The sequence below is a fragment of the Pagrus major genome, chromosome 4, assembly GCF_040436345.1.
Source record: "Pagrus major chromosome 4, Pma_NU_1.0".
Lineage (NCBI taxonomy): Eukaryota > Metazoa > Chordata > Actinopteri > Spariformes > Sparidae > Pagrus > Pagrus major.
The window spans coordinates 21,389,783-21,458,867 of NC_133218.1; the positions used below are offsets into that span (position 1 = coordinate 21,389,783).

Below are 69,085 nucleotides of genomic sequence, written 5' to 3' on the forward strand. Positions count from 1 at the left end.
ATACTGCTGTTTACTGTAGTCTGCCCTGTCAACTTTGTGCAAGCTAGACTAACGTCACAGTCTTTTCCTTGGACGCATTCATTGTGCTATTATACATTTTTTTTTTGCTGACATTTAGAGTTTTTCAAAGTCTCCGTGTATTCAGTCTCAGAAGATTCACAGCCCAGGGTCACAAGATCATACCCACACAGCCTCGCAGAGGGGGAATGACACGCATGACCACTGACTGTGGAAAACAGGATACAGAGTGCGTCGCAACAGGAAGTGTTGCACTCCTCCTCTGCAGAACATCAGTTTGACCAGAATGACTGCAGGTTGATGTCCACACTCTGTAACTCCTGCGGCAGTATTCAAATTTCGTAATCGTCTTCGCTCACCATTTCTTCTTAGCTGGTTGAGTAATTCAGTTGAAATAAAAAAAAGTCTTTGTCTTAAAAAAGAAAGAAAGACAGAAAAATCCCCCAGGCAGGCTGTGCCTTTCTTTAAATTTCGATGCTGGCAAAGAAAAACTTACTTTAATTAATTGTGAATAAAAACGGAATCATCCAAGACATTGTAAAGTTTATAAATAGAAGGGTTTAAAAAGATTAATACATTAAATTACAACTCCTAAATAACAGAAACAAACTCACATACATCTCTTGTTGATTTGTACATTTTGGCTGATTATATGTTGCAGATAAAAGATGTTTAAAAAACATTAAAGATAATGTAGAGTAAAATGTAATGTGCATGTAAAGCATGCTATTAGTAATAAACTGTAAAAAATGATATGTAAACGTAGGCAAACAGACAAAAAAACACTTCTGAAATAATAAAAGTAAATACTGCAGATTTACCAGCTCATAAACTCAACATTGTACACCTACAACACACAAAGTAATACTAATCTAATCAGCGTGCTCGTAAAAGGAAAGTCAGGATACGCCCACAGTCTCAGACAGTCTTACCGTTGCACTCTGTGCTGTAACATCCATCGACAGGCTGTAAAGGTGTCCACTGGGGAGTTGTTGAAGTACTGGAAGCAAATTGCCAAAGGTGGTTGAAAAATGCAGGCTTTCTATATATCTCTGAATTAGCAGGGGAACTAAAAACTTCCTTAATTCTACCAATTTAGGTTGGTAACATAAGGCTTCTTCTTCTTCTTCTTCTTCTTCTTCTTCTTCTTCCTTTAAAAACAAGAAGGTGACAAACTCTTCCTACTAAACAAGTGTTTAAGGGTGAGTGAATCCACTCCTGATGCTGATGAGCTCAGTTAATTCGAGCTCACATCTTGATATCTTGAGTTTAAAACCTGTGGCCTCCATTAAACTCATTGAACCTCTTTAGTTTCTAATTGACTGTAATTACCACCACACAATGACACAATGGGTGACCAATTTGTGTTGACACTGCATGTCCACTAAGAATCTATATTTATTGGCTTCTTTTTCTTTTGTTTTCAGGTTTTTGGTAAAGCGCAAATGCTGTTGCATGTTTTCGACAATATTTTTACAGTTTTAAGTGATGCAGGTTATGTGTAAACATATAAGATATTTTAGAGAAGTTTGGTCACGGTTTGAATTTAACAATGTGCTTCTTTATCTCTTGTTCATCAGCTTAAATGCCTCCACTTTATCTCACTAATTTCAATAAAAGGCAGAGAGAGCTCACATATTTTAGCAACTCTATTTCAAAAAGGAGAGTGGTAGAATATAAAACAATACCTCAGCATGAATAAAAGGACTATTTTTGCAAAACGAGGAATGCATTTGTGTGACTAACAGATATTTTTGTGATAATTTTGTGTGCAGAAGCGTCAGCACAGCAGCAGTGGCACCCCCTGAGACATCAAAAGCTAGAATAAATAACAAGTATTCAAATCAGCTCATTCATTTTCATTTGTTCTCACTGAATGAATGAGAGGGGCTCATTTGAAAAACAGAGCAGCTGCACCCATGGTGAGGAGTATCCACACTAGCGTATATTAAACGAAAGCCGCCTCGCAGCTGCAGAAGGTACAGAGTTAGAGTCAGAGTTACAGAGAACAAATGTAGTTTTTAAAGGACATATATTATGCACATTTTCAGGTTCATAATGTTATTTTTGGTTTCTTCTAGAGCAGGTTTACATGCTTTCGTGCTCAGAAAACACATCAGTTGTGTTATACTGTCTGTTCTAGCTCCAGTCTCTTTAAGCCCCCCCCCCCTACCGATTACCCAGTTTCCTCTGATTGGTCAGCTCACTCATGCCTGAGCCAGCATTGCAAAAAACAACAGAGCAGCTGTGTTACATTAATTCTTATGTGCCAAACTCAATGCTAGGCATTAATTATGCAAATGTGTGACATAGTGACATAGTTTGATGGCATGAGGCCACAGAATTAAAGGCAGGACGACTGATGAGGCGCTTCAGGAGCAGTGTTTTCTGTGGGAAAGAGGAGCATTTTTAACTTACAAGATCTTTTACACAAGAAACCTGTAAAAAACACTGAAGGAAAGGAATGAAATGAAAAAGCATAATAGGTCCCCCTTTAGTTACATTTCTGTTTCTAGTTATACTGAAATGTTTGCTTGCACATAATATGTGTTTTAAGGTGCATAAAGCCTGATATGCATATGAACCTCGACCTGCTAACAATAAAAACTGCATAATTAAAGCACAGAAATGATTGCAAATTTAATTCAATTTAATTTCGAAAGAAGAAAACATAAGAACATGTGTAGGATGATTTATCATACTGACACCTTTTCATTTCTCATGACATGAGTGTAAGCCACAAATTAACACGTGTCTGACAACGTGGTCACTTGGACATGCAATGCAATTTTGCACTACCCAATTCTGAGCTTTCAGCAGGCAGTCAGTGAGCCTGACAGGCAATCCAGCAGGCACCTACAGGGTCGATATAGCCTCCAGACGGCGGGGCCTGTTTACGAGGGAGATCTACAAGTGGGTTTTATAATAAAATGGATTCTGTTTCTCATGTGATACTTCTGAAATCTGCTAAAACATGAGAATATAACACTGAAAATTTCAGTTCTGTGGGTGGACAGTCCACAGAGCAGGCGTTTGTTTCCTGGCTGATAGTCAACAGAGGTTTCAGTGGCCGTCATGTGTTTCACAATGACATGGAACAGTCGCTTGACATGCATGCGAGGGGACATCCAGCCCTCTCACTTCTTATTCCTGATTCCTCATTTTCTCTGGACTCCACAAGACTCAACTATCAGACTACTGGGCTGTGGGTATTATTAGACAAGGGTGAATCACAAGGCGCATGGACACACACACACACACACAAACACACACACAGACACACACACACACACAAAGCCTCACACATTCACATCGGAAAACGTGCTTTTTTTCTTTTGCATGACACACTAGAATACTACTGGGCAGTTCTAGACCTAATCTGCTGTCTCTTTTATACCATTTCAATTGAACTTTTTTGCACATCTTCATAAACAAACTACCCACAAACACGTACATTCACCCATATACACCCATATAAGGCCTTGGGCCCCTATCCCACCAAACAACTAAGTTCCTCTTTCTTTATGTATTGCTCAAGTCAGACAAAGATGAGTCAGTGCGGATATTAATCATGTTTTTTTTGTTATCTTCACATCTCACACTGCTAAGTCCGCCTAGCAGAGCCACAGTTGGCCAGTCTATTTTTGAAAGTCCGAGAACTTAAACATTGGTTTGACTTCTTAAATGTTAAAAACAACATCCCCAAAGATTATACCGTCAGTTTGTCTCCTATAATATGTTGTTGATAAAATGTTGCTTAGACTGTTCATCATTGCACGTTCGTACATTTAAGGCAATTTATGTAATTTATCATTATGGTGACAAGTAAACCTAAAAATGTAGACCATTATTATTCATTCTGCAACTCCTTCAAATTCCCTTTAAACATCTCAGACTATGAGAAATGAAAAGGTAAGTTAAGAGGCTTCACAGCTGATCCAAATTAAAGAAAAGGAAGAAACATACAGATGGACACAATGTTCTCCTTCAACCTATGTGATTTGAGCTAAAATTGCAAAAGGTTTTAAAAAATACAGATAATTATCAGGCAGAAGAAAAAAATCTAATTGCTATGATAATATAATGAGAGATCTTGGCTGTTACAAACTCCTGTCAGATGCACCCCCTGGTGGTCGGGCAATTCACTGAGAGAATGTATTGTACAGTTGACCTTGGGTGCTCTAGAGGTGAGGTGGGCATAGGGGTATTGCTAGGGGCCCCCTAGGGACCCAACCCTGGGAGTAACCTACAAAAAGTCAAAGTCAACAGAATGAATATTAAAAATACACCAAATACTTTTTCTGAATTGACTTTGTTAACTGCTTTTGTTTGAGAGGAAGCAGACAACAGACAACTTTATCCTCCTAGCATATCCAAGTGGTATTGTTGTTGCCGTCGCTATAACAGAGGACAGAACATTCCTTAGCCTTCCTTTTCCTGGGTGACCTTGTGACGGGTGGCAGGCAAAATGTTATAGTGATTGCAAGGTTTAAAGGGAACATTTACTTCATGATAAACTGAAAACCTGTCTACTGCCATTTTAAAGGGGCACTATGTAGTTTTGGAGAAGAAATTCACACATAAAAATGTAATATTTACAATATTAATGAGGTAATAATACAAACTCAGAAATATTTATTGTTTCCATCACTGAATAAACAAGCTGTTCTCAGAGGAAAATAAGGTCCCCAGAACACTGTTTGAAGCTAGAAAGGTGGCAGGGTCTGCTACATATAAACAAAGTAAAACAGTATGAAATTGTGTTGTCCTTTAAGGTCAGTTTCTTTAGTCAGTTTATTCAGTCATGTAAACGAAGTGAGTTTGTTTAGGCAGAAAAAAACAGTCAATGAAGATCTTTCTCTTCCTAATACCTTAAAGGTAAATTACCATTTTTTTTTAAATATTATAAAAAATAGTCCGATGTAGAAGTCTTCAAAAGCCAACTTAAGCATAAATTAATCGGATAAATGAACTTATACTGCAGAACAATGGTGTATTGGTAATGGTATATTATAATTAGACTGTTAAAACTGATGCATTTAACTGTAGGCAGCATAGGCAGCGATTGTTGTAGCCCTTCGAGATGAAGTTTAAACTGTGTACAGTTTGAAATATCAGCTCAGTGACTCCCTACCTCAGGCTTTAAAGGTAAATGTGAAAGGTTCTGAGATGATTAATGGGGTAGGGTACTTGCCAACCCTCCTGATTTTCCCGGCAGACTCCTGTTTTTCATTGCCCTCTCCCAGTTTCCTCCCGGGGTCACAATTCTACTGTACTTCTCTTGATGTTTAACTGCTGCTGTACAGTCTGTTGTACTGTTGCGCCTCGTCCACCTCATTGAGTGAGAGACAGACAGAGAAAACAAGAGGAGAGAGAGTTAATATTTAAACAAATTTCAAATGCCCTGGAGAGAAGAATTCCTGTTTCTAAAGTCTTAAAGAAACGGGGATGTAAAATCTGCCATGTCGGTGTTTCTGTCAATCACGGAGGTCGGACCACATCAGTCCCCATCGAGAGGCTGACAAACAGAGGGCAGTGGCACGTACAGAATCTCTAAAAAGGCAGGGGCAAAAAAGGGATGGATGAAAAATGATAAGTATAACTTAGTGCCACAGATTTAAGCAAGTTTACACTTTAACTTTTCACTTGACACAAAAAAGATGTTGCATTTTGCTTATCACTTTGTTATTTTCATTCTTTAAATGTCACCAGAATGTAGAAAACACAGCCTCAAATTTTTTTGGGGGGGTAGGACCCCCAGAAGCCCACTTTGGTTTCGAAGTCCTCCATATTTATGAGGTCACAAGGTTGGCATGGGTAGGGGGGAACAAAAAACAAGTTCTGCTATCCATACACAATCCATACTCGTTCAGTTAAAGAAGCCACGTGTTAAAGTAGAAATGTTGCTTTGGTGGAACTGCATATAACTAAACATCTTTTCCTGTGCAGGCTACAACAAAACAATCCTCCCTTGACAGAGACTGTGGATGCTATAACAGTACTTTCAGTGTTGTATCAGTAGCCAGTGCTTTAAACCACATGCATGTATGATAATTGATTGCTATATTACTTATATTAGTGTGCGGAGATGTCATTGAGTTATGGATGTCTGGAGATATGGGAAGCACAGGGGGTCCACATATATCAGTTTATTAATACGCCCCATTTTCTCCATCTTGACTGATGTAGGGTGTATATAGGGGAGATGTTTTATCTGGTGCCTAATTGTTTGTGTATTTTAAAACTATCTGGCTTTCTGGTACCAAGCAAAGCAGTAATACAGTTCATCACTGCAACAAATACTGTACCGAAACCTGCACGGAGGAGCTTTTGAGTTCATTCCAGGTTAATATAGTTTTTTGAGCTGAGGTTCTGGAGCAAACAAAGCAAAAATCCTTCTCTCTTTGCTTCCTCCCACCATTTCCACATAATCCAGTCAAAACCTGCCAGCTTAGCTCTGCATACTTGTGCTGATTCACTCTCTCCTAACCAGCAGGCCGGGTTTACCAGCAGTTATTTCCTGTAAGATGCTACGGTGACAGTATGCTAAATAAATAATTTGCTTGTATGTTTCACTCTCCAACATCTAACACAGCCTACAATTATGCAGCTGTCAGAAGTCAAACATGCAGTGTAATGGGGCCCTTGAGGACAACACTACTGCAGCAGCAGTAGTCAAACAAGCTATAAAGTGAATGAAGGGAGAGAGCAGCGTCAGCAAAAACAAAACAAACCACCAAACCTTTTCACTTTGAGGGCCAAAACTGAAACTTAACACCTATTGAATTGTGTTGTTACAACGCAAAATGGTACAAAGATCCTTGGGCAGCCCTGCTCTAGATTTTTTGTGAATACAGCTAAAGTGCACGCTTCATCCTGTGCACTGTTTACCTCTCTGTTCTGCTCTGCCTGCCTGTGTGTGTGTGTGTGTGTGTGTGTGTATGAGTAGCCCCGCCCTCGGTCAAACAGGCACACAGACCTGCAGCTTTTTGTGATGGATAGAGCAGAAAAGAGAGAAAAGACAGTAATTTTAGCTCCTCGCTCCCTTTTAGTCCCAACCTCACACTGTTATTGCCTGGGGATTACACACCACTGCCCAAAGGTTGACTCCAGAAGTGAACCAAACATAACAAAATACACTTATGCCGCTCTAACATCGAAATGTCCCCACTGGAGGATCAATAAAGGATTATCTCATCTAAAATATCTTAAATCTTTGGTCATTAGTGTAAAAAGCTAGATTTGGTACTGACTGCACCCACTTTGGCTGTGTATTGATTGTTGTTTAAGTGCTACTGCAAGGTGGCAGTAAGGCAGTTAAACTGCTCACATGGGGAACCCTTTGCTTCGATGTGTACGAGACCTTGAGGAAAAATAATAAACCCAACTAGATAACTTTCACAGCATAAATCAACTTAGTTAAGACTGTGAATTTAAGAAAGATGCACTGTGATGACAATACCAATCCTGGAGCAACTCCAAATATGAAATAGGATTTATTTTTTATAGACAAAGACATTCTTGTTTGTCATAGTGGGAAAAAATGTGTTACTAGGAACATTAATAATTGCCGACAGTGTGGTAATGATCCAGCATGCACAGTTCCAGGACACTGAAACTGAAGAAGCTAAATGAAATTTAGCCATCACAAGCTTTAACATTTACATTTGTGCTTTTCCTACATTAGGGTTCAGTATCTTGGGCAAGGATGCTTCAGTGTGCAGCCAGGGGAGTTGGGATTGAACCAGCGACCTTCCAATTACTGGACGACCTGCTCAACCTCCTGAGCCACAGCCGCCCCAGCTAATCTACTAGGATGTTTGGTAACTGTATTGATCTGAAAAGACATTTGTGTGCCCATGATGCTGAGTCTGCATTTTAACTATTCTGTATACATATACATGTGAAGTGAAACAATATAAAAAATGGAGAAGTATTTACCATCAAGGGCCTCATATGAGTACACTGCTGTAGTCCATTATGCAGTCTGCTGGAAATCATGAGACAAAAAGTGAGAGATGAGTCAGTTGTACTATGTTTCACACCACAAGCACAGAAAATCAAATGTGAATGGAAAAGGAGACGTATGAACTGTATTAAAGGGGTGTACTACACACACATTTGGAACAGCTAGGAAATATTTTTGGTTTCCATCTGCCACTCGTTTCTGCTGGACCACGGCCCCCTTGGGAACCTCTCTCTCCTGGCTCCCGCTGCCTCACATATTGACAGATCTGGATCGTCATACCCTGGGCTCCGATTTCTCTCTTCCGTTTTACTATCTCCTTATATCTGTACTTCTGTAAAATGTGATGTCTCTTCATGCTGATGCTTTCTTTTTTTATTGCTAATTATCTTGTGTGACCTGTCCTCTTCCAGGTCACCCCGGTGGAGTGGAAGTCATGTGACTCCGGCACCACTTGGCGATGCCTCGGCTTGCTCAGTCGTCCTCCTGGATCCACACTCTTCACATATGTTTTATGTAATTTACTTGTATCAGATAGTCTGTCAGTGAAATTTATAACTGTGATTTTGTTGTTCTGTTCTGTACATGCGACATCTACTGCATATCTGTCCGTGCTGGGAGGGGTCCCAAACTGTGGCTCTTCCTGAGGTTTCTTCCATCTCTTTTCCATTGTTAAAAGTTGTTTTTTTCTCAATATGTCAAGTTTTTCCTCACTCGAATCTAGACTCGAAGGACAGAGGATGTTGCTCGCTGTACAGACTGTAAAGCCCACTGAGGGAATGTGATTGTGGTTTTGGGCTATATAAATATAATTTGATTTGAAATAAAACTATTTGATTTCCCTGAAACTTCCCTCTAAATTCCCATGTTCCTGCTGACATCTATTTAAGCCTTGATACTGTGATTTCCAGTTCAGCTAAATATTGGATCCTTTTATGTGTCAAATGTGGAAATCAACCACTTTATTGTCAGCTGTTTCAACGAAAGAGGCCTACATCAAAACATCTCCTCATTCTCCTGAAAGCTTCTCCTTTAAGTGGAAAAAACTTTCAGTCCTTGGGGCACAAACTAAAGTTACTTCCTGATATTTTTGGTGGGGCGGGATCCATGTGTCGGGCTCTCCTCTCCTGTTTATTTTCCTCCCTCCAGGATCCTGATACGTGGCTGTTTGGGGGAAGCCATGGTGACCGACAGCCACTTCTGCGCTGCAGCCTGCAGCTAGCTGGTCTCTTCCCTCGGCAGCTGGGAGACTGATCCCACTTAGCGGCGCAAGCCTGCCTCCATCAAGTCGGCCTGGATGGCAGGGACACACTGGTGCAAAGACTGCCGAAACCACAAGGTATTTTGAACACACAATGTCACTTTAAAATGCTGTGATTTGATGTTAGCATTTTGCGGATGTTTCCAGGCAGACCGTAATGTTAGCGCTAACTTGGTCAAACTGACGCTAGTTTTAGCAGGACAGCGTTGGTGTGCAGTGATTGCGTGTGTCGGGGCTAATCACTTTAGCTGCTGCTGCGTCTGGCGGCTAACGCTAGCTTGCTAACTTTTCTTCACAGACAGCAGAGTTAGCTTGTCAGTAACTTATGACGCTGTCGAAAATACGGTATTTTCCGCATTGTTTCCCGTTTATCACCGTATTTTCTCGGTACTTTTCTGTCGCGTTGTTAAGTATTGCGAGTTAATGGTACTTCATCTGATGTGTCCCGCTAACTCCCACACAGGAAAATGATGAGCAGCGTGTTAAGATGCTTTTCAAGCACTAACTAAATGGTCTGTTGTGACCTCTCTGCTGAAGAGGCAGTAAAGTTATAACGCTACTTTAACTTTAAACTGCAACTCTTCCAGAGGAGAGGCCAGATATTCAAAGGCAGCTGCCAAATGGAGGTCTGGTATTTTGTTTTTTTTTCCTGCCACGACCTAACTTTTAGCTTAAAGGGCCACTGTGTAGTTTTTGGAGGAGAAATTGAAACTTACATTTTAATATTTACAATATTAATGAGGCAGTAATACAAACTGAGAAATATTTATTTTTTCCATAACTGGGTAAACAAGCTGTTCTCAGAGGAAATTGTTTGAAGCTAGAAAGGTGGCAGGGTCCGCCAAATATAAACAAAGTAAAACAGTATGAAATTGTTTTGTCCTATAAAGTCGGCCTCAAAAATCCACGGCTGGACTAAACTGTCTATTGTAGTCTGTCATTTTATTATATAATGTAATGCTGAGATATTAATCAGTTAAACTGATTAGTTGTTTGTTTTACAGTACTTTTATTGTTTTTTTTTAAAGCAAAAATGCGGTTGTGAGGATTTGCTGCTTTGTTTTGTTTTATATGATAAAAAACAGAATATATTTTGGTTTAGTGTCAGACAAAACAAGGAATTTGAAGACGCAACAGTCACCAGAACAAGGCTAAGGACATCGTGACAGAATTAAAAAAAAAAATACACATGACATATAACATACCAGGTAACAGACCTAATAATGAAAATACCTGTTAGTTTCAGCCTAATTTAGTGCTTATTTCAAACATGAAATGTTTAAAATGTGCAGGAGGGGCCTGTTTGCCTCAAAGTGTGCTCCTCTGTTGCAGCATTACTGGTTGCAAGTGCTTTTTGGACCGTGGGACGGATGAAAGGTGGAAGCTGTTGGAAGCCCAGCTGGGCTCTCACTGCTCTGTTTATCCCAGTTACCCTGCTGATGCTGACCCTCAGGGGGGCATCAAGCAGCCAGAAGATGGCACAAACATCGATGGCTCATGCAACAGCTAGGGCTGCAGGACCAGGCCCCAGCCTGACAGATGACCTCCCAGGCCTCCAGACAGTAGCAGCCTTCTTAGCCAGCGAACATGCTCATGTTTGGCTCCTGTCCCTGGTGGGCTCTGTCGCTGTAGGTCTCAGTGGGGTTTTCCCCCTGCTTGTCATTCCCATCGAAGCCGGAGCAGCCCTCAAAACTGAAGGTAAGAGATGGCAATATATACGCTAACATGCCCGTGACAATTCTGTTATAGGTTAATACTGCAAGACAATACAGCCTCAACAATGATTCTTCTTAACACTGACTTTGTTTTTTACGCTACACAAAACGATAGTTGTGTAATGCCGCCTGACCGTGTGAGTTTTAGATAGCATGATGGCGTTCTGCAAGCATAAGAGGCATGACGTGTAATACAACAACGTCACATTTTCCATACGCGTTCGGCAGCGCTTTCAGAAGAGTGCCATAACATGGCAATGAAAATCATTTACCGTCTCTGTTATATAGCAGTTAATTTCATCCTCTGCTTGGCGGATAAGCAGCTTCCAGACCTCGTTGTCTCTTCAGTGTCCCAACATTTTTGGTTGTTTTTTCTTCTTTGAGCTAGCTGCTAACTGCTGCTAGCTGCTTTTTAAATCTCCCGCTTTTGGGACAAATACATAACCCATAGTCGTAACATCACACCCTTGTGCTGTCCTGCCGCCTCGTTGGCGAACTCTCTTTTACACCAACATCTACTGTCTGCTACCAACTCGGCTGGCTCAGAGGCAGAACAACATTTCCAAAATTCCACATTCTTTTGTATCTTTTTATATACAGAGCGTCAAAAAAGACACAAGAGTCCTCCCTTGAACAGACTGTGAAAAAGGGGCTTTTGTAACTGAAGAGAAAGGATGCATTTGAAATGGCATCATAATATTTTGAAAAGCAGGAATTAATCATATACTGTGTTGATGCATTGCATTTTGAAGAGCTAGTCATTCTAATAAGACTATTTTAATTTCTGCATTAAAAATTCAGCATTTACTATCTCTAACACATACACAATAACAATAAATCTGCCTCATTGACTGATCAGAACTGATCATGTTCTTGGTTCATACTGTAAACATTAAACACAGACTGCCCTGGCATCCATCATATCTCACACTCACAAAACATGCCCAGTGGGATCAGCAGTCTTTCTTGGTCCGAGATCCAGATGCACCTTCTTAATGGTTTAAAATCGTCAATTATGCTAAAACTTTAAAAATCCCTGAAATGGAAACTTGGATTTCCTGGAAAACAGCTGCAAGCTGGAAGGCAGAACATCTCCAGTGGTGACCTCATGAACTCAAGTGGTTTGTTTTTCTGCATCAAGCACAGACATGTCTCAAAGTATAAATGAGAAGCAGGCTGCTCAGTAAGTGATGTACATTAAAAGATGCTTAAAATGTTCTTTTAAATGTGTTGTAGCAATAGGAAGACTGTCAGCATCAGTTCCACACCAAATAACACTGGATGGAAAAATATACAGTGGTACAGAAGCCCTAAAGGGCCATGCATTCATACATTTTATTTCCTCCGTTTTCCCGTGATAACGAGTTAATTTCATTTGCTTTCTCGAGATCTCGAGTTATTATCTTGAAATAAAAACTGCCGTTTTCCCGAGATAACGGAATAATTTTCTCTAGATCTTGAGATAACGAAACTTTGTTTTCCCGAGATAACGATATAATTAATTCGAGATCTCGAGATAATGACTGTGATATGATAGGCCTGAGATTATCGAGACGCCCGGGACCTCGTAGCTGGTCAGCTATGTAGTTAACGATGACATCAGGCTCACTTAGATTGCGCCGCCGATATAGCTGAAGCCTAGCCAACCGTCTTTTTAGATTACGCACACTAATGTGTATATTATCTGTAATAGCAAGGCATAATGCTATTTCAGCCTGTGTCAGGCCTTGATTGAAAAGATATGTGACACGGTGATCGATATGCTCCTGCTCCTCTGACATTGCTACACTGAATGATGTTTCCTGCAATGATTTAATATACTACACTATCCTTTTGTTTTCTCAAGATCTCGAATTAATTATGTCGTTATCTCGGGAAAACAAAGTTTCATTATCTCGAGATCTCGAGAAAATTATCCCATTATCTCAGGACAATGGCAGTTGTTATTTCGAGATAATAACTCGAGATCTCGAGAAAACAAATTAAATTAACTCGCTATCACGGGAAAACGGAGGAAATAAAATGTATGAATGCATGGCCCTTTAGGGCTTCCGTACAGTGGGAACAAAAGAAAACCTATTAAAGAAAGTGACTGTGTCATTCAAACAATTTAATATTCTTGTCTTCCACCTCCTGAGGTATCTTTAAACAAAAATAAGAGTCAACAGCCATGCTAGCAGCTCAGTGAGGCATTACTGAAGGACAGAGGTGAATGCTAACTCTCAGTACTAACATGCTGATGCTTAGTTTATTGTGTTAGCGTGCTAACATTTGGTAATTCGAGCTAAGCACAAAATACTTGTTTTAAAGTTTTGCAGGTATTAAGTAGAATTGGACGTGAATGTGTGAATCGAGGTCATGCTAATCTATGTCACTGCATAATGATGCTAGAGAAGGAGTCAAGGCTTCACATTAAGATGAGTTGACTGTCAGGGATCCATGAAGGACTGTACAAATGTTTGTGCCAATTCATGTGGTGGATGATGAAATACTAGATCAGAAGTCATACGACCACCAGAGTTTATAGGATTCTTTCTTTGGAGACCACGAATGACTGTTCAAAGTTTTATGGCAGTCCATCCAATAGTTGATGTTATTTTAGTCTGGACCACATCAGCAGTCAGACTGATCATCCATAGGGCCGAGCTGCTAGTGTGGTTACAAGAGACACTGAGCAGAAACGCTTCAATAACCAGGCCTAAGTTACTCTGGGTCAGCCTGAGGCCTGTTGAGAGGCCCCACCCACAGGAACGTGGCATTCCAGATGTATTTTAGGCCGTGATTTTTCAAGTGCAGTCCTGACTGAAAGGTTAGTCATCATTGAGGGAACTCCTAAAACAAGACATTTCTGTGGAATACATGAGTAATCTGTGTATATTAGTGGCCTGAGCCTGAGATACATTTCTGGATCTGTGTGTGTGTGTGTGTGTGTCTCTGTGTGTGTCATGTTTCACTTGTTAAAACATTATGAATTAATCACTGAAACAGAAAAGGAAAGAGGAGGGGGTGTGATCTCGAGACAAAATGACAAAGAAGATCACATGAAATTAATGAATGGTTTCATCAAACACACTATACAATAATTGCTACTTGTTGTCTTGTGTCTTTCTCTGTCTTTCCTCAGCTGGGAGCCAGAAGCTGAAGCAGCTCTTGAGCTTTGCTATTGGTGGTCTCCTTGGCGATGTATTCCTTCACCTCCTTCCAGAGGCGTGGGCAGTGTCTGGCTCTTCAGGTGGGTCACATCACCATCTTTGTATAACGATTTATTGTGTAAACATACATGAAAATAAGGTGGTTCTAGTAGAAATTGTATCCTTGTTTCCTAGTATACTTAGGGCTGTAACCAAACATTATTTTCATTATTGATTAATCTGCCAATTATTGTCTAGATTAAACGTGTGGATTTAAAATTGTGAGAAAGTAGTGAAAATTGTCCATCCAAGTCCAAGGTGATGCTTTTAAATATCTTGTTTTGTCAGTCCAAAACCCAAAGATAGTCAATTTAATGTTATAAAACACTGAAAAGCAGGAAATCTTCATATTTAAGACACTGAAAACCACTTCTTATAAAAAAATTTGCATGAAAAATAACTCAACATTTAATCAATTATTGAAATAGTTGCCAATTATTTTTCTGAACATCTTTGCAGCTGCCATTACTTCTATGATATAAAACTATAATTTCTCCTACATTGTCCACATGTTGCTTAAAAGGTTCTCATACACAACAAAGACCAGTAAACCTAATTTGGGAACAGTCATTTTTCATAAATGATGTAATGCAATGCATTAATTATACATTAAATTTCTTTCAAAATGTAAATATTTATTTTTAATTAATTTATGTTGATTTTATGCAACAATGTTTGTTGAACTACCACTCACCCATGTTGTAGCTCGGTTTTCTCTTACTGTATTTGCTCACTGAATCTCGTCTTCCATCCTAGCTAGTAAACACAGCCACTACATGACCCAGGGCCTGTGGGTAATTGTTGGCCTTTTGGCCTTCCTTCTCCTGGAGAAGATGTTCCCTGACCAATGCAGCCAGGAGGATCCCACCCCAGAAGCAGACCTGAATTGTAATTCTGCTGTGAGTAATTCAGCCGAAATGCGTTCTGAATAGCATACTTGTTCTTTTTAGTACGTACTGCAGCTTCCCTTCCTAAGTACACACTGTTGCATGCAGTATGCATACAGTTGGGACATACTACTTCGTCATGACAGTGCGCATTGCAGTTGGACCCTTGAACTTGGACCAGATGTAATAGAACATCCTGGTATTTTCTTTTGCATGCTACCTTTCACAAACTTCATATTGGGACATACTAAATCTTTTTCTGGCATACTAAATAGTATGGTAGTAAAGGTATTGGAACACAGGAGTATGTTTCAGAAGAATTTGCTCATTTCTGTCCACAGGAGTCTCACTGCACTCAGACATGTCAATACTAGCCTTCAAATATTCCTGTTTTTATAGGAGTGCTTAGTGCAGACCCCTGTTAGTGCTTGGTCTGCATATTTCTGTCAGTGTTCTGGTGACTGTCAGATGACCTACTGTACCACTGGCCAATCGGTGATCTCTAACAGGAAAGGGTTTAAAGGAATAGTTTGACATACAACCCATATTAGCTGTCATGTCATTCATAAATTCATAGTTCCAGTTTTTAGAGTGTATATGTATATTAACAGTATGTATAGATATGTGTCCAAAATAACATCAGGGCAATGAAACGGTAAACTTTGCTGGGAATTTACTACTCATAAATTACCCCAAGAGTCCTTTTCTGCATTATGTTCTGTAAAAAAACCCTGGTCACCATTTCCTACCATCTGCCCATTTAATACCGGGTTACAGGACCCATCCCTATTCATCACATCGCTTTAATATGTAATATTTGTTAATTTTATATATTTTGCATTTCAGTATTAGTCTCCAATAATGATTTGTACTGTACATTTGAGAAATAAATGGTTCTGTTTCTCAAATTGTTTCTGTCTCTTAAAAAGTAATAAAAAGAAGTGATTAAACAGAGTATCTTATAGATATCCATTGTTAAAGCCACAACAAAACACATAGTTGGCTATATCTTGTGACCAGCACCGTATTAAGACAGACACCATACCCAAGAACAAGTTTGCAAAAAGAAATGATTTTTACTTACAAATAATACCAAAATTACCCAAAACTATGGGAGTCTGGAGGCCTGGCCAAAATGAACTAAAAGATGGAGGAAGTCTGGGCCAGCCACGCAGTGGGCTGTAGGACCCAGAACTTCCCTCCCTTAACTAAGAAAAGACTAGTAAACTAAACTAACAAACACAGCCAACACCAACTGAAGACAAAGACAGAAGGTGCATCTCAGTTCTCTTATTTGTCGTTTCGCCGCTCCTTGCTTGAACTGGAATACATTCCTGTCCGCCATCTTGCAGGCCGTCCCAATTCTTTTATCTGTGCTCTGAGTATCGAGGAGCAATCTCTGAGGACCGTTGAGCGAGGACAAACGAGGCCTTCACAGAAGTCTTTTTACCGGCCAACACATCCTGACATGTCCAATGAGTGATAAAACTGCAAGAATGAAATGGGAACTGAACTCGCACAAACCACAAAACCAGACAGCAAAGCCGATGCAGATCCAGCTGTTAGAGTTTCTCAAAGATCAGCGTTTTAAAAGAATAAAGCGATCATCCAGCAAAACTGTTTGCCGTCCACTTCAAAGATATTTTAACTTTTTAAAAGGACAGGATTGGTTCTAATGTAGGACACAGACAGCAGGTGAAATAATGCAGTGTACTAACTGCAAAATCCAGTTATCTAACTGTGATCAGCAGTAGCCGTCATCAGGAACGGACGTTGCTTCACGTGACGCTGCGGAGGAAAGGATGTCTCATTTGCCTTAAAACATATTTCCTCTCTCCTCTCATGGTTTCCGCACATCTCCCCACATATCCTCGGTGGGTGGGACAAAGATGCAAAGAAAGGACATGAGTGAGGAAAACGTGGATGGAATTTAAGTGAAATGGGATGCACCTAGAGACATTCAAACGGTAGGACTGCTTGGTCAGTAGAAGAGACAGCTTCTTCTCCTCCAGCCTCCCTTAAATATGGGGCAGGGCTAATTGCCTGATGAGGAGCACCTGAGAGAAGGGAAGGAGAACAGAGGAGGAGAAAACACAGAAGCGTGTAACACCCATCCCTACATCTCATCCTCCCTCCTGTCTTTGTTTTGCCAGAGAGGGAGAAGATTGGGATCCACGGCTCAGCTCCTCCACTCGTGTCTATTTATAGTGACGAGGTGAAGCAGCTGCTTTAGCCATTTCATCGTCCACAGGAGAGCACTCAGCTTTTAGGCGGAGGCAACAATAGACAGGGACAGAGTGTGACAGTGTGTGAGGGACAGGGAGTCAGCTTATGACGTACATTCTTTAAAATGCTGTGTTTAGACTAATCTTACCTATGAGAAGCTTCTTTTTACTTGAGATTGGTCAGTGTTTTTGATGGATGCATAATATGTGTGGAGAGATTTTTATATTTCCTTCTCACTTAATTTGAGTATCAGTCTAAATGGCAATGTACTGGAAGTGGCTTCTGAATAAGGGAACAAGGAAGTTGGCTATTCTCGGAAAACAGGGGGCTTTAGCCTGAGATGAATCGGTCTCTTCTTCTATTTAAAACAATAAAACATTTATTGGAACAGTGGTGGAATTTGCAGGTCATCTGTTATATCTGGAAATAAAGCAGAAGTACAATTTTTTTCTTATTGCTGCGTACGTATGCAGGAAGTTAGAAAAATAATCAAGGCTTTTTTAACAGCTGTTCTGCTGGCAGTGGGTGAACCCTTTGACGCACAGAGGGAGCAACAATAAAAAAACTGTTTATTGTACTGTGGTGGTTTCCTCAGGGGAGACAAGTTAATGGCATATTACTGATGGTTAAGGTTATGTATAAAGATAGAAATCATTGTAAAAATGAGGATGGAGTTATGATACACGTGTTGTTTTTCTTCCTTTTTGCTCCACAGACGCAGTCTAATTCAGTTTTCAGTGCAAAGGCAGTGGCATCACTCACAAATGGGCACCATGCTGAGTCATGGAAATCCTCCAAGCAACAGACTCTGCCGGGGAGATCAGAGAAAATCAAGGTAATACTGACAACCAAAACATTTTCCAGTTAACAAAAAGACTGGAAAACACTTTTTTTTTTTTTTTTTTAAAGACGGGGTTGAGCTCTTGATATAGGCTGTTGAAGTAATAGCTGCATTTCTTCTCCAACGCTCCAAACTGATTCATGTAGTTTTAAAAAATATAAGGGTAGGAGCACTTCCTGAAATCAAATTGAGAATGTTATAGGTGATTTTTGATAAGGGTGCATGTAGACATAAAAAGATGAAAAAGTTTTTTTTTTTAGTCTAACATGACTATGCCATCACAAGTCTTGGAGTTACCTTGTGATTTTTATGATTCATGTAGTTTGTAATAACTAGCAACTTGGTTAGCTCACTGAAACAAAAAAGTACAGAAGGCAAAAAAATGTAGTACATCCTGCTCTGAACAAATTTTTAATACAATGCTTTAATTACTGAAGGTTTTTACCTTAAAACTGTGACTCCTGTATACCCTCAGCCTTGCCAACCAGTAAAGTCTTCAGTAAATCCTTTGCAGTTCCTTCCACAGTACATATTTAAACTGTGGCCTATCTACATGTTTACTTACATACAGTATATTTATATCCTTTTATCTTTTTGGCTGATTGTTATTTTTAACACTATTTCTGTAGCACAACCCTAGGAGCATGCCTAATTGCATTTCACTACACATATTGTTATCATGAGAAATGAGGTCAGACTGCAAAACTTGCATAACTGTCATCTCAGGACTTATTCAGGAGTTAAAATCACAACCTATAACTAACCAAATTCAAACAAAATTTAGCTTTAAAGAAATAGATGTGACTGATGCACAAGTACGTTCCTGTTGACCATATTTCTTGTAGTTTTGACTAATTAGATGTGAGCAACACTGTCACCATGTTTCATTTATCACAGACTAGTGGATACTTAAACCTACTGGCCAACTGCATCGACAACTTCACCCATGGACTGGCAGTAGCCGGCAGTTTCCTGGTTAGCAAAAAGGTAAGAAGCTGTAATAACCTCAACACGGAGATTTCTTGTCACCAATTAATCGAGAGCACTCTCATTTCTTAACCCTGTGCTACATTCAGAGTCATACGCATGTAGAATGTGAATAATGAAATTGCTTATCTTTTTTTTTCTGTTGGAGTTTAAGTTCAAAAATGTGTTTTACACCATTCAGTGAATATTAAAATAAGGTTTTGACAACCTCAGAACGCTGCATATCTCATCCATGTTTAAAACCAAGAAAGTGAAGCGATACTACTGCCGTCACAGATGTTGGGCTTCAGTTTCTACCGTGTGCATGCAGAGTGTTGTGCTGAAGTGTTCATCTCTGACCTCACTGGTTTAGCACATTATTTATGTGAGGATGTGTTTACATTCTTCACTCTGCGTATTTATTCACAAACTCCTTTTTTCATAAAGTATAATTATAAGTGAAATAGCTGAAGACCGTCAGTGCTAATAAATATAATGGATAACATGTAGTACATTTAAGATACCTGAGATATAAAACTTGTAGTAGGAGTTATTGTCAGCATTGACTGACCCATAATTGTTACTTCCTTGGCCAAGAAAACACAGAATTCACTGTTTATCTAATGATGGAAAACTCTGATTATATTGTAACACTCAAATCCAGCCCCGGGAGAGACTGGCCAACAAGAAGGCAACGTCAGGTTGAAGGAGAGATTGTTAACAGTCCATTCAGTGTGAATTTAAGGTTTCATTTGCTTTATAACTGGTGCAGGTTGGTTGTTTTCACTTAACAGACGGAGCAGGAGAGCTTCAAAACAGACCAAAGAGGAGCATTATAAGGACAAAAACGTATCTGGGATTTAGAGGTGTGAGCGCAGTGTTTGGCAGCGTATACAGGGTCGCTCTCAGAGCAGTTGACCCACAGTCTTGAAGTGGACCACTCAGTGGACATTCAATACGGGATACAAGAACCTTTTTCGGGTCTGAAAACTTGTTCTTGTCGTATCATCTTTTCAGAAGGGTGCACTTCAAACTGCAGTAACATGTATTTGTGTCGCTTCAGTAAGTTAGTGTATATTTGTGGCTGTGGGAAGGAGAGAGTCCAGCTGGAGAGACATAAGGCTAGCAGCATGAACTATGGCTCAGTGTGCCAGAGAGGAAGTTCACTAGATGTCTCAAACATACACATACAAGATATCTCACCAGTGTTTTCTGTTTGCTCTCATGCGCATTTATCACAATGTGATTTTGCCACAACACAGTCAACACAGTGGTTATTTAACACAGTTTTTAATTCTGAATGGCTGATGAACATACTTTAAACTTCAGTGTTTTAATAATAAACAGCATTTAAATTTGTGAATTTAGTTCTTTAGTAGTTTAGTAGTTGGCCATTGCTGGGGCAAAAAAAATAGGAATATTTGTTAATTGTTAATACAAACGTCCAACTGTAACCAGTTTGAGCTTTGAGTTGGCTGATGTGCAAAGATGACCTCATCCTTATAATTCTGTTTATTCTGAAAAAAACATGCTGATATTCAGTCGCCTTGCACCTCCATGTCTCATCAGGCTTTTCATGTAAACTGTAGAAGACTTTAAGTTTTATAGCTCTTTTAAAGTGGCTCTATGTAACAATTTGTAGCAACTTACCTGCATTAATCACCCTTTATTGACCATATGTGAGCGGATTGTGACGTGATGTGAAAAAGGAGACCTTCCCCGTCTCTCTCTCTTGTACAAGCCTGTTGACCATTTGGTTTAATTTGTTTAATGCTGCTGGACTGTGGATTTATTTGAAGGTCTCAAGTCAGTTTTTCCACGATGGTGCAAAGGATGTTTCTTTATGCACATTCTCGAGTGCCTGGTGTCAGTGCCTCTGTCCACGCTAACAGAGAGCAACAGTAGCTAACATTAGTTTAGAAATGAGTCAGCTAATATAAACTAACGACTGACTTCCAGCACAACACAGAAGTTCCTCAGAGCTCCTTCACAGCTCTCAAAGATTTAATGTTTCTTTTGCGTTTTTCTGTCCACTGCAGACTGAAGACATAGAGCTTAGCACTCAATTTAGGTGCTCCTTAACTCCTAATTAGGATTAATTTGTCATACGTTTTCCCTTTGATACTACAGAACACTTTTCTTTTAATAAGTTAGACAAAGCAACGTTAATGAGACTTTTCTTGCAGGTTGGATTCCTCACCACCTTTGCCATCCTGCTCCATGAAATCCCCCACGAGGTGAGATTACAGAATTATTGGTTAAATTCATTCCTAAATTTGGACGGTTTACTTGACAGTTGCATGTTTACAAAGCTGACAGCTGATAGGAGACGCATACTGCTACAGTGCTTGTAAACAGGCTGAGTGTTTAGCCATTCCTCTGCTGTGTCATCGTCTGCAGGTGGGAGACTTTGCCATTCTGCTGAGAGCAGGGTTTGACCGGTGGAGTGCTGCTCGCATGCAGCTGTCCACAGCGCTGGTCGGGATCTTGGGAGCTTCCTTTGCTATGTGTGCTCAGTCACCACAAGGCACAGGTAAGATGGGACTAGTTCTTTGTAAGCATACAATCAAACACATTATTTTTAACTGGTGATCATTTTTACAGTTCCCAGAATCAGTATGTTGTTATTTTCTAGAAAACGCCACTGCCTGGATACTGCCCTTCACCTCTGGAGGCTTCCTCTACATAGCCTTGGTGAATGTGGTGCCTGACCTGCTGGAGGAGTCCAGTTTAAGGTATGTTGGGTATCATGAACACTCATACTCTTAGTGGTACCATAGACTGTATCAATTGTGAATTTGCATTTAAGCTTATGAGAAAATGACTCTACTTCTCACTTAGTCTTATTCATTAAAATGTATCATGTGTGTCTTTGAGATATAACTGTAGCGTTGAATGCATTTTCTTAAAAAAACAAACAACTAAAACCTGCATTGTTGACCTCCATGTTGTAGCCAAGGAACCTAAAAATGAAGAAAGGGTCATTACATCACTGGTTCTTGCTTTGGTGACAGCTGTATTGAAGTCTATGAGAAATGTGTAAGAAACACACTAAAACTCAACATATCTGTTCCTACAACTTTGATGAAGAACTCCAGAAAATGAAAGAACACACTTCGGAGAGTAGATTAACAACTGATTTTTTTCCTAAATGATTGGCAGGGCTGATAATATTATGACCATATGGTGCAGGTTCGACAAAATATCACTGATGAGACTGTAGATATGTTGGGTTTTATTGTGTTTCTCAATGCATCTCCCAAAGTCTTGTCACCACAGTCTGGCACCTAAGTACGATTCTGTGACGTAATGACCCTTCCTTCTTTTTTAGGTTCCTTGGATGTAGCTTTGTTTTCTTCTTCACTGCCTTTGCTGGTGTATTATTACATAAGCGTGAATCGCACTGCCTGCTTCATGGCACTTGCGTATCTTTGTGCGTGTTCACATTACAAACAAAAGGGGGACTCGCTTCTAAAAACATGGCTTCGTAGTGCTACTAATGACCAGGATGACAGCAAAGAAGAGGAGTGTTTGAGTGTCGGCGAGATGTTGTGAGCTCTTGGAACGCGTCTTCTGGGGCTGTTTGTCTGCGATCTCCAAAAACCATCAGCCACTGAAAGATCAGGGTTAGAATCCTGTAGTGTGAACTACTTTTTCTTGTTGGTGTTGAACCGCGGTGGCAGTAAGAATGCAGTTTACTGTAGAACAATACTTAAATCTTGTGTGGAATTTCTGTGGCGTGTAATGTCCTTGAAACCTGTCAGAATCTCTAACCTTTGATGTTGTTTTCTTTTCCCAGGCAGTCCCTCTTGCAGATCCTTCTCATTTTCTCTGGCGTGGCTGTCATGGCTCTGCTCTCTGCCATCATTGGCTGAAGATGGAGGAATCTTTCTCCTTCTCGCTTTACCAAACACTAAAACTCGTCAGTGAAGGGAAATCCTGTTCTCCACCAAACCCCTCATATCTGGACTCTCTTATACACGAAAAAATTGATCTTGATGAAGAGATCACATCTCTTCAATTCATCATCATGTCACACTAAAACAAATATCTGACAGAAGAACGGCACTTTATGGATGGATGACTGAAAGGAAGATCTGCTGACAGGACATTTCTGTGGACACTAAGATGTGCCAGACTTAATAGACAGAAATATTGAGGGAACTCAGAGGGTTGGTTTTGATTCTGTTACCAAAATGTCTTAAATTGTTGATCGAACAATCATGTTGTTTTGCACATACACTTACACAGATACACCTGATGTACCTGCCAAACACAACTGGTATTATTGGACCTCTTCAAGGACCTACTTCTTTAAAATGTATTCAACCTTAAATAGTTTGGACATTGTATGTTTTATTTTTGGATCTTCTGTTTCTGATGTAGCTGTTGCGTATTTATTGAAAATGAGATGAGCAACAAACAGCTTTATCAGACATTCATTACCACGCCATCATTTTGTCTAGTTAAGAAATAAGTGCCAAGAAATCAGGATGGTCTGTTACACAAGTGTAACCAAAGTACACCAAAGTATAATTTGTTTTTTTCCTTCTGTCTTTCTCACACAGTACAAGTTGGTGCTCACACAAAACCCTGCTTAACTCAATGATTTGAAAGAAAAAGATTGGTACTGTTTGTTAATAATTTGTTTTAGACTTATACTTGTTGCCAATAATTTTGTGAGACTATAGGGGCGGATAACAAAGAAGAAAGTTTATTGTGCAGGATTCTTTATATCAGTGTTGATACACCTCTTGGTGACGGTTTCCACCCCTAAAGAAATAAAAAGTATCTATATTTAAAAAAAGAAAACCTCATGTTTATTAATTTCATGTTTTTCCATGATTTATTCCTATTTGATTTATGGTAATATTGTTATTTGTTGCAAATTCATACCCCTCCAGTCTTCAGCATCTTTTTTTTTTGCTGCAAAAACAATTTGTAAGATGGGCTGCTCTCTCAAACTCCAACAACTCTTCTGCCCCATTACAGAAAACTAAATATTCTGTCATCATATGGCGTAAGCTTTTTAATTAAATCAAGCCTAATCCTATATCAAATAAAAGAGATGTAAATCTGTTAGATCTGGATTTTTATTTGGATCCACATTAAAGCTCATCTAAATTAAAATTATTAACAGTGCGAGGGAATTACAATTTTGATTTCCATGTATTGTTTTGGAAAGCATGTTTACCATGCTAACCATCTAACCCTGGCCCATCCCCAGTCCAAAGCTGCTCTGCTAGCAGCGTGAACACCGACCAAGGACGTTACATTAAAATCTGGATACAGTGTTGGAGACCGAGCCCCATTCATCCCTGTGAAAGCTGCTTGAGCTCCCAGTTCTGACTGCTAGCTGCACATCTAACTGAGCTAACTAGCTACAGTTGGCAGCAGATAGCGGTTACTCTGGTGATATGCTGCCCCCTATTTGTTTCAAGTATGAATTCAACAGGCGGCCAATTTTACTTAGTGTACCTTTTAGTCATGGATACCAGCCACCTAAATACGTCAGATTTTTTTCATCAGGATCCATGCATTATTCCTTAAGAAATATTTGAAAATGGTGAAAAAGGTCCCATCTCAAAACCTGGATCTGTCCCTTTATCAGTTATCAGTTAATGGGGTCTATTCTGGGCCGAGATCCATCTTTCATCCAAGTTTTGCGGACATCTGATCATTAGTTTTTGTGTAATCCTGCTGACAAACCAACGGACACCGGTGAAAACCTGGCGGAGGTAATAAAAAAATGATCCACCAAAAGACCACACATGGTAGTAGATAATTAGTATAACGAACTGGGACACGGGCCTGATAAAGATATCAGCGGGTATAAGATATCCTAATAGACCTGTGTTAAGTTGCTGAGGCAGCGCAGTGTGTTGAGCTGACCACATGTCCAACACGAGCATATTTATACTGCAAAGATCCTATGCCTAAAATGTCATATGGGAGTGGAGGGATGAAGGGTGTGTGTGGGGGGGTATTGATTGTGTGTTCACACTTGTCCAATTTCAACACAGTCTGTTTGGCAAGCTTCTGTTGCCATAACGACTCCGCCACGGGTTGCCTTCCTTAGTCATCAGCCTGTGAGCAGCCTATTGTCTGTGGGAGCCTTCCTTAGTCACAGCACAGAAGGACAACAAACAGCCAGTATGTACACTGTGGTGGACGACATTCAGAGGGAAACGGTGCAAACACACGAGTGACAAATCTTTCATTGATACTCAGATGAGATCCCGAATGGAGTCCGGATCAAGATGTCTGATTGATCTTGTGGACGGCAACGGTTTGCTGAGGATGAGAATAATCCTCTCAGTTTTACTGTGGTAAATATGAAGCAACCTTCGATTAATATGTAGTGAGATGTTAGCACAAATCCTAAAATTTCTATCAGCTCTCTGCCTGTGCTGAAGTCAACATCCCAGCATGATGTAAAACACCAACACTGTGCTGGTCTCCAACATGATTCAAATTTCACGACGGCACATAAAAACACTCAGTCATATCAGTGTTGTGTGCTGTGACGTGGTCCGGTGCCATCAGGAATCAGTTCCAGTCAGCTCAGTAACAGATGGTCAATCATCACAGTGGATGAGTCTCATTTTAGTTTCAATCCAGTAGAAATAAAGGTTTAAAGGTGCAGGTATTTAATTAAATTTTGCTTTATTTGCATATTTCTAATTAAAGGGTAACTCCACCATTTTAACACATTAAAGTGTGTTTACAGGCCTTGTGGAGAGCTACTGTGTATGTGAAAAAGTAGTATAAAGCCTTTTGTGGCTCCAAAGGAAGCTGCGTGTGATCTGGTAAACTGCGGCCGAATTGCATTGTGGGTAAAGTAGGCACCTTTGAAAAGGAGGAAGAAAAAAATGTAATATCTCTGGTTCTGCTGTATTGATTGTGATTATTGATAATTTGTTTTGCAATGCTAGACCAGTGGACTGCTTTTCAAAGCCTGGTGCTTACATTACCCACAATGCAATTTAGCCACTGAGTGACATCACTGGAGGTAATTTATCAGATTACATGCAGCTTCCTCTGGAGCCACAAAAGGCTTTGTGCCATCTTTTTTCCCCTACATATGCAGTCGTACTCCCCAAGACCTGTAAACACACTTTAGTGTGTGAAATTGGTGGAGTCACCCTTTAAGTACAGCACTACCAAAGCAAAGTCAGAAAATAACCCAGGAAATATATAATCTTATACTACACAATATGAAATATAGTTGTATGATGGATATAGGGTTGATATAATGTGATTATACTAAACACAACTATATTCATGTCACCTTCACATCACTATAATAATACTATGAGGAAAGAAAAACTAAATACAAACAAAAAAACTAATTAAAACAATCAAAACAAAAAAAAAATTCTGCTACACAAAATTAGTTTTGTTTGTTCCAGACTTTTCCTTGAATGTTTTTGTTCTTGCAAATTATAAGATAACTTAAGGTGCCTCTAGCCTTTTAAAAATGATTGAAACCAGACAAATTATTTTGCACACAGACTCCGGTTAAAGATAAACTTGTCTAATATTTAAACATCACACATAAATGTATTCTTGCAAGTTAGTCAATAGTCAGTGTGCAAGAGTTTGCTTGCAAAAAGAAAATATTGAAATAAATTAAGGAAAAACTCTTTGGCTGTGGCTGAGCAAAGACTGGCAACGTAACAGGTTATAGGGCGTCTACAAAAGCACAGAAAAGGCTCTACTTCTTACAGAAACTTAAGAAGGGTAAATTCTGGTGTCAAGCTCTCATCCACTTTTATAGAGGAGCAATAGAAAGCACTCTTATTGGAAACATCACAAACTGGCCCAGGACAGGAAGGCTCTACAGCCAGTGATTAAAGCCGCCCCGAGAACATCATTGGTACCCATCTACAGAGCATCAGTGACATCGGTGAAGTGTGATGTCTGCACAAGACAACGCCCACCCCAGCCACAGTCTGTTCACCCTGCTGCCATCTGGAGATACAGAAGTATCCGCTGCCGTACCACCAGACTACAGAGCAGAAAGGGACTTCAACTAACATTTTATTACACAACCCTGTGTTGTAGAATGACAATTAAAGGTGCACTATGTCTAGAAAGATCTTCACTGACTACTACTGATTTTGTCATGCCTAAACAAACTGAATAAACAAACTGTCTTTGTTTTCATGACTGAACAAACAACCTGACCTTAAAGGATAACACAGTTTCATACACTTTTACTTTGCTTATATGTGGCAGACCCTGCCGCCTGTCTAGCTTTAAACAGTGTTCTGGGGACTTTATTTTCCTCTTCGAACGGCTTGTTTATTCAGTTATGGAAAAACTAAATACTTCTGAGTTTGTATTATTACCTCATTACACCCCTTTAAATGAATATTGAACATTGTTCTTGTATTATTGTCCACAGGGCCTCCATGCAAAGAGAGTGAACTTCTCTGATTTGACCACCCTGTACAGAAAAAGGTGGGATGAATGGGGGTGAGTGGTGCTTACTGATTTAAAAAGATGAACCTGCAGATGATTAAACTCTCCCTCCACTGCACCTGTGTTTTGCATGTTTACCAAACCCAAAAGGTGACCGTTCAAGCATCACAAATGACAACTCCCCCACAGCAGAGCAGCGCTCTCCTCTCCTGTCCTCGCCATCCCGCAGCAACCTGGAGGAGAGAGAGCGCAACTACATCACTGCCCCTGCCTCCTCCTCACAGCGTTGGTCGCCATCCATCCCCTCTCCTCCTCCTGTACCATAACAGATGGTGGGAACAACATTGCATCCACCGGGTACCACAACAATAGACCGCAGCATCCAGTCCAGACAGCGCTGGCCTCGCACCATCATGCTCCTTGTGCAGGACTGCGTGAGGCTCTGAGTGCCGTCGTGATTCATTTCACGCGGTACCACCACCACCACCACCACGGCCACGGAGGAAGCTTCTTGCGACTGTTTGGGCTCTCCATCGAGCGGGGAAGATGGCCGCTATGAAAATATTAACAGGCACGGGGCTCTTCTTGGCGTTTTGTGCGCTCGGGCTGCTCGCCATGGCGATCTGCACCGATTACTGGTACGAGACCGACGCGCGGAGGCATCGAGAGAGGTGTAAAAACTATGCCAACAAGCGAAACGACCCGGGCTACATCTACATTTCCAACCACAACCTCCCCCTCCAGATGCCTCCAAAGAGCCTGGAGAGGAAAGGTAACGGCCCAGATGCTGGAGCTCTCATCAGGGGGAAGCGGCACTTCCTGGCCGCAGCGTCTGCCATGGAGTCTCACTGCAGCCGGCAGTTTAACTCCACCATCTCCGGGCTGTGGAGGAAGTGTCACCGGGAGGGCTTCGACCTGGAGACCGAGGACCTTATTCATAAAGGTAAACAGAGGGGAGGCTGGCTTTTCTTGTGTGCACCAGGCCGTGATGCTCAGCGATGAGCTCACACCTCAACATAGGACGAGGCCCTCACTCTGCTCTCACATTAACGTGTCTGCCTCTCTGGTGTCATGTTATTACATGAGATAAGCCTGCCTTTTCGTTTTTTTTTCATTTAATTTATTTTCAGAGGCTTATGCCTCTTTTTCTTCTTTGTGAATGTCGCTGTCCATTGTGCTGAGTGAACCTCCTCCTGTCTGAGATCATGATCTGGCTCCTCAACCTGTTTTGCATCTCTAAGAGACAAAACATCTTGTAAAGGTTAATGTCATTAAAACAGTGATTTCACAGTGCAGAAGAAGCTGGATCACACTGTACAGCCTCGCCACTGAACAACAATGAGAAGCCATATTTCAGGCCTCATTCATTTATGCATTACCTGGTCCAGACCAGTGGTCCTAACACTGATCAGACACACACACATACAGGGGGACACCCCTAGTTGTTGGGATTGTAGCTGTCAAAGCTGAAGTAGATGAGCTTTCATACATCAGTCTACCTGACAAAAGGCCAACGTGACACTTCTACTGACAGTTTTCTCTTCAAACCACTGATGAAAAACTGTCAACAACACCTCGTTTCAAAATCCATGAGCCTGTATCTGGTATGTAGGCATGTATAGAAGGTCTACAATCATGAATAATTCAGTTCTTCTTGTTCAGTTTATCACTGAAATCTACAAATTGGCAATTTATGTGACATTTAAAAACATTTGATAAAATGAATAAGACAAGATCCAGGGCTGTGGATTAAAATCATCTACAGTTTATGTTTCAGTTCCGCTTTTAATGTGTAGAAAATGTATTTATGTTCAATAGGGCTGCGCGATATGGCCTTTAAACAATATCAAAATACATTACTCAAGATTAGTGAGGGATATGGGTGCATGTATGCATGTGCATGGATATGCAATAAAAGTCAAATGAAATGTGTCACATTATTTTTGGGGACTGAAACATATATATATGTATATATAAATCATAAATATATCTATAAATAATCAGGTGAAACACTAAAAAAAATACTTTTGAGTCTATTTTTAGGCTACATCACGATAAGGGATGCAAATCTTAAGCAACTTCTCTAATTGACGGTCATCTGCCTTAACAATTGATTATCGTTAGTCATCAGTGATATATGAAATATGATCTGACGACATGATCTGTGTTCGATGCAAAATCAGAGCAGGCTACGTTAGGAGTTAAAAGAACAGATAAAGTGAACACCAAGCTGCCTGAGCGATAACCTTTATATCACAAATTAATGACAGCTGGCCCGACAAAATCCAACCTACGATGCCACGGAAAGGCTATAAAGTGCAATAATATCAGTTTGTATAAAATGTCTCTTTGTATTTTTAAATGGCAAATTGATTGAATTTTAGTTAAAGATACTTTTTGATGTATTTGAGCCCCTCTCTGATTGTCAATTAATACATTTTGAATTGGATAAATTTCTAGCGGCGATTAATCGATTAATTGTTAATCAGCACTTCATAAATGGTTCAACAAAATCAAATATCACAATATTTAGACCAAATACCTCGATGTTGATATTGTGACGGTATTGTAGAGATGACTATGGGTACTTTCACAGAATGTGATCACGATGAGATTTCTGATAAATAATCAACAGTAATGTGGATATAATATAATATAATATAATATAATAAAAAAAAAACTATATGAAGGTAACATTTCTTGCGGTGCGACTTTGTGTGTGATAGGTGCACACCTTGTGGTGTAGATGTCGATAAACTACTTAAAAAGAATCGTGGTCACATGACTTCAATGTCTTTAACTGCTATGAAACATGCTTGCTACTATTAGCTCCGGTGCCTCTGGGTTATTCAACACTCTGAGCTCTGAGCAGCCAGAATAGAGGGGCGGATTAAAGTTTGGTTCAAATCAATGTATAATGGAATTCATATACGATCAATTTTAGCAGCCGCAGAAGTAAATACTGTAGGTGAACAGATGATATTTATCAATGTACGTAGCTTTGTCTGATAAGTGAGGTCAGATTTATTCCCATGATAATGGCTCCAATGCTTAGAGTCAATACTAGCGTTGATATCAAAGATATTTCACATCATATATTAATCCTGTTCTTATAGATTATTGATTATCTATCACTTGGTTAAAAGAAGCAGGACTGATAAATATGCTGTAGATGTTTAAGACAAAGTGGGGAAAAGGCTAAATACAGCTGTTTCACTTGAAAGAAGATATGTTTACACATTACATGAGCTGGTATACATGTCAAAGTGAAGTGACATTCAAAAAACACATGAATGGCCTAATTAACATTATAACTTTGAAAGACTAGTTTAAGAGCTTTGCACACTCTCGTAGATACACAACAGCCTAACTGTGATGATGCCCATCAGTTTGAAAGCAGGACGACCAAGTTTTAACACATAAGAGAGGGCAGATGTCATCTGGGCGGGATTGCTTTCTTTAAATTACAAAGTGCACTTACAAAAGCAATGCAATTAATGAAACTGTTTTCAGAAATTAACTTCCCCCAAAACTGGTAATTGTGATCTTTGATCGTGCACAGGTACGAAGGTGTTTGATGTTTGTCTAATTATGAGTACAGACAAATATCTGCTGGTCATTAGGGCTGCAGCTAAGGATTAATGTCATCGTGAATTAATCCATCAGCCGTTCTCTTGATTAATTGATAAGTTGTTTGGTCTATAAAATTTCACAGAGGAGTGAAGAAACCAGAAAATAAGAAGCTGGAATCAGATAATTTTTACTGTTGTCTTTAAAAATTGCAGCTTTGGTGATACGCACTGATAAAAGAGTTTAAAATTGTCAAATTTCCACTGACTGCTGATCTTTTAGTGGCATTTTATAGGATGTTCAATAGTGTTGCTTTTTGTTCTTTCATGTAGCGGGCGTGTTTTGTAGCACATGTGCAACACAACATTGTTTAACACCGATTTAGACTTAAACTCTGGCAGTCAATTAAACAGTGCTTTCACACACTCCACGCAGGTGTTTTCACTTATTTTGGCTGATTAGACCTTTACTCAGATTAAGTCCTCAAATACCACCAAATTAATAAGATTTATAAAGATATCCCGCCCCACTCGGAACAACAAAGCTAGCAGGAGAGTCAGGCAGATGTCAATTAAGCACAGTCCCGAGGAGACATCTAATTACTCAAATTGAGTAATATCACCTCACCTGTGTGGATGCACCGTAAGTGTGCAGGGAATTGAACATTTTGCCAGGTATCCAACACTTTAGCTGTAATAGAAATAAAAAAAAAACGAATTTCTGATGAATTTTCACTGAACATGAGATGTGAAGTTATGCTCTTCTCTACCTGACATGTGAGGCTGAACTCATATAAAAGCACTGATGCTTTAGATGTGACGCACTGAGGCCATGTAAACAGTTAAAGGTGTTACGCATAGTTTCTATTTCACACATTAATGTAATGTGTGATAAAAGCTTTAGATGTACTATCAAGTATCACAAACATGTTGGCTTTTCTATAACACATCGGTCTGTATGGAAAACATTAAACATCTGGACATAAATGCAGCGCTGATGTATGAACCTCTTCCTTCAGTCCTAGCCTTAGGTGCCTCAACAAAGAGCATTCAGATCAAAGCCTATAAAAGATCACAAACCTGACTCTCAGAGGGAAAGAATCTAAAAATCAAAGATTAACTGAGTTTGACAAAAGCTTTGACAAAAGTAGGCTAATGGGAATTTTGTATTATTGTATCATCAAACCACTGAACACCCATTACAAAAAGAAATACGTCAGCTGTGGTTCTAGATGTTTTGGCAAAGTACAGTAGAAACATCCCTTTTCTTTGCTGAAATGAGAAATGAAACTTAAAGCAACACCATGTAACTTTTTCACCTGAAATAACAGCTTCAAATCATGTTGATGGTACAGTGTCTTGTAATAGGGTGAATGGTGTCTCTGTCTCAGCCACTCCACCCTCCTTTCACTTGTTTCTGCACTGTCTAACTTCAGTGAGAGGGTAGGATCAAGTTTTCAACAACATTGTTATGACGTAATGAGTTTTGTTTGTAGTTAGCACCACATATATAGATTTTCATTTGCAATGGTTAAAAATGAAGAGAGCAACTCTTATGATCCCACGCTGCTTACATCATTTTCTGTTTTGTTGTTGTTTTGATTGAGAGACCCCTTTCAACAGAAATTACATTATGTGTGTTAAAGTGATGATTTGCTGGGAACTTAAAGTTTTGCATGTCTTCACTAGGGCTGGGATACCTGAACTTTGATACCGGTTCTTGAAAAATACAAATTTCGGAACCAATTTTATGAAATCCGTTTTAACAAAAGATTACATTACACATACACATGGTGAGCCCCGTCTCTGGACGCAACCTTGTGTTTTTCCTGCATGCTTTGAGAGAGCCAATCACCACCACTATTATATGCAAGTACAATAACCATGCTGCATGCTCATTGGCTCACTGACATGATTAACTCCATAGGTATTGAATTTTGGTATCGCATTACAAGACATTTTTCAGTACTCGAAAGTATCAAGGCAATTCAGTTGGTGCCAAAAAAGTATGGAAGTTGGATACCCAGCCCTAGTCTTAACATGTGAGACAGGAGCTGGACTACATCCATGTTGTGCTCCAAAAGTCCTTAAACTCTGAATGTACGGGACTGTGAAAGCTTGTTTTGAACGCAGCTTATCGCACTGACCATTAAGTCAATGTGAAGAGATTCACTTTAAATGGGAGCAATTTAGGTTCTTTATTTAGCCCGCGGTGGAATAATCCATATTCCATATTGTTTCTTAATCCCCCCTTAATAACAGTGTAGGAGTGGTTGGGAACGCAAGGTTAATAAGGCCATCTCAGTAAATTAAAACTCAGTGAGGGTGTAAAAATAAATATGAGGCTTTTCTACCGTGTGTGTATATTATTTCCTAATCCCAATGATTCATTTTCTTTTTTGCCAGGAATAATTCAAAGATGTACCCCAGTCAAGTATCACTACTCTTCGTCCATCCTGCCACGACATTTACCCATCAACATCACAAAGACCATACGACAGGACGAGTGGCACGCACTCCGTAAGTCTCAAAATGTTTGTCTGTGTTTGTGGAACTGGTCAGACGTGTTGTTCCTTGCATCATTTGTGTTAATCCACATTTGTTTTTCTGATTTTGCTTCATCGATATACAATTAAGAGACTGTTTGAGCAAAAAAAGAGAAAACTGTAAACAGAAAAGGTTTAAGAAACTCATGCTCAGCCATATGATATGCCAATGTTTTATTTTGAGTCTCTTTAATCAGTTACCATTTAAACAAGCTGTCTTTACATTCAGGGGTTTAGTTGACTCTTTTCTAAGTATGTGTGACATTTGGCGTCCCTCAAGGCACAATTTCGGGCCCTGTCTTATTTTCATTGACGTGTTTCTTCTTGGTCACACTGTTTTCTCTACTACACAGATATTTTGGAGATTTTAGAATAAATAAACAGATTTACTGTCCTGATTTGACCGTTGTAAAGACATTTTCTATACAGCTGAACTAGTGAAACGATTGATGCCATTATCCCTCCATGCTGTCATTCCCTTTACTTTTTTTAGTCACTTACTCTATAAATCAGATTATGGATTTACCGCAGTGCCAACCTGTTTATACTGGTTACCTGTCAATGTCTTAATCGTTTGACAGATTGTACACATCACTGTTCCCAAATATATCAGTGACCTTATAAGCCCTTCTCGCCCACATGCAGACTCTTGACCTCATGTTATCATGTCATCACTATTAGGGAGCTGCTTGCTTTAGACATGCTTATCTGAGGACATGAGGTCGGACAGATTACTGTCTTCTTTTAAATCTCCCCTTTACACACTTGGAGTGGCTTGTATTTCTTATTTGATATCCTGGTTCAGGGATTAGAGCAACGGAGCTGTTTGACCTTAGATTGCATCAGTAGTGATTTTCAATAAAACGTTTTGAATTCAGTGTTGTGTGTCTGCGCTGATATGTTCTGCTTTGAACATGCTTGCTTGTTACAGCTTGTTTTATTCAGTTATGGCAAAGATAAATATTTTCTGAGTTTGTATTTTCACCTCGTTAATGTTGTAAATTTAAAATTCAGAATTTTAATTTCTTCTCCAAAGCTACATACTGTAGTGCCCCTTTAAATTAATTGTTGATCACTTGATTATGCAAAAATATAAAATGTATCTCCAGATAAGCGTACATTAGAGCATACATTGAGGATAACGTTTCTAATTTTAAAGCAGTGTTAAATTGGGTTTTTCTGAGTTTTTTTTTCTATTTCTTTTCCTATTGTCCAATACCAGTTTCAGTACAGACACAGTAAATTAGGTTATCTGTTAAATTATTGGATTGCACTTTTTCTGATTGACAATACAATGATGGATCATTTCAAAATACCTGTAATGATTTCCTTTTTCATTTACAAGTAAAATATGAAGGCATTATTTACATTATCTCACAGCATAATGTGGCTTTTATATTTGTCCACTCCATTAAGCTTTCAGAGTAATAACCAGTCTAAACAATAGTCTCCAGTTTCACTGTTTGCTTCGTGACATTTCCTCTCTGCTTGCAGATCTAAGAAGAATGACGGCCGGCTTTGTGGGCATGGCCGTGTCCATCATTCTCTTTGGCTGGATCATTGGAGTGCTGGGATGCTGCCAGCAGCATGACCTCATGCAATATGTAGCTGGGCTACTCTTTCTCATGGGAGGTACTGTGAGAGCACATATGCCACCATCCACTCACAAACATGCAGACACAATCCAATTTTATTCAATTTCAGTATTCATGTTTTGTCAGCTGAGAGCATCTTTGCATTACCATGAGATAGTCAAACACTGTCCCGTGGTAACATGACTCCTGTCCTGCAGTGAGATGCACAGCACATGTAGGAATGTCGTAATCGAACTGGAACCATTTTAAATCGCTGCTTGTCTCTTCTGCTCACACAGGAACATGCTGCATCATCTCCTTGTGCACATGTGTGGCGGGAATCAACTTTGAGTTGTCCCGCTACCCACGCTACATGTACGGCCTCCCTGAGGACATTAGCCATGGCTATGGCTGGTCCATGTTTTGTGCCTGGGGGGGCCTCGGTCTCACATTGCTGGCTGGCTTCCTCTGCACCTTGGCCCCCTCCCTGAGCACACCAACTCGCACGACGACCCACAAGCCGAGGCAGGAGAATGGAACCGTGTGACAGAGGCGTCATGAAGCGACCGACCCACCGAACGCACAAGCCACACCCTTCCAACCTTGATGTTTAACTCTGAAACAGTTTTTGTCTGATCACCATCTCACACCACCCTCGACATCTCCATCCCCCTTCAGTGTTCAGTGTGCCTGAGAAGGAGCAAAGCAACGAAAAACTTCACACACCTAATCTCGAAAATCCCTGAGGGACCTCCAGGAACACCAAACGTAAACACCCACAGTAACGTACGTCTGGGCCATGGCTCTCATAGCACAAATAAGACATTTTTTTTGGTTCAGATGTTTGACATGCTGACTCTAAAGGTGACTGTTTTCTCTGAAGAGAATTTGTCTTAAAATGGTGCTCTCTTAAATACATAAAACCACACACACTCCCACACAAAACACACACACACACACCAGCACATGGTTTTCCACACACGCTCAATTACTTCGAATGATTCATGGGAGAAATCCTCCAGAAGGATCAAACACACAAACATCAAGCCAGAGCATCATGTCAGCATTCCTCTTTCAGTCGAGTAATGTGTGCTGTGTTATCGTTCGTAATGAAAAAAAAAAATCTGGTGTTGACTGCCCATTGCTTATTCGTAGTGTAGCACACTAACTGATATCAAGCATGAGCCCCGGGAGTAACGTCTGCAGCCTCTGCAGAGCACAAAATGCATCTAGCAGCGCGGTCAGTACGTTAAAAACACACAGAAGTCAATTTGCATTGAAAAGCAAATTGTTTCTTCTTTAAAGATTCTGTATGTAAAAATGCATCTCTATGTAGATCCAGATCATCATTTGTGTAAAGTAGATTTTGAATAAGAATGTTTGTTTTCTGTTTGTTGAGCGGTAATGATGGCTGACAGGGTGGAGAGGATATAGAGTTAGAGGATGGTGCTCGGAGCATGAATCCATTATTGGATTCAGCAACATTAAGGTATTTTGTTGTACCAAACTGACAAACCCGACCCGCTTGTTTACTGAAAGCTGAGTCATAACCTGACAAAAGCAAAAACATAAAGCCAAACTGTGAAGGAGGTATTTGATTGCTCCATTGTTTACCCTCAATATCGGTCAGCATTTTTGTGTAACATGAGCAACTTAAGCAATTTTAGAAGAAAAAAAAAATGCAACTTCACTAAACACGAAAGCACAAGCTGCGTCCCAGAGCCTCACCTAGTACAATAATATAGTGACATCCACATTGTTAGAGGGCAATCATGTCTGAGATGAAATCTGGCTCAGTTACAGCCGAAAACAATGAAACAAGCACAATATGAAAGAAAATGTATGTAATAGACATCATTGTCCCACAATGCAATGCACAATGGAAAAAGAGGAGCTCCTCACTCAGATCTATGTTGAACAGATGTGGATGCGGTGCAGTGGTGTCTTGGAAAACAAAACAGAAACAAAAATAAAAAAACAGAAGTAAAGATGAAGTAATAAAACCATAAAACATGTTTGATTCCAAATTCACAGTTTGACTGATGTGTAGAACACATCTTAAGATAAAACACACATTTATTGTGTACTGACTTACGAAATGGTTCATTGTATATTATGTAGTATGCCATAGGAACGTGGGAATCATTCAATTTTTCTCTCACTCTCGTGATTCAATCGTTAGGTTAAAAATGCCTCCAAATCTGGTTTCGGAAAAAAGCACAAAATAGTCATTTAGAAAGACTCTTGACTGCAGCGACGTAAATTCGAAGCTGTATTCCAAAAACACACTGTGTACTCATTTTGTTTTTTGATCATGGTACACTCGCATATGGGAGATTACAAAATGATGTATAGTTAAAGTTATAGTGTGTAGGATTTAGTGGCAGTGGCGGTGATCCCTCATCTTAGCCTCCCCTATGGTGGCCGCTAAAAAGAGCCAGTGTTTGGTTTGTCTGTTGTGGGCTGCTGTAGAAACATGGTGGTGCAACATAGAACAGCGCCAGGCTTTGAAGCCAACTTCCGTAGTGGCCAAACCGTGCAATTACAACATCACGTGATGCACTGGGGCACAAAAAGACTTTTTCCCATAAGCTTAAATTGTGAGAGAAGTGACTGTGAAATAGTGGATTTTTTTGAGCGCCATAACCCTTCAAGAAAGTCTCGAAGAGCCACAAGATTAAATGATTTCATCTTAATTCAAGTTAGCCGGGTGGTAAACCAATAGTTAATCTGCTCGGTCGATCGAGATTTTTTGGCTTCATGCGTCACAGAGCAGCTTTCCATTGAATGAATGGGGCCCCGCCTCCGAAGCTGTATCCAGGTATCATTATACGTCCATGAAGAGGACCCACTCCCTCTGTAAATAGCAAAAGGCTCATTCTAAGGTAACAAAATCACAACGATTCTTAGGTTCGGATGATTATACACCAATGAGATGATAATTATGAATATTATGCTCCATTTATGCCCCTGAATCTTCCTAAATCCTACACACTGGACCTTTAAAATCACAAGTATTCATAATTAAATGGCTTTTAAGTGTTGTGTTCATGGACACTAATGACTAACAATTTCTAGTATTGGACAGGGCCATGTGAAACAGGGTTAAGCAGGTAGTTCAGTGGAAAAGAAGAAGCGATTCTCTTGTGGGTGATAATAACACAGCAGCCAGTTTTCTGTCACGCAGATTCTCCCCCCCGAGTCATTAGAGCTAATTTATTTTAAAGTTTTCAAGCTTACTTCAACTTCATGATCGAGAATATTACAGCCATGTGTGATGAAGTTTTTATAAATGTTGATTGCTGGAGATGAGTCATGAGATATTCTATCAGCTATGTCAAATAACTTTCTTAGAAAAAAAAACAACGGTGTTATAATGTGTATTGACGACACTGTGCGTGATGTTCAGTCCTTTCACCATCACCATTAACCTCCTTGTGAGGCTACCACTTTTCAGAAGTCGAGGAAATTAACTGAGGCATGATTGAAAAACTGTATCTTCAGTGTCTTGTTGAATCTTTGCACTTTGCTGGGTCTCATACAAAGTCTGTGAACCTGAAGTCTGAGCAGGTGGAGTTATACATAATATGTTTGTAAGGCCACATACAGGAGCAAAAGATGACCAGAGCATGTAATAAGCACCCTGTTGTGTCTTACAAAGAGTTTGGGTTTTATACCATGTTGTGTGTTTAGGGTCAGTTGGTCTAGGCTCTTATTGTGAAAATATTTATGCCAGAAACACGAACGTACCATAAATATAAAACCATTATATCTATGGTCATTGCACTGACAGTTGAGTCAGTGTATTCTTTGATGTCCTGCGACTCACAGAATGCTGTTTGGTGTTTTGGTTTTATAAAAGTTTTAAGTTCACACCCAAACTACACAGTAATATAAGTATTACTGTCAGCGGTAACCTGTAATGTATAAGTACATGGTGCAAGTATAGTATGTGTTAGGACTGAAGCACAATTGCACACAAATCTTACAAGTTTTTTGTGTATTATAGGTGGTAAAATCTGACTTTTCCGATACTAATGTTCCACCACTGCACATGTGCAGGACTTTGTCAAAAAAAAAAGGTATTAGAAGCAAAAACAATTTAAAGCATAAACATGTTTACACCCCCATAGCTTAAATAGCAAATTTCAAGAACACAGACACACATTTTTTAAAGGGACAGTTCACCCCAAAATCAAAAATACATATTCTTCCTCACACCTGTTGTGTTTATTTATTTATTTATTTAATTTTTTTGTCATCCATCAAGATTGTTCTGGTGTTAGTTTCAGAGTTTTGTAGATATTGGCTCTAGGGATGTCTGCCTTCTCTTGAATGTAATGGAACGAGATGGCACTTGGCTTGTGGTGCTCAAAAGAAAAAAGAAAAAAAAAAACCTCTGAAAAACTCAACGGCAATGTCTCTCTCCAGAAACCATGTCCCAGTTAGTCAAGACAATTCAGAGACCTTATCAGAAGTTTCATGTAGGACCTATTTTTTTTCTGTATCCCCTCTCAAAAGGAAGCTTGCATATGTGCGAGCACATTTATGCTTTGGCAATATTGTTCATATAATCTACATGTCAATAAAGCACCTTTGAATTGAATTGAATTGAACTGAATTTAAAAAAATGCTATGCAATGACAGGCAACCACTCACCACCATCTGAAATAATTTTCTGGAAATGTAATCATAAATTCCAGTTTTACTGCTGTTCTGTGTGTGGTTTGTCCACATGTTGTTGCCGTAGTTAACTGTCCACAACAGCAGGCAGTTACTCTTTCAGGGTAGTGACCGTGCATCTACTCATAGACGAGAGGGTAGCTAACTTAGCCAGCTAACGTCACAACTCAGTCAAAGGGGATGACATTAATATTTACATTAAACACAGCATGTGCATCTACGTAAATGTCAGATGTACACTTCCTTTTGCTCGGCGATTAAGAAAACAAAATAGTTCACACCAAGGTCTGTGGATTACCTTGAATAACCGACTGCCATCTAGTTCCATCATATTTGAGAGAGGGCAGACATCTTGTCAGCTGATATCTCCCAAACTCAGCAACTCACATCAAAACTATATGGATAAAAACCTCTGCAGGTCAGACAAGGAATATGTATTTTTGATTTTGGGGTGAACTATCCCTTTAAAAAAACAGATTTTGTCATTGATTGGATTGATATTCAATATAGAAGAACAGTAGCACACAGTAGCAAGATTTACAAAACATTACGAATAATGTACTTTAGAGAACGAATGAGGTCAGCACAGTGTAACAATGCATTTGAAATTGATGTAAAATCCCTCTCAAAGTGACAACTTCCTGTGTTTCATGAGGAACTTAGAAATGTACTCTGTGCAATGAGAGATGCCCTGTGAAAATGCCGCCGTTTAGAGCGGCACTCGTTTCAGTAGCACAGCTATTATTTTCTACAAGTCATTTATACTGGTTCAATCCACTGCAGATGTTAAGTGGGGACTTAAAAAGACATTACAGTCTTGCATGATATCATTACAGTTAGTTTCTTTCAATATATTAAAACTTGTGTCCATTTTTAATCAATTTATTTTACTGAAATAAAAATATGTAATTACTAATGTGTTGTTTGGTGACTTAGTGTATTTGTGTTTTTCCCCATTAATGTTCCTTTTTTGACAAGCAAACATTTAGTTCAGTTAAGTTTAGTGACCAAATCCTAATCCTGCTGACGAGGCAGAATTGTGTTTTGTACAGTTGTATCTTTTTGTTCATGTGGCAACAAAACTGAAGACAGATTTCCAGCCTAAATAAGAGATAAATGTCACTGAGAGGTGAGACACGACCACAGCAGCCTCCTCCAAACAGGCACGGAGGCGAGGCTTGGCCTTTTGTCACTTAGGACATGGTGCCATCTAGAGGGAGGACTTGATGTTTTTGTGCCTTTTACCTTTTAAAGGCCGAGGTGATAAAATATCTCTGCCGCAGGTCCATAATGTGAAAGTAAATGAAAAAAAGACATATACAAGTGTTTTTTGCATTCATCGTGTAATACAGAATATTAAATAAATGACAAATTATGATACATACCTTTAAAACAAAATGTTATAAGCTGTAATTTAGACTGTGCAAGATTTTCTCTTTTCCATTTTTTTGTAGTTTATTCTAAAGAGAACATTTTTATCCAGTAAAATAATAAAAGTACAAAAAAAAACCTTTATGCATAGATCTTTAAAACTACATCTCAATCTGCTGCTAGGAGATCCAAAATACAAACATACAGATTTAAACTACAGGACAACAACACATTAACACATAGCTGTTTGTTTACTCACTAAACTACAACAGTACAAATGGAAAACTTAAAGGTGCACAATGTAGTTTGGGGGAAGAAATTTGAGGAGAAGCGAACGAGAGAGGAAGAGAATGAGCGAAAAGCTGAAGAAAATCATCAGTCATGATTGACTTTTTATGAATGAATAAGTGGAATAAACCAATTGTCTTCAAAGGTAGTAGCCACCTTCCTGGCTTTAAACAGACCTAATTATCTAACTCTGAGGATGGCTTGTTTATAATGGAAATAAATCAAATAAATATTTCTGAGTTTGTATTATTATTTGATTAAAACTGTAAATATCTCTTATTCTTTTCCAAAACTACAGAGTGCACCTTTAACTCCACACCTCCCTTGTAAGGATATTAGATGATGATGATGATTATTTAATAGTTACGATATATAGTACATAACAGCTATTGCTGCAACCAAGGATTAATATCATGAATGATTATTGATATTCAGTTTATTATCATGTATGAAATGCAGCAAATCCTCACATTAAAGAAGCTGGAGCCAGCACATGTTTGGTATACATTACAACATAATAATCAGCTAAGACGACTGTTAGAAAACATGGGATTTCCTTTTAAACGTGAACTATATGTTACATCGTAACCTTGTACAGTTTGGTCTGATTAAATGTTCACCGCTGCTGCTCAGAGCCTGAAGCAGGAGCGAGCAGTTTGAGAGTCTACTTCTTGCCACGGTAATGGGCACCGACCACCATGTAGCTGTCAGGGGAGATGTTCAAACCGGGAGCCTTCGCTTTGTCCCGACAGACCCTGACCTCGGATCTGCCATACGGTCCTCCTCCTCCTCCTCTGCAGGGGTCGTGTTTCTGCAGGTAACTGATGAAGGTCTCCCAGCCTCCGCCTACACGTACCATCACATGACGCTCATTCAGCATCTGCAGAGGGGACACCAGACAGTACAGTCACGAAGGGAATGATGTTGAAATAAAGAGTGCATATATTTTCTGGCTGATACATTGCCCGGATGTTTATGAATTCTCCATTGTATGAAAAGCACACACACACACACACACACACACACACACACACACACCAATCTAATATTTACAAGCTGCTCATGCATGTGTAGCTGGAGCTATGAAAGGCAAATGATCTCTCATGGATAGCTTTGTCAAAATCTCATTAAACCAAATGAAACAACACCTCGTGGCACCAGCTGAGCATACACACACACACACACACACACACACACAACGACTAATCCACTCATAAACATGCATATGCACACACATGCAGTGACGCACAAAGGCACACCCACACAGATCTGCAACACAAACTGCCTATTAGACACTTATTTTAAATGAAATGACGACTGTACAGCCAGTCTATCTGTTAGCGGTGAATGCAGAGAGGTCAGTCGTATCTGAATCAACACATCCCTCACAGACAGCCGTCCATACAGCTGAAAAACCAACTGCTGCCATGGCAACTACAGCCACAATATAAAGCCTGGAAAGAAAAAAAATGAAAGGAGAAATTGAGATGAGTTCGGCGCAGACCCTGAACTCCCAGCGGACATTAACATTCCCAGGAGGCCTTGCAAAGCCATCCGTTGTCCTGTCAGCACCGGGCCGACCCCCTCTTGCCTTATCGCCAATAAACCCTTCATTATGGAGCCATTAAGAATGTGATAATACAAGCAGATCCACTCTTCTTATGTGGGGAGCTGTGTGAGCGTCACGTGTATGAGATGAAAAATCAATGGCACAAGCACGGACGCGCACGCACGAGCGGGCGACAGCAATAGAGGGAAGCCCAGACGTGGTCCGTCTCAGCTGTCATCCTGCAGATTAAAATGTTGAGGTTGACAGAGGTCAAGTCTGACATCCTGAATAAACCACTTTCCTGTCAGACGTGAGGGGAATGTAATCAGACTGATCCTCATTCTTAAATAATCATCTAGAGTTGGTTTTCTATGGAAATAACATGTAAAGAAATCTAAAAATATTATTTTTGGCAGTATTTAATCTTGTTTTTTCATTAAAGCTGCTTGATTCTCTTTAAATATTTTATCTGATGTTTTTCTGCCACTTGTTTGTTGGTTATCTGGCTTTTTATAAATCGTGTCTTGTTTGACACTAACTTGTTCTCAGGTGTCTGTTACCTGATACATAAAGTTACAATATTACCTGCCGTGTGTATATAGATCTCTAACACCATATTCAACAGTAGCTCTCTTTGTCAGGCAGACTCCTTTATTTCTGCCTCTACCCCCCCCCCCCCCCCCCCCCCCCCCTCCCCCCCCGTCCAGGCCTCCGTACAAAGTGTGCTACGTTTGCAGCCCATATACTACCGTCTGGATTCCCCTGTGTCCTCCCTGGCAGCTCCATTGATTCCCTCTCTCCTCTCCTGCTGAAAGATGCATGAGTGTATTCAGGAGCACAGGAGTCATTTAGACACCGGCCAGTAGGAGGCAGGCTTCAGCCGCATCCGCTGCTTTTGATGCTGTTTTTGGGTACAGACAGTCCCTGTAAGATGTTACAGTAAGCATCACAGTATATGAGCTGATGAAGGCGCATGTGTGTCTTGCCTCTGTTCAGGTTTTCAAGTTTACAGTGTTATACGTTCTTGTTTTTTCTTTTGTGTGTGTGTGTGTGTGTGTGTGTGTGTTTTTTTTATTAAACAAAAACTGACTTGACTGACTACATTGGTCACAGACGTTCATGGTCGCCTGAGGATGAAGCCCAGTTGCTGTTGTCTTTGGCGTTCCCCTGACTTTATATCTAATGTCACCAATATGTTGACTGCCTGTTTTTGTTTTTTAGTGACATGTTTCAGCATATATTGGATGGACTGGCAAAACTTTTGGTGCAGACATTCCCAGACAATGTATCCTCAAGACTTTGGTGATCCAGTAGATTTTCCTTTAGCACCACCATAAGGTACTTATTTTTGGTTCTGAGTGAATGTGAATTACATTTTGTATGGATATTCGTGTTTCCCTCAGGATGAACTGTAATAACTTAGGGGAATAGTATAGTTGATAATATCTTCATCAGTTACAGCTATAGTTTGTGTTTAATGCTAATTAGCAACATTTGCTTACACAAAACTACGAGTTCCAGCCCCCGCCCTCCTGGTGGAGATATAAGGTCCTCAGGCAAAGGAGGTCCAAAGCTCAATGATCCTTCAAGGCAATTGATGCCATTAAAGGATAAGTTCACCCAAAAATTAAAAATTCAGACATTATCTGCTTGCCACAACACAGATGAAAAAGTGAAAGTGAAATTTCATAGTCAACAAAACATTTCTGGAGGTTCACAGCAAAACTGCGTTGCAGCATTCCCCGAAACAACTGAAGTAGATGGGGACTTATTTTAAAACATTAAAAAAACAACTCATAAAGGCTCCACACAGCTCGTCTGGTGTAATCCAAGTCTCCAGAAGCCCAGAGGTCCCACATTTATTTGAAAACACGTTTTTTACACCCTGCCCATGCAGTTTAGCTGAAGATTTTTTTTAAAAAGTGTGTAAATAACTTTTTTTCAAATCAATTTGGGATCTCAAGGCTTGTGGAGACTTGGATCACACTGGACGAGCTACAAGAAGACATTTTTTGGTTTTATTTTACTCCCCATCTACTTCAGTTGTTTAGTAGAATGCTGCAACGCTGTTTCGCTGTGAAGCTCCAGAAACTTTTTGTTGACTTCGAAACTTCATCCGACCTTTCATCGGTGTGAGGGTGAGTAGATAATGACTGAATTTTCATTTTTGGGCGAACAAGTTTGTTCTTACATGTTGTTGGTGTTTCCGTTTCTTTTGTACGTTTTCAATGTTTTATATGCTGCACCAGAATTGACCAGAATTAAGTTTAATGGAATTTAATTGAATTAAATTGACATGCTAAACACGATATCATGCTTAGCATAAACATGTTAGATTTACTACTGTGACCATATTTGCATGCTGGCTTTAGCATTTAGCTCAAAGCACCACTGTACCAGTAAAGTCATTCACAGCTAGAGACTCTTAGTTTTGTTTATTAACATCATACTTACAAATAATTCTCTCTGATGATTAAAATAATATTAGCTTTCTCTATAATATCGCTTATAAATTGACATCTAGTAATAATCATTTTCCCACTTTTTCTTCCTCCACTGTAAAGTCAGAGGTAAGGGTCACGTACAGAACAAAGACCCTGGAGCTTCTTTGGGGGTTAATGTCTTGCTCAAGGGCACTTGAGACAAGGTGGATGATGAAGGGCTTATCTGCCAAAATGTTTCACTGAAAGCAACAACAAAAAAATAATTGAATCATCCTCATTATGGTCTAGATTTTTATATCTCTCATAAAGATAGCATGATAAACGGAGAATTTGTGGGGCATGATATTGTGAGGTGTTTGAATGTCTTCCTTCCATTGACACAGACAGACAGTGTCCCTGAGACAAAGCTGAAGGAGAGCCTAATTGGGCGCAGAGAAGAAAGAAAAGCCTTCCTCTTTTTTAACACCAAAGAATGGCGGAGCACTCCGGGGCCGGCATGATTGAATAGCCTCCAGAGGGAATAGAGACGTGGGGGGGTTTACATGTGAGGAGGGGCGGTCATGCTCGGCCGCTCATTAACAAGCTGTCTGATTAAACCCCTCACTAATGACTGTGTCTTGGTAATCAATAGTATCTGCTCTTTAAAAAGGTCTGTACACACTGAATGGCACGCTCTCCCAGGAGCTGCACCGGGGTTATCATGGTATATGGTAATAGAGGATTATGGTACGTTTCCCTGCACACATGTAGGCAGCTGCGAGCTTCGAGGTAATGGATGGAGTCAGGGTCGCTCTATTCACACAGCTGAGATGTGTTTGCTTGTCAGCGGCGAGGAGAAAAGGGAAGGGAACCGTGCACGAAGCGTCTGCAAACTAGTAATTATGGGTTGAAACTCAGATGGACACAGAGTTATGGCTGCATCGAGGAGGTGAGCACAAAAGCTCAAGAGTGTTTTGGAGTGTAGAAAAACATCCTTGAAATATTGAAATATAAAAAAACAACAGGTGATTTTTCTCTCTTCACACATTCTGCTGGACCAGACCATATACTAATAACCCACCCTGGGGATTATCAACATCTTTATTGCCTTGCATTGATGTGCTGCTCAAACACGTGCTCTCCTGTTATTGACACGTCTGCTGTGGAGAAACAGGTGTTCTGTGACTTGAAAGAGAGCAATATTTTTCTAAACGGGCTGTAAAAATATGCTGTCTGTCAAAATGTGACTGTAACTCGTACACTGACAGCACTGATTACCAGTTTGGAGAGTGTTGGGTCAATACAATCAATAAAGCATTAGTTGGATGACAACTAGTGGCCAATTATCCACCAAAGCTGAACTCAGACAGTGTATGGTTGTATTTTTCTGTTCAGTTAGGAAAATAAGGAAAATAGAAGTAAGAGCATTTCATGTCTTGACATCTGGTGAGTTCATTTTGTTCATTTATTACGCTAACATACTTACGCTAACTTATCTCTAAGCTGAAACTTTTTATTAAGACTAGCACCTTTTGCCAATACAAGCCTGGCTGGTTAGCATGCTAACATCAGTAGACATCGCTGCTCACACTCTGTTGATAATGTTAGTTGTTAGTTGAATGTTTTAAACTAAAATGCTGGTCATATCATAAAAATATCTCTTTTAAAGAGGGATTTCAGCTGTAACTGAACTGTAATGGACCTATTTTATGCATTTATGGATATGCATAACCAAGTGTGCACAAAAGCTACACTGAGGCTGTTATATTTTCTCTTTGTAAGGATGTATTTTTCTCTCCGTCTTATATTCAAACCCTCCCCACATGTAAGTGGACTTGGACTCCCGTGTGGGCTGCCATTTGAACTGCACTCCACGGCCATATCTTTGCAAAACCCTCATGAAAGAGCCATGTTTGTTTTTCCTTCAGGTTTGAACTCTTCGCTGAAGGTCTTATGTATTGAATAAAATCATTGTCAGCCCCGTCTTATCCTGACCATTGGTTGCCAAGCAACCCTGCCTCCCAGAAAGCCATTCCTCGAGCCTTTGTACAGACGCTGAAAGGCACCTACGTCTCCATCCCGGATGGTTGCAAATCAGTCGCTGTGACACGACGTACTTGTTGCTGACTCAGCTGTTGATTAATAACCTGGAGGCCTTCGCACCTCACACCTTATTATGAGTTGTAGCATCTGTGACGCCTCTCCATTAGATTTGGTTCAAGTCGTGATTCCATGCATCGTATTTCACAATGATGTATCTAATTTTACATACTGCGCATTTCATTTATTCATTTTGCTACTTTATGACTTTATAAAACAACACATCAGCAGAATAATCATCCAACTAGTGGAGGAGGTGGGCGTGAAACAACCTTGTCCTTTAGAAAATACATGTATACTCTTGTTTACTTACTCGATTATGATTGTGATGTGAAATGTAGTTGCCAGTGTTTGCTGTGTGTAGGAGGGGTAATGCTTTATATTAAGGCCATTGTAATAGGCCTTAGTGAATACGTAAAAGGGCTCTAATGAGCCCTTATAAGATGGTTATTAACACTAATAAGATTATAAGTGTTACTAGCAGCAGAAACACGTTTAATGTTAGATTACAAGACATTTATAAGAAACTTGATATGTTAATAAAAACATTAGTCAATCAGTCAAATGATTTAAGAAGAGCCATGAGGGGTGAAGTTAAAATAGTGTGTTTTGTTTTTGTTTAGTGTGATGTAGCTCTCTCTCTCGTACTGTTTCCTGTCATCTCTCTAAGCTCCAATAAAAGTCATGGAAAAGGCCAAAAATATGTAAATAAAAAAATTATTTAAAAAAATCAAGATTAAGGCAAAAAAATGACTTAAACAAAGTCAAATCTGTGAACATGTCACATGTTTCACATAGCATACATGTTTTACACATTCATTTTTCTTTCCTTTTGGTCTGTTCTTAAGCATTATTTTCAGTCATTGTTCTTAATTGTTGTCCAAATAAACTGATAAATGTAATAAATAAATAAATCATGATTGTCTTATACTTATATATTTATAATAGCATTACAAACACATTTGAGTTTAATTAACTTACCTACCAAGTCATTATTAAACCTTTATGTAGCTTTATTTGTTGTTTTGTTGGCAGTTTTCTAAAGTGAGAAGAAAGCCCCCTAAGGTTGACAAACACTTTATTAGCAAGCCCCCACGAAGAGCGCCAGGCTTCGAAGCCAACTTTCGAAGTGGCCAAAATGTGCGATTATATCATCACGTGATGCACTGGGGCCAAAAAAGACTTTTTCCCATGAGCTAACATTGTGAAAGAAGCGGCTGTAAAACGATGGATACATTTTTACAGAACAGCTTGATTAAATCAAGAGTAAATTATTTTAATCTCAAGTTAGCCGGCTTGGTCAGTGGAAGTCTCTAGTGCCCATGCTCTGTGGCCCACAAACTGGAAGATCCGGGTAATTATACAGCGGGAAGTCGAGCCTTCTGGCTTCATGTACCACTGAGCAGCTTTCATAGGAATGAATGGGGCTCCGTCTCCAACACTGTGTTTTAATGTAACGTCCTTGTTTATTAGTTGGAATGGGGGTCAGGTTTAGCGTGAACATACTCACCCGTATGTACAGAACTTTATCCCCAACACGGTAGCAGCCTTTAGGTTGCTTCTCAACGAGGAACCTGGTGGGACAGCTGCAGGGAGGATTTTCGATGATGTTTCTCACCTAGAACAGGTTAGGCAGAGAGAATCAAGTACAAACACACAGTGAAAAATCTGTTAGAGAGAAATTTCAATTAGCCGAACCTCAAATACATACAATATCATCCAAAATGTTGTTGATGCCTGTGCTCCTCCGGCTTGTGGATTTGCTCGAGGAACGAGGAGTCAGGGCTGCAGGTGGGGAAGCGATGGGACGTGTAGCTGTGGGAGTGTGTTTGTTTGTTGTTTTGGAGGAGACTTTGGCAGGAGATACCAGCGTTTGGCCTGGTGTGGGTGCTGACAGTGGAGCTGAAGCAGATGTGTTAGTGGTGCAGGATGAAGAGAACAAAGGTGTTTGTGTTGAGGCTGTGGTTGTACAAGGGTTAGAGGCTGAGAGGGAGGACTGAGGAGGGGATAAACATGTAGGTACTGGGTTTGTTGTGGCTGATGGAAGATCAGAGGCGAGGCAGGCAGCGAGGGTTTCAGACAGACAGGTTGTGTTTGGAGTGAGGGGCGCAGGTGGAGAAGGAGGAGGAGGAGGAGAGGAGGATGGGAGCAAGGATGATTGTGATGGTGAATACAATGAAGTAGGAGGAAAAAAGGAGAAGGGCAGATGGGATGATGGAGATAAGCACCCCGCCTCCTCCCTCTCTATCTCTCTCTCCAACTTCACCAGCCCTGGAGGCTCCACTCCATACCTGAAAGACAGGTTTAATAAAAAATATCAGCAATATTTACAATAAATCAACATCAAAAAATCACAGAGAATAGTGTTTCCCATCCAGAAGTACTTGAGCTCCATTTACCAGGGGACATGTGGAAAGACTGGAGAATAACTGAACTAACTTAAAATAAAAAAACAAAACAGAAATGATTTCATTTTGAAAAAGATCTCCACAAACAACTTAACACCACTTTGAAAACTTTGCAAGTTAGCAGAGAAGATTCAACAGTTAACTAAAGGCATGGCTGAATAGTTTAAATAGTTAATTAAAAGTAGCCTGATAAACATTTGAAATAGTTATCTGAACATAATGGATAAATGGTTGTAACCGTTGGCTAAAACAGCTACTTAAACTGGCATTAGACAAGGTTTTTGCTTTAACTCGTCATCATGAAGTAATTATCGACTGCACAGCGCAATGGCTGTAGAAAAAAGACGCCATCCCTGTTCCCTATAGACCTCGCTTTCACTGTGCTAGTCTCCACTTGCTCAACGTAGTGTGACGTGTATCCGCTTTATGAACTGCACGTTCTGTTGCTTTCGGTGCAACCTTTAGTCTACATCGACAGCATTTTTTATCTCCCAAGCGCAGAGTGTAAAAGAGAGCCTTAGTGACCTAATGGTGGCATGCGGCTAGCTAACGTTGCTAGGGTTACCTCAGTTCATCTGTGAGGATCTGTGGGGGGTAGAAAAGTGGAGAGATGTAAAGAAAGAAAATGGCTACTTTGTTCTGTTTTGGTTCAAATGTTTAAGGATGTTGCTTCTTCAGGCATTAAAATCATTATAAGCAGATTTGTCTTTGTTAGTGAATGGACGCTGTCCTGACTGTTGTGTGGTGAAAATTTCAACCCACATATAAAAACGCAGCAGTGTCATTTACTGTTCAGCTCCCCTGTGGGTGAAGCAGTTATTTTTATTCTAATTTACCTGGCTGCAATCCTTCCCACCTCCATCAGGCACAGGCACACCTCCCGCGGTTGCTTGTGGAGGACTTCATCACATGTATGGAGAACAAACAAAGAGGGCGGAGGGGTAGAAATAAAAAAAAAAGAAGAAAAAAAGTCATTCATCTGAAAGGAAAGATGTTTCCGGAGATAAACTTCTGTCTGTGTCAAAAGAGAACAGGAGCTAGAGGCACATTTCAGGAGGTGCTCTCTCTCTATTGTGCCGCTCTATCTTTAAAGCTGAGCAGGAATTCCTGTGGGCTCTGGATACTGAGGGCATAAGGGCATGAAAGCTTCATCAACAAGTCAGCCTCTTACCTCCAGTCCACTATCTTTACATTAATATTGCTGCTCTGTGCTCTCAGTGTGGAACAGAGGAAAGTCCTCATGAGTGAAGTGGTTTAGGATCCATGAATGTGTGTACAACTAAGAAGCTAAATAAAAATAATATTTTGTTTTCATTCACCTGTTTAAGAGATCCACCCTACATCATGGGAAGAGAAAGAATAATGACCTGTGCCTTGCGCCATGTCTCTGAGGCAGTAAACTGAAGCCTGTCAGAGTACAGTAACTTCACTCTCCCGTCACTCAATTAGTCAAGTGAAGTAGGTTAGTCTGCCTCCAGGGGGCGAGGGGGGTTATTGTTATTGTTAGAGGGGATTAACCTGCACATTATCATTCTCACGCATCTGCTTCTTTGCATGGACATGCCTGAGTAAGAGGAGCATAGAGCAGAGTATGTTTAGTGATACAGGGCCATGTTAGCATGTTGACTGCTTCACCTCAGGCATGCAGAGCATCACACACGCAGAAGGTGTAATGTGAAATGATACAAGGAGTTTAATCATCACAGTGACCCAGTAACATTCAGCGTGAATGCAAATAAAGCATGAAAATAATATTTAAAGCTAATTTTGTACAAGTAACATGATGCTCAATCTAATATCTTCTGTCAAATAACACACATTATTAACTGTCTATCACATTTACTCAGACCTAGAGTTTGAGGAGGAATGGAAAAATTGAATAAGAAATATAAGAGACGCGATGTTCCCACACAACAAATAGTCTGCACCTGACAGCAGACAGACAGTTGTTGCACCTTGTTTTATTATTTCTTCCTCAATGAGGTGAAACTCAGAGTAAAGATTTTAGTTTAATCACTAACATGCCAAAGTACTGCACGACACGATTCACTTTAGGCCGTTTTTAGTGAAAGAAAGAGAAGAAAAGGTCAGAGCTCCTTAACTCCTTAATGTTGGGCGCAATCTCCGGTCTTAACTCACCCAAATCCTCTGACTCAAAAAGGTAAGCCTCATCAACACCAGTCTTTCGGCACCAGTAGAGGAAGTTGGCGGTGTTGTCTCGGGCGAAAAATGATCTGGAAGTTGCATCAGCTCGCCAGTGAATCACTCTTCTCATGAAGGGCTGTAATTGTTTTCAACACACACACACACACACACACAGACATAGTGAGTATTTGATAGAAACATTTTTTCTACAAAAACACAAAAACTGATTAATATGGTTTCTGTAATAAGTGATACACATGAGCTCTTTGACATTACAGCATGTTTAAATGTGAATACAGTGATACCTGCAGGTGAGGAGACAGAGGAGGCTTCCTCTTGTTCACCCATTGTACCAAATGTTATAATGAATCTAATCCTTTCAAAAGACGATCTCTTGCAAGGTCAGCCTAAGTAATTGGAAACATGAACAGACATGAAGACTACTGAATGCACCTCCAGACACTGACGTCGCCAGCCTCAGACCTGACCTGGTTTTACTGGTTTAAGCCTCTGTGGGCTGTACTGGTGCCATTCTCAGACTTAAACACTTCCTGTATCAGCTATATGTGACAGGGCTGAAACATCATTTTGAACACAACACTTTTGTTTTTGTTGAAGTAAAAGACAAGACTCTTTCCACTCAAAAGTTTTATTTCTCTTGAACTTTGAGCACAAATTTGCTAAAAATTGTTAGTGAGCTTTTTTCCTTTGTGAAGATAATCCATCCACCTGACAGGTGTGGCCTATCACGATGCTGATTAACAGCGTGTTGATGAAGGTTCTCAGTCATCCAGGTCATGGTAAATCTGTAGTGCTGTATTGTAGGCAAATGGACGTGTTTCAGTTTCCTGAAGACGTTTCACCTCTCATCCAAGAGGCTTCTTCAGTTCTAACTAACTGGAGGGGAGTTTGCAGGCTTTTAGACTCTGTGTGGGAGTGTCCTTACAGAGACGTTAAGGACACGTGTGAGCTCTGAGTCGTTAGGGCCACTTGTGGGTCGTTGACCCAACCGGCCTTCATGTGGGTTGCTAGGGCTTGATGAGCCCAGGTGTGAATGGCTGTTAAGCTGTCTGGGGAGGGAACTCAGTACAGCATTGTAGGTGGGTGATACAATGCATGTTTACTGCACAGGTGTGTCTCGGGCTGCTCACATTAAAAGGCCACTCAAACAAATCTCTTTAAAAAATGCTTCTCAAAATTTGAGAGAATTAAACCTGATCATGTATTGAACAGGTTCGCAGTATCAAAGTGCACAACCAAATACAACCCTTCTGAAAAGAGCGTGGTTGGTAAAATGAGTTTGCATTCATTAGTTTACCCTTGATTGCATGTTTGTGTGTGAACATGTGCATGACTTTGTGTTGCTGCAGCACCTTGCCATTGTTGTTGTGGACCATTTTGTCCTGCAGCAGCTGTGCGAGCTGACAGAGCAGAACGCCGTTATCCAACCTCTCCATCAGACTGTCTGCTGTGAGATCCACACCTGAGGATCAGCACACAAACACTGAAATCATTACAGTTATTCGTGGTCACTACTTGAGGCCAATTTTCACAGAAAAATACCCAAATCTTTTCTAGGAGTTGGTTAAAACAATTTAAAACAACACTTAATAATATTAAAATACATTTATCAGCTGAAATGCACCAACAGGTTGTACATGTACGCCACAGTTCACAGTAAGTGTTGTCTTCTAAAGGGGAGGAAAGGTCAGGATAGTGCTGCTAACAGATGTAGAGAAAAATGTAAAGGAGCTGCTGATGACTGATGCCAGGGGTCTTTTCATTCAGTAAAGGTGAACCTACTAATTAGGAAATCCCCAGATATCTTTTGAAAAATTGAGCAAAAAATGATTTGCGTGTTAATCACTATCTGCGTAGAAAAAGGGTAAGATAACTTTGTTTATGGTTTAAGTCTCTTTCTGATTTATGGATTTACAAAACACAACATGCAGCCACAGGAATGTTTTGTCTGAGATGAGCTGTGAAGTGACAGATAATAATGAGGAAATCAGCTTTGATGTTTTAGTCCTAACACAAACAAAGCACTTTTCTGACCGCAAACCTATAACTCTTTGGCCCACGAGCAAAATTGACTTTAGTTTAGAGTAGCATCAGTCGGAAACTCATTCTGTTTCAGCCACTTTCCAGACATCCTCCAACAGGTTGAGGCATGTGCACACCCTTTGTGCTTTTCCCTCACAATGCCGTAAAGTGGGATGAAACATCCCTTTCCCTGGAGTCCCAGCCACAGTTCCCCTAATGGAGAGGTATTTCAAGGATTTGGGATAATAAGTAGGTTAATGTGCCTCAGTGTTCAATGTGACTGCAGCTTTTTCTCCAATTTCAAACTCTCCAGGGTCATTCATCCGTAGATAATAGCTCTGTCCATTGCATGTCTTTCACAAGGTTAGGCAGATGAATTGCTAGTTATTTACAAGCTAGTGGCACAAGAATAGCAGAGAAAGTGCAGCCAGAATTTCCTGCACCAACTAGCGTGACAGCGGTGAGTACTATCGATAGTTTATTGTTAATTATGATAATGTTAGGTGTTTTCTTACATGTGGGTGAGACAAGAGGTAGTTGGGTGATTAGCAATGATGATGATGTGCTGTGCTCACAGTACACAGCCTCTGAGCCTGCTCTTCAGCAGCTACTTCGGCTAATTCTTTAGCACTAAGCACACGGCCCCTGAGTCAAAGAAGAAGTGAGCAGCAAAGGCAGTGACAAACTGTCGTTCATCCACTAACTGAGTGCCACTAGCACACGTCCTCTGAGCCGAAAAGGGCCATGGCAGCAGCAACAGCCTCCTTCAGTGGTTAGCAATGTTAGCACAAAGCACACCTACAACAGAGACAGACAGACTGGGCAGTAGCTGTCTGTTTAAGCATAAGACTTTTGAGTTCTTAATAGTAACCGCTTGTATTGAGAATCTTACTGTAGCTGATATGCAGACAGTGTAGTTAACATGAGTTTGCCATCAGTATCAAGGGAGGAAAACTGTCTCACCAATGAGGGTGTTGAGCCAGAAGGCCAGGTCTTCTTTCATGGGCAGGAGGCTGGCGTCGTGGCGGTAGGGCAGCCACTGGTTGTACTCTTGAGGACAGGTGAGTCCTGGCCCAGAATGTCTGTATTTTTGGCCAAGAAGACAGTTCATCCCCAACCCGGTCAGTTGCCTTGGGCTCAGAGGACCGTCAAGGCTGGTATTCATCGCTTCCACTTCACCGTCCATGCTTCAGCTGCAATCAGTCTTTGATGGACCCTGGTGAACCAAATAAAAGTGTTTGGGGGTTTTTTTTACGCCCTTGTTGGGTTTTGTTTTGACATTTTGCATCAGTCTTAGCCGTGCCTCACTGGATGAGACAGTCTCAGATTGCTCCATAGAGAAGCTCAGGGAGGAGAAACTTTGCCAAACCAACTGGTTAACCTTTATCCTTAAAGTCTTTTCTTTTGTAAAACCAAAAAATGCTGTCTGAAAACACCTCAGATAAAGTGAAAATGTCATCTTTCTGAGTTGCAACTACAACTGCAGTTCTTACCAACTGTCAAGAACCAGTGGGTGTTTTCCGCCCTCCATCCTGAGGGATAAGAAGTGAAGCCAATATAGTTTAGTTGCAGTAACTTTCCACTTATTTGTTGTTAAACAGATAACCATGTATGGGAGGGGTGCTTCCTGAGCTTAGAGGATATAACTTGAATCTAGAGAAGGATTCGGGGGGATTAACTTGACAATGCACTGTGCATACAGTTGTGCTGTCATTTTGTTCCTCCATGATCATGTTTGTATAAACTACTTCAACTTAAGTCATCGGTGTCTCTGAATTTTCTTCATCTCTCCTGAATGGTCAAGCGAGCCGAAATTCCACTGGGCTGGCACCTGGACATGCGCCTCCATAAGGATATGTTTTACCAAGCAAAGCCTGACAGTTACTGCCGTGCGTGTAGTCACTTGCTTTCTCCGGACGTTGTATGTTTTTTAATCCTATTTGTATTGCCATGAAAGAGTTTTTGTAAATATTCCCAACATTTTTTAAATACTTTGATACTGTTAAAATGTAGTGAGTTATAATGAGCCAGCTCAGCAAAGTGTCTGTCAAAACACAACATAGAACTGGAACAATTCCTCTTGTTTATCCCGTCTGTAAAGAGATCCCTTCTTCCCATGAAAGAAACAGTTTGGGTTCGCTCAGTCATTTTTGTGTAATATTCCCTCTCTTTTTCAGACATGTTGCCTTGCTGAGCAGTGATCAAAGGGATTTATGTACCAAACACACATTACTTTGTGTGATTGTTGAAGCTTCGTGTTATTTGATGAAAGGCTTGTGAGTATTTTTTAAAGGCAGTCTTGGTAAGAATATGAAGCTATCCTTCAAGAAAGCAATAAATAATTAAAACATAATGGTTTTTGAGAGTTATAATGGTGGCAGTGAAAACACAGAGCTGTCTTGCACATGTACAAAAGCAATAATAACATGTTGAAACAAATTTTTACACGCTGGCTTCCATGCGTGGATCTTATACTCACAGCCAAACAATACACACGATCATTAATCAAAGGGATTAAACTGACTGACTGCAGGTTTAATAAGACGTACAGCTGCAGCCCCGAGCCGGTCTCCTGGTGCCGCTACATGGCTCATTTGTCCTGTTCCCAGAGCAGCTTCCATCATAAAGCTCAGCCCCATGCAGAGACTTGCTCTGACTGCCAGTAACGCTCGCTGCTAATCAGCTGGAATTAAGACAACAACACATGCAGTGGGTCAGTGGGTCTGCTGGGTAATATACAGCAGAGACGGAGGCTCGGTTTGTGCCACATGACTGACTTTAAACTTTAATTGTAAAGCAACAAGACTAAGCAGGCATTCAGACAAAAAAAACAGGCCTGAATTAGGGAGAAACAGTTCAGGCTTCTCGAATACCAGCGATGCACAAAGGTTTTTAATACTGTGAGATTGAAGTTTATCGCTCTGGAAAGCTATCAATTATCTCATCTTTTTTTCTTTTTTTGCAACAATTACTTGGTAAACAGTAGAAATACAGTATTCATGTTACAAAGAAATCCACAAAGAATCTGTGCCTGCATGTAAATGATTAGTCAATTCAGCACCTTGCTCGATCACGTTGTGTGATGCTGAAGCACCTGAGCGTCATCAGACAGTCATCATTCAAATGAATGAGAGGGCTGCATTTTTCAGGCAGGAATACTGAATCCCTAACCGATCATAGCTCTACGACGCATGACGTCTGCAGTGTGTTTTTTGTTCAATCATCAGCACGTTTTGCCTGCCTGATTTTGTTTTGCCCTGCTCAGACTTTGTTGATTTGTTTTTATGGTTGATTTTTCCTTTATTTTTGTGCTTCTTATATGTGTAAGTAGGCTATGTTGTTAAATGGCTTTCTTGGTCAGTTTTTACGATTGGGAGCAGCCGTGCTCAAGGGAATCAAGCTGTAAGAATCGACAGCAGTAGTGGCTCTGTGAGGCTATACTTAGGTACAGGTGTGTTTTGAGCTAAATGCTAACATGAGTAACAATTCAAACATGCTGATGTTTATAGTATATATATATGGTATAAAATTACCAACATTTTTGCTCACCGTGTTAACAGCATGCTAACATTTTCTAATAGGGGTCGACTGATATGGCTTTTTCAGGACAGATACCAATACTGATCATTAGAAATCAAGGAGACTGAAAACCGATGCTTGAGACCGATATTCATCTGCAGTGAAAATGAAAATCTTTGTGTCAAAAAGATAATTCAGTGTTCATAGGCTATTAATTGTGTCATGTTGCCAATCAGATCGTGTTCTGGGCGGGACATTGTGTGAGTAGCACGTTAACATAATAGCTTATTTAATCGGCAAAAGGTCAGAATATCCACAAAGACAGATTTAGTTTCTGGGGATCACAGTTCCATCCTTAGAGCCACGTTGCCTCTATGGCTAATAAGAGTCTCACCTCTAACGAAGACTTTATCTTTAGTAAAATAACCAAGTGAAAGCACATCTGGAGAGCAGATGTTTAGGATCCAGACAAGCGGCATCGCAGCCGGTTGTTTGAGCTCATTTATAGTTGTGTACCACCTGTGTTTTTTCATTGAAGTACCTGTGGCTCAGTGTTGCAGACCGTCATTACGAGTTCAAGTGTAGTTTGTAGTAAAGTTGCCTGACATCAGCATAAACTTGATGACAAATCCCTCACCATGATTACAGAGGAACTAGGCCAAAGACATACATACACAATGCATGTCAGTGAATTCTGGGCTCACTGAGGATGTTGTAGACGTACGATTCTGACTGGATCTATAGTGAAAAGGTCCTTTTGTAAACACATCATGTGGATGTGGGACAGGTATATGTGGAGGGGGCTGCCTGCCAAGTTTGAGGATGGTTTACAGGTTGACCATCAGGGCATGAGAGCCTCTGTCTCTAACAAAAACATCCAGGTGCAATATTCACACCTCCGCTACAGGATGCCTCTACTGGGAAGAGAAGGCAAAGGTCATGTACGGGCCTAGATCTCAGACACTAGCAGCCTTTATGCTCCTGCAGAGCTGAGGGCCCATGTCTGCAAACACACACACACTGGTGCACCCACACACACACAGGCCCATGCATGTATCACTTTCTATTCCACCTCATTTACTTTGCAAAACCTTTAATGTTTCCAAAGTAAGATTTGGTCCAGTGGTTTCACAGCCTTTAATTGTGTTTTCTCAATAAAAGCGAACATCCTTGCAGCCTAACCGGCTGTTAGCGGGAAACAGCCAAAATTACACACCAGCCGACCTGAAAAATGTGTGTGAAAATGACGGATCTGAGCTGGAGCGTTGGCTTAAATGCCTGAACGTGTGCTGTATGTATGCAAGATGACAGGGTGATGGATGATTCGAACAGCGGTGTCTCCAGAGAATGAAACCAAAGCGCCTGTCTGGTAAACAACTAACTTCACAACTAGTTAACAAAAATCCTGTTTCCTTACATGACAGGCGCAGCTCTCATGTTTACTTTGTCGAAGCCCCAAGCGTGTCACTGCCTTTGCAGAATCATGTCTTCAGTCAGGAACATGAGTTTCAGTATTTGAGTTTGACCTGCAGTCAGTCTAGTTCTGTCTTCAGAGTCTCCGCGTCAAAAACTTTTCATAAAATATCCAGATGAATAACTTTGTGGACGTCCGGCAGCACTGCTGGCAGCAGCAGCTTTGAGTCAGTGATCTGCTGTCTCAGGTGTCAGCTGTAGGATTGTATCAGCTTAAAGAGGTCATGTAAAACTAAATGAACAACAGGTATTGAATGTGCAGGTTTCAGCTATAGTGGCGCTCTCACCCTATGGCTTCTCTTCAGCTGCTTCTAGACTAAATAAACCTGATATCAACACAGGATGGAAAGGTCTGTCGCCTGCTGCTCAACAGTGGAGACTCACTGTGCGCCAGCTCCGGTGAAACACAATAAAATACAACTTTGGCACCAAGATTTTAAAAAGAATCTCCCATTGAGTATTTTATTGTGAGTAAAATAAATAAGCGGTGACCACCTCAGAACAGTGAGTTCATTGAGTGAATTCTGACTCAACCTTTTGTGACTGAGGCCATGAAGGGTCAGACCGCAGGAGCATGTCGGACGATTCATTTCTACACGTGAGATTAACAAATGTTCAAATCTTGCCTTGGATAATTACTAGTTATTTGTTTTGTTCACTGAACAAAAAAGCCATTTTAAAAAAGACATTAAATAATAAAGACTAAAGAAAAGACTGATGAGCTGAACAATTTTATACCAATTATTTAAAATTCTTAAACTGCTGTGTCATAAAGAAGAGGGATAGCATTTTACATTATTACAAAATAGTTATGAGTTAGAAGTAAGGACCTGCTCTTAAACAAAAAAATAACTGAAAACATAACTAGATAAGGCAAATCCACATTACTGAGGAAGATACAGTTTCATGTTGATGTGTTTTTACCGTCATCATTATCGTAATTAAAACATTTCATTCCTTACTCATAAAGCATTGTAAAAAGAGATGTAGCTTTGAATGGTAAACATACTTACAGACAGCAACAGCAGAATTCTTCAGAAGATTTCCTTTTTGATAAAAGTTTCTTCACTGTATCTTCTCGCCCCTATTTTTCCTCTCATCACTCAGAGCCAGATGTTCACCGCCCTCAGGTTCTCCACATGTAGTAAAAGTTCACAGTGCTGCTGCAGAGGGGCTGCCGTCACTTTTAAAACAAACTCTCTTGTACACGCCTGCAAGTTTGTGGTGTCAACTTACAAGGTGGGTGACTGAAGATCATCACAGCGGGTAACTCACTTGTCAAGTTCCTTTTTTCCCTGTTTTAGTTGAAAACTTTATCTGACGTGTGATGAGCAATTTCTTACACAGGTGAAAATTAAGTAAATTACAATAAAAAAAATATTTATTAAGTTATTTCAATTATCTATGACAGGTTATGTGAATGTGTTTAAATAGCTACAGTATGTTCACAGTTTTACTAGATGAAGGGAATAAAATGAGAGAATATTAATCACATAATTGAGAATTATTTGTAATTTGAGGGCACAATTTATCAAAAACTCTGTGGTGACCCATCAACCAGGATTTAGGGCAGTTTTAATTTTCCTCTTAGATTAATCTGATAGAGTGGAGATGTAGTTTGAAGGTGCAGTGTGTTTACAATAACTTCTTATATAAAACCTGACAATACACGCTACCCTGTCTTTTTTCATCATATTTATCTAATGAGATGTTCAGGCCTACATGTACATGTTCGATGCTTTCATATCTCATTAATTCACAACACTTTCACTTGTGTTAGGTTGGTAATTTACCTGTTGGGCCACAGACTAAAGAAAATGACAACTTTCTTTCTCCTGAGGATGCAAAGTCTGGAGGACAAGGCATGTCCTCTCAGTTCTGTTCCTTGTCTTTCTTGACATCCTTCCTCCTGAAGGTCAGACGTATTTGTGTCTCTGTGTGTCTCTGTGCACTCCAATACAGGCACAAAGAGCCTTTTGACTAAACCATCAAAATGTTTATAAAATAATTTATTTTCATCATATATTTTGTGTTCAGTCCGCTACATTTGTTTGGTTTTTTTTTGAAAGTAGCACACACACCTGTCACTTGCTTCAGGTCTTGTGCCCCCTACAGGCTGTGAATATCGTTACAGATAGACCAAAAAGATGGGATTGAACCGACCAACACTACCGTACAGCAAGTGTTGGCACATATGCTCCATGGAGTTATGATATGCAAAAATCACAGTGCCACTTTCTGCCACCAGATGGCACTAGAGTAAGACGTTTTCAAATCCTGCACATAGCGGCTTTAAATTTAAGGCTGTGCAGACAAATGTCGGACCATTTCTTGTCTAATGCCACCAATTCTCACTGTATTAGTGCATTTCATACAATGATTTCAAAAAAATATGTTTATTTGTTCAATAATGTGTTTTAACAGTGAGCATTTATTTTAAAGTGCAGAAATACAAATCGAAACATTTTCAGATCCGTCTCGTTCAGACTGAGATGAAATGACTCATTGACTGTATTGACTAGTAATATCTCTTCTACTTTTTTTGCTCATTAATATTTTAATTACTGCTGCCAGGACAATGTGGGTGTTAATTACACTTCCTCAAAGGATAAGGTTTTTTTTCTTTTTTAATAGCAGCGGAAAGCAGCTTCAGGGCCTCAATCAGTCAAGTAGGTGGTGGAAGCAACCACAAGCTAACCCCAATATTCTTACCTCCTCTATGTGTGTGTGTGTGTGTGTGTGTGTGTGTGTGTGTGTGTGTGTGTGTGTGTGTGTGTGTGTGTGTGTGTGTGGTGAAGTCCCAGGTGTGGCTGCGGGTTCATTTGCAGCTCTCTCTCTCAGGGGACGAGTCCCTCATGTCACCGCGTCTATCAGACACTCCCCTCTTCCTCCATCAGTACACCACCCTGCTGCCCTCCTGCTCATTTGCACTGGTTAGTATTCATCTGACCTAAAGTATGCTATTGTGAATATTAATGATTGTGTGTGTGTGTGTGTGTGTGTGTGTGTGTGTGTGTGTGTGTGTGTGTGTGTGTGTGTATTGCAGGATTAGTCTCACTTCATGCAACATGCATTTAAGATTAGATATCATCAAAACATTTTTTTTTTTTTTTGAATTCCTTTCCTTCCAAAACAGGCACAACACAATGAGCCTCCGGCGTGAATTGTGCTTCTGAGGCAGCGACCTGTGAATCACATCCTGTCCTTGTTATAGAGGCCATGTGCCTTTGAGCAGGTATGGTATAGCGGACATACTGATGATGGTTTAAAGACCTGTTAAACCAATTTAATAATGACTCAGAAGCACCCACAGAGTTAATAAATAGTCCCTCAGCACCTGGAACGCAGCCTGGATTGTAAAAGGAAGCCGCAGACAACAATGTGAGGTTGTACACGGGCACAACTTAAAGGATAAGGCCCACAAGAAGACCAAAAGCAACCATGAAATGATATATTGACTACAGTCTTTGTGTTTTAGGTTGAATATGTTGCTTAACAAAATCTATTCAGTTGTTATTTCAATGAAAACCTGTCTTATAACTCCACCCTTCTTATTAAATACACACTGACATGTATTTTAACAGGACATCTGCCTGGCAGTGAGAAAATGATTGAATTAAAACAATGTCTCAGCTACACGACGTGGATCAGCACACACATGACAGATGGCATCTCAGGTTGCCAAGACAACTGAACCCTAATCCGCCTCCCTCTTATCCCCGCTGCAATGGTGATGGTGGAGGTGGAGGTGGCGGCGGTGGTGGGGGTCGATAATTCAGCACAGGGCACCATGTGCTGTGTACCACTCAAATTGGTCCCCTGGGTCAAGAGGACCTGAGGCTCATCAGATGGGGACACACTTATTAGAGACTCACAAGTGTTTTATCATTCTGTCAGATTAGAGCAGATCTCATTTTGAGGTGGAAGGAGGTGCGTTCAAGTGAGTGAATAGTTTCTTTTGTGTGTGTGTGTGTGCATGTGTCAAATACAGTTGTCTCTTTAAAAAAATCTGAAAACTGCAAACTTAAAGCACATTTCCCACTTTACATTCAGTTCAGATGTGAAGGTTTTGGTGCAGAGCTTGCTTTTTATTCTTTCACACGTGAACGTCGTACAAGTTGACAATACTTTTGTACATTTAAAGGAGAATTACACCAATTTTACACATAAATATCTAGTATATTAGTATATAGTATACTATATTATATTAGTATATATCCGGTTATTAGTCTCAGCCTGTCTTCTGTGGGTTATTTAAGCACATAAGAGGCAAAAACTTCATAAAACACACCTATGTTACAAACAGTGTGCACAAAGTTTAAGAGATGAGCGCATTTATCAGACAGGGATGATCCTGCTTCAATTATGAGAAATGCAGCAGCTAGTATTTTTGTAGCTTGGTATAGGGACTGAAGTCAAAGTTATCTCAGGCTAATCGCCGGGATATAATGTTTCTGCAAACCACAGTTTGATGTGGCACAGGTTATGTACCATATTGCCATTTTTACAAAACGTGCTGCCAAACAGGCGACTGCAGTTCCAGTCTGCATTGTAGCATTTCTTATCATGACACCACTGGCTAGTTTTAAGGAGAACAGGTGTGTTGTTTTTGGTGACCAAAAGCGAATATTTTTCACAGGAAGTCGGACCATCTCCATCCGTGATTATGGCAACCAAAACAGGTGTTTTTTATAAGCCAAACTCTGATGTTTTCCTGACCATGACCAAGTGGTTTTTGTGCCTAAACCTAACCAGAGCATAAGCACAGCGTTGTGACAAGAGAGAAATAAAATATTGAACCGAAACAAACGTAAAGTTGCAACATAAAGAAACATAAAGTTTAACTTATATGTGGTTTTGCAGAAACGTACTTAGCTGACATTTATTGTGGCGATTGGGTTTGAGTCCAAGATATCTTGGCCTTCAAGTGCATCAAGTTTCACCATTTTATTTATTTTTTTTATCTTGTGCCTCCTGTCTTTATGGAAGTAATCACCATTTTTACATTAGCCTCATAATCACACTGGATTTTCATCTATATGTCAGTTTTATTTGAATCACTGAACAAATCCAAGATGTGGGAGTCGATTTATTCATTTGTAATTACCCCCAACAACAGTCCTTCAAGACCTTCTCACTCACATGAAGTGTCTTGGAGTTCCTTGAAATTTCTTCATATCTCATAAAATGTGCTATTATATCCTACTGTGTTTCATGAGGAAATACTCCACTCTGCCTTTTTTCATCTCAGAGGAATTTATTGTGATGTTAATCATGCCAAAGCATCGTCTTAATTACCACTGATTATTCCAACATAGTATTAAACCTGCCTCACTGTCACAGCCTGTCGGTGGCTGTGAGGTGTTCATATAAATGACTAATAAATAATCTGTCAGCCGCTCCTGCACATGACAAATGATTACTGGTTACCTCGGCTCAGGCTGGCAGGCCAGGGGGTCAGTAGCTGCAGGGCAGACCTTTTCGTTAATTAAACTACCTGTCACACTGAGCGTCTAAATGTGGAGCCCGTCTGGGAAATTACTCTACTCCACCTTCAAGTCTCAAATGGAAGTAAAAACACAGGAATATATATATTTTTTTACACTAATGTTGGGCATATTTTTTGCAATTCTCCTCCCTATATAAAACAAACCAATATCCAATATTGTAAAGAAAAATGGTTTGCATGGAGTGTTGACACACGACCACCAGAGGGCAGCATAGTTACTTAATCACCAGCCTTTGATGCCAGACTAAAAAGGAAAAAGAGGAGCCATCTTTACTTTTAATGGAGTGGGGCGCAGCTATTGTGTTCACATGTTTGCTTTTAAGTTGAAAGAATAAAGACAGAGATTCACTCCAACACTGTGCAGGTCCTCCTCTTCATCCTACAACTGCAGACAGGACATGGACCGATCTTTGATGGGAATACCTGCATTTAAAAGTGCATTTCAGCACCTGTGTGCCCATGCAGCTCCATGGTTACCCCACAAAAGCTTAATGCATTTCAAAACACTCAGTCAGACGAAGAGAGGGCTGAGCTCCACGGGCGGCTGCCTCGCTGTCATTCGTCTCTCTGTCACTGTGATTCCAATCACTGGGATTTTAACAAGATTACTGGGAGCGAGTGGAAGCAATGGAGTACCAGTGTAATGTAATTATCAAGTGATGGAGTGCCTGAAACAGCTGTATTATCACCGGCCAGTCGCTTAACCCCTGTCAACATGTGAAGGATCGCACCCTCACTGCCCGTGTGGTGATGAACAAAGGTTTATCAGCATATATGAGCACTTTCATGACTGAAGGTAGACATAATGAGGTTTAAGTAGAATATGGTTAAAAGAAGAAGAAGAGGGAGAAATGTGAATGTGCTTCATTGTTGAGTAAACCTGAACCTTGAGTCCACACACACACACACACACACACACACACACACACACACACACACACACACACACACACACACACACACACACACACACACGCACGCACACACACACACACACACACTCTGCAGGCTCACTCTTTCAGCCTCATGGTCCTAGTGTGTCTCCTGACAACCACATTTCTCTCTTCTACCACTTCCTTTTCACACAAGTATCCGAGTCTCCATAGCAACTCATCTCAGTTTTAGGAACATGGACAAAAGGCGCGGAAAAAAAGAAAAAAAAATAGGCAAGGACACACAAATAATACATGTAGACGCACACTGATCAATAGAGCATGCACACAACTGCAGAAACGCAGACGTGTGTGATGCAGAGACACACAAACATCACTGCCACACCTCCACCTTTCACTGAGAGGGGATTTAATTAAAGCTGATCGGAAACATTGTGTTTCCCTTTTCTGATGTTAACAAATAATATCTCACTGCATATTCTCATTTCATTTAATGTTATTTCCTCAGTCACAGAGGGATCTAATATCAATGTCGCCCAGACATTTGTTCGTCATAATGACATCACTCCAGCCTGAAGGCGTCTTGATGAAATGACTTTGCGTCTGTCTGCATTTCTAATAAAGATTCTGTGTCGTGTCAATTGCTCAACGTCTCTCTTCATTAATTTATGTGAATGAGTTGAGTCCCCGATGAATGAGGAGATGTTTCATATCAGCGTGCGCTGAGTCATTTCTTTATTTCTCTTTTCATAGGCAGTGTTTACCGAAACTCTTTCAGATGTTCTGTGATGCGTCATGAATGCAGAGGCGCACCGTCAGCAGAGGCAAACCAGGCATATGTTTGGGGCCCCCCCAAAGAAATCTGTGAAAAGGGCCCCCGACAAAACCCTATAAACCCTCTTAAACCTCCCATAAAGGCACTACACTATCCACTTTCTGCCTCAAAATCAATTCTTCATGTGTTGATGATCACTGGCCTTATAATGTGAATTATCTACAGGGAGACAATGTTGAAGTTATTAAGCTAAGTTTTTATTGTTCTTTTTTCAATAAAAATGTTTTTTATATTAGAAAATTCTACTAACATGAACACTGGAAATGAAAAATAGGGTTTGTGTTTTATACATGTTCCGTTATTTTCAGATTATTTATAACATAATGGTGATGAGCGCTGGTTAGAGACACCTCCTGGGAATCTTTGCATCGGGCCCTTACAGACTACAGCATCACCACTGCATGCATGTGAACGAACTGTGGTTTTCTAAGATGTCTCTCACCTTCAGTCTTTGTCTTTATTTATGATGCAACAAGGACTTCTGGGTTCACTTGCAAACAGTGGAGGAAAAAGTATTGAGAACATTTACTCCATCTATTCAGCATCGAACTCTGATCAGTCGTTGAACAGTTTGAACAAATCGATGCAGCAGAACCAGAGATATCGTCATATTTGTTACAACTTTTAATAATTGCTTTATAACACACTGTACTGAGATTTTAAGAGTTTATTATTGTACAGTTTTTGTCAACAGAATAATTTCCCCTATGACGACATGAACACAACATTTACACCTGTGGGTCACAACAATGTTACTAATTAACTATTCATACACCAGCCTTCACTTAAGGGAGAGTTATAGTTTAATATATTAATAAACATTTACTGTATAATATTAGTGTGTGTTATAAGCCATTTATTGTAAAAGCTAAAAAGGGGACATTTTAAAGGGGCTCTGTGGACCTTCTGTGTTGTGGTAGAGGCCAGTCATCAGTTTATGTTAGCGGACTCACTATCTGACCCAAGTCCTTCACAAAGTAATCCACAGTCCAGTGATGGGGATGGTCTCATTTTTCACATCATGTTACTATCTGCTCACATACGGCCAATAAAAAAGTGATTTGCTTCAAATTGTTACATAGAGCCCCTTTAAGTAAAGTGTTGCCCTTTAATGGTGATTGTGGTGAAGCTAATTTTAGCTGCTTTATTAACTGTTTAATGGTTTAATCTATAACAATGCATCACATTTTATAAATGGATCATATATTTTTTGTGTGAATTTTAAATCTGAAAAGCAACTACAGCTGTCAAACAAATACAGTGGAGTGTAAAGTACAATACTCCTCTCTGAAATCTAGCAGAGGAAAGTAAAGTACCTCAAAGTTGTACGAAACATACAAAAAAAAGACAAATCCTTAATTTAAACAGGCAGTTTCACTGATATGGGGATCTGAGAAAAATGCACATATTTGAGACACACATAAATTCACAAATACAAATACAGCTTCATAACTAACAAATATGTTTACGAGAATTTACTGCAAATATATAAGTGCAACCTTTTAATATGCTCCAGTGAAATAAGAGAATGAAACATCATGGGTTTTTTGGAGCTCATTCCTCTATTTACTCGAGTAAATGCACCAGGTTACTTTCCGCTGCTGCTTTCAGGGACTTGTTGAGCTTGACTGACTTGTTGAAGCCTCTGAAACAAAGACTTTGCATGTGTTTGTGTTTGTGTATGTCAGGGCAGACAGCAGGGTGTGTTACTTGTTTGAAACTTAAGTCGAGGAGCTGAGTCTCCATCTGAGTCAGAGGGGAGGAAGACTGACAGATGGACGGAGAGAGCGAGGGGATGAAGAAAAACCTTGCCCCTCTGTGGAGCGCCGGATTGACAGATTTACTGTGTGTGTACACGCTTGTTGTGTAGCAGCGGTCAGGGCGGTGTGAAGGCAACACCATTAAAATCACCTTGCTTGTTCAGTTGGGAGCGTGGGTGCAGAGGGGAGAAATAAGCTGTGTTTGATACGTCCATCACGGCACCTCACTGTCCGTCAGGCCAGATCTGCGAGCAGATATAGGTGTGCACAAAGGTTACAGTGTGTTTGTGTGGAAAAAAAAACTTTTCAGAGATGGACAGTGTGTGACTCATCCGATATATCATTCAGATGTAGCATCTCTGCAGTGTCTGAGTCACCATGCAGCAGTGACAGAGTGAGGGAGAGCACCAGGGAGAGAGAGAGAGAGAAAGGAGAAGATAACAAAGGAAGCTGATATGATGAAAGAAAGATCATGACATTATCTTATCCTTTTCATGTGACTCGTCTCTGCAGCGTGCTTCAGTCTGTCAGAGGCGTTATCTTAGTTGTAGGATTGATTTTGTGTCAATCAGGAGCTCAGAGGAGGTGCAGCCTTTGTGGATGTTTTACAGAATCATCAACATCTGGCTTCAATGAGTCTGTACATTTCTCTCATATGTGATATTGAAAGGTGGGATCACACAGCAGCAGGTGTTTCTTTTGCATATCTGGGAGAATATTTCCGATAATGTGGAGAAATTACAGCCAGTAATGTAGTATTTTATGGGTTCATATTCTGGTGATCTCCTTTCATAACTCTATAACTCAACCCCTCAATGAGGAATAACAATAAAATTCAGCCAGTCTTGGTGTAATTCTACCAGAAAACTGATGGGAGTTGTAGCCTTGCCCTTGTTTTT

General features: G+C 40.1%; 3 protein-coding genes across 3 annotated transcripts; 2 read left to right on the forward strand and 1 right to left on the reverse strand.

Moving 5' to 3' along the window:
- The first annotated feature begins 9,140 nt into the window (after window positions 1-9,140).
- Window positions 9,141-23,883, forward strand: slc39a13 (solute carrier family 39 member 13). Its single transcript, XM_073464920.1, has 10 exons — window positions 9,141-9,323; window positions 10,578-10,943; window positions 14,085-14,192; window positions 14,908-15,050; window positions 17,980-18,099; window positions 19,003-19,092; window positions 21,258-21,308; window positions 21,472-21,604; window positions 21,707-21,806; window positions 22,871-23,883. The coding sequence occupies exons 2-10, from the start codon at window positions 10,616-10,618 to the stop codon at window positions 22,944-22,946; spliced, it is 1,149 nt and encodes a 382-aa protein (XP_073321021.1). The 5' UTR covers window positions 9,141-9,323; window positions 10,578-10,615; the 3' UTR covers window positions 22,947-23,883.
- Window positions 23,884-28,044: 4,161 nt separating this feature from the next.
- tmem276b (transmembrane protein 276b) lies at window positions 28,045-35,734 on the forward strand. Its single transcript, XM_073465087.1, has 4 exons — window positions 28,045-28,441; window positions 33,474-33,587; window positions 35,108-35,245; window positions 35,487-35,734. The coding sequence occupies exons 1-4, from the start codon at window positions 28,045-28,047 to the stop codon at window positions 35,732-35,734; spliced, it is 897 nt and encodes a 298-aa protein (XP_073321188.1).
- A 6,323-nt stretch (window positions 35,735-42,057) lies between these two features.
- Window positions 42,058-55,362, reverse strand: gas2b (growth arrest-specific 2b). Its single transcript, XM_073463839.1, has 7 exons — window positions 55,161-55,362; window positions 53,528-53,637; window positions 52,149-52,290; window positions 50,846-50,909; window positions 49,313-49,892; window positions 49,112-49,219; window positions 42,058-42,409 (listed from the first exon to the last, which is right to left on the reverse strand). Exons 1-7 carry the CDS (start codon window positions 55,360-55,362, stop codon window positions 42,194-42,196), a joined length of 1,422 nt encoding a protein of 473 aa, XP_073319940.1. The 3' UTR covers window positions 42,058-42,193.
- Window positions 55,363-69,085: the final 13,723 nt, after the last annotated feature.

Coding starts and splice junctions, on each gene's coding strand:
- slc39a13 (XM_073464920.1), top strand. CDS start 10,616: ATGAAAGGTGGAAGCTGTTGGAAGCCCAGCTGGGCTCTCACTGCTCTG. Junction 19,093..21,257: donor GTTTCCTGGTTAGCAAAAAG/GTAAGAAGCTGT, acceptor CTTTTCTTGCAG/GTTGGATTCCTCACCACCTT. Junction 21,309..21,471: donor TCCATGAAATCCCCCACGAG/GTGAGATTACAG, acceptor CATCGTCTGCAG/GTGGGAGACTTTGCCATTCT.
- tmem276b (XM_073465087.1), top strand. CDS start 28,045: ATGGCCGCTATGAAAATATTAACAGGCACGGGGCTCTTCTTGGCGTTT. Junction 28,442..33,473: donor CGAGGACCTTATTCATAAAG/GTAAACAGAGGG, acceptor CTTTTTTGCCAG/GAATAATTCAAAGATGTACC. Junction 35,246..35,486: donor GCTACTCTTTCTCATGGGAG/GTACTGTGAGAG, acceptor CTGCTCACACAG/GAACATGCTGCATCATCTCC.
- gas2b (XM_073463839.1), bottom strand. CDS start 55,362: ATGAATACCAGCCTTGACGGTCCTCTGAGCCCAAGGCAACTGACCGGG. Junction 53,638..55,160: donor CTGGCTCAACACCCTCATTG/GTGAGACAGTTT, acceptor GCTGATCCTCAG/GTGTGGATCTCACAGCAGAC. Junction 52,291..53,527: donor TCCACAACAACAATGGCAAG/GTGCTGCAGCAA, acceptor AAACAATTACAG/CCCTTCATGAGAAGAGTGAT.